This window comes from Glycine max, chromosome 10 (assembly GCF_000004515.6).
Source record: "Glycine max cultivar Williams 82 chromosome 10, Glycine_max_v4.0, whole genome shotgun sequence".
Taxonomy (NCBI): Eukaryota; Viridiplantae; Streptophyta; class Magnoliopsida; order Fabales; family Fabaceae; genus Glycine; species Glycine max.
Genome location: NC_038246.2, coordinates 19,533,458 through 19,605,546, shown reverse-complemented (window position 1 = coordinate 19,605,546; position 72,089 = coordinate 19,533,458). Strand labels below are relative to the sequence as shown.

The 72,089-nt window shown below is 37.5% G+C and overlaps 1 protein-coding gene, 1 non-coding gene and 1 pseudogene across 2 annotated transcripts; 1 reads left to right on the top strand and 2 right to left on the bottom strand.

Annotated features, from left to right (window-relative positions):
* The first annotated feature begins 30,902 nt into the window (after nucleotides 1-30,902).
* Nucleotides 30,903-35,132, top strand: LOC100794415 (F-box protein At2g26850). The gene is made up of 5 exons (XM_003537247.3): nucleotides 30,903-31,402; nucleotides 31,485-31,546; nucleotides 33,205-33,377; nucleotides 34,023-34,091; nucleotides 34,878-35,132. The coding sequence occupies exons 1-5, from the start codon at nucleotides 30,962-30,964 to the stop codon at nucleotides 35,126-35,128; spliced, it is 996 nt and encodes a 331-aa protein (XP_003537295.2). The 5' UTR covers nucleotides 30,903-30,961; the 3' UTR covers nucleotides 35,129-35,132.
* An 8,543-nt stretch (nucleotides 35,133-43,675) lies between these two features.
* LOC112998254 (uncharacterized) lies at nucleotides 43,676-43,765 on the bottom strand (annotated as a pseudogene).
* Nucleotides 43,766-54,346: 10,581 nt separating this feature from the next.
* LOC112998227 (small nucleolar RNA R71) lies at nucleotides 54,347-54,453 on the bottom strand. Its single transcript, XR_003263266.1, has one exon. It is a non-coding gene; the product is annotated as a small nucleolar RNA R71 (small nucleolar RNA).
* Between the last annotated feature and the right edge of the window lie 17,636 nt (nucleotides 54,454-72,089).

The following is a 72,089-nucleotide window of genomic DNA, read 5'->3' as shown; positions in this document are numbered from 1 at the left end:
TCTTGATCTTTTGCCTATGCCTAATGTTTCTGTTTTTAAGCATAAAGAAGGTCAAGCAAAGGCAGACTATGTGAAGAAGCTTCATGAAAGAGTCCAAGATCAAATTGAGAGGAAAAATAAAAGCTATGCTAAACAAGCCAACAAAGGGAGAAAGAACGTTGTCTTCGAACCCGGAGATTGGGTTTGGGTGCACATGAGAAAATAAAGGTTTCTGGAACAAAGGAAATCAAAGCTTCAACCAAGGGGAGATGGACCATTTCAAGTGCTTGAAAGAATCAATGACAATGCTTACAAAGTTGAGCTGCCCGGTGAGTATAATGTTGGTTCCACCTTCAATGTCTATGACTTATCTCTTTTTGATGCAGATGGAGAATCCGATTTGAGGACAAATCCTTCACAAGAGGGAGAGAATGATGAGGACATGACCAAGAGCAAGGGCAAGGATCCACTTGAAGGACTTGGAGGACCTATGACAAGGGCTAGAGCAAGGAAAGCCAAGGAAGCCCTTCAACAAGTGTTGTCCATACTATTTGAATACAAGCCCAAGTTTCAAGGAGAAAAGTCCAAGGTTGTGAGTTCTATCATGGCCCAAATGGAGGAGGACTAAATGGCACCACTTTGTCTCAATTTTAGAGTTTTTAGTTTGTCTAAATAATGGCCCAATCCTTGTAAAGTTGGCTGACCAAAAATATGTTTTGGGTTAATCAACTAAAAGGGCTTTAGTTAGGTTTAGTTCAAGTTGTAATAAGGGCGCAATTGGCAACCTAGGCATCAGCCTTTTGGGAGACCAAATGCTGGCTGACTTGATGGCTGTTGGGGGTGACTTTTGGTTGCCACAATTTCAGTTACACTCAGACATTAAGTTCTTTAATTCCTTAGGTTAATGGCATTAAGTTCTTTTAATTCTAGGTTAGTGGGTCATTACTAAAATCTGATGTAAAGCTTCTATATAAGTTGAACCATTTTATCAATAAACACAGGTTGAGTTTTATTGATAAAATTAGAGTTTATCTCTTTTATCTTAGTGAGAGTGATTCTCCTAAATTCTTGAGTGATTCAAGAACACCCTGGCTGTATCAAAGGACTTTCACAACCTTTGTGTGTTGCCCTCGCTGGAAAGAGTGATTTTTTCCTTCCTTTCATCTTCAACCTTGTTCTTTCAAACCACAATTCCAGAAAATCCACTTCTGCCCAGAATTATCTCGTGGCCATAAATCCCATTTTTCACATTCAAATTAAGTGATTCTTGAGCCTAAATTGAATTTCAAAACGAGACCTTTCACCTCGTTTTGGAATCACCTCATTTGGAGCCTTGTAGCTTGAGTTATTGTCATTTCTATATTTTTGTCCAGCCACCACTTAACCTACGTTTTGCCATCCCATTCATCCATTTTATGCCAAGAACCACCTTATTAAGACCCACGAAATTAACCACCTTATTTTCCATCCTTTCCTTAATCAATTTCTGCATTTTCTATCAAGGTTTAATCCTAGACGATCCTAAGTCAGCCCTTGTGCCATGAGGGTTCATATCGCAACCACCATTCTTATTTTCTTTCACACTATAGTGGTGAAGAAATTTTGGGACAGTCGCAATATTGGAAAAATTGTGGCACAATACCCTAAAGGCACACATGGTCGTCCAGACATTTAGGTGCAATTGGGTATGGTCTACAATTAACTCCTTTAAGACATCAAACTTAAACTTGTCAAAAGCAACATTAAGGTGAAGATTGAAGATATCCAAGTACATATACATAAAGGGAGTCTCTTTTGAAGTGGCACACATAAAGACGCGCTTTCTCTTGGAGCAGAACTTGACAATCATCACATCAGAACAATTGACATGATAGAACTTGATAGACTCGAGAAACTCAACAATAGACTCATAAGTTAAAAAATAGGTCGAGTATGAATTAACCTTCCCATCAACCCTGGTGAAACCTGGAAGGAGGACGGGAGGAAACACCTTACCTTTACTAGGTTTTTTGGGTGGAGGAGGAGGGATTAAAGGACGAGGCACTATGACTTGCAAAATAGTAGCCTCCAAGTTCAGGTTTGTAATGTTATAAGGAGGATCAGGCAGAAGCAACTCTACCTCATTCTCCTTAGGAACTTAATGCTGGTCAAAATTAGGATGAGTCCCTCCTTCAGCAATGTCACAACCACCAATAGAGGTGGCGAAGACAGTGTCAGGAGGAGCTACGCCATCAATAAGGGCAACGTCACTAGTGAGAATGTTGTAAACATGGTCACTAGCAGCATTAGAGTCGTCGTGACGTTGAGAAGGGTCATTATTTGAACTCTCCTTGATAGGGAAAACTTTCAACAACAACATCATGCCTCCGCTGAAGTGCACAAAATCCCCCCAGAATACGACATGAAGGAAAAAATGAAGGGAATGCTGGCGTACCTAGATGGAAAGGAAAGGAATGTTGAAGAAAGAAACAACTAAAGAAAGGGTTGATCGGATAGAAAAGTATTAGAAGCAAAAGAGTGGGAAGAAGAAAAATGTTTCCACCTTTTTATAAGTCTTCTGGAAGCTTATGGTGGCCGAAAGATGCACCTATTCGGTCCGTTAGATCATTTCCTAGAGTTACAAATCAACGGATAGGGAAAGACGCGACCTTTGGTCATCCAAAATAAGTTTCTAAATTCAAAGGACGTAATCATTACGCCTTTCTCGAAAATGCATGAAAGCATTAAATGTATCCGAAAATGGATGTTATAGTTCACAAGATGTCTCTTCAAATGCCTCACTATCATACCCTAATTTCGTCCGGGGATTATTATTTGATGATATACAACCTTTGATTGGCCGCTTCGAGATACTTGGCACCCTTTGTTGCACAATTTGTGAAGCCCGAGACGTGCCGAAAATCAAAAGGAAGCAGGCTTACGCGATCCGTGAAAATTCCGTAAGGTGACGGAAATCGAAAGGAGGTGTTTTTCGCAATCCGTGAGTTTTCGTAACTTCTTCGAAAGCTAAAAAAGAGTAAATATATAATCCGTAAGGATTCGTAACCTTGCAGAAGGAAAATAAGTATCGTTACGAAATTCGTAAAGTTTCGTAACGTTATGGAAAAAGAATTACCAAAAATGGTAAAGGGGGTGCATTTAGTAAAAAGGGGGGGTACAAATAGCAATCAGGCCCACTTGGGCCTTCCAGATTCTTCCTCCAGAAGGATGTTGCTTCTGGAGGAAGCAACCTTGCTCGCCTGGGCGAGCTGGGTGGCAAGCTCCTCCCCTATTTTGCTATAAATAGGGGAAGGAGTGAAGAGGAAAGGGGTTAAACCTTCTTGGCACTTCTTATTCTCTCGAAATTGTTGAGGAAAATTGTTTCCGTGAAGAAAATCCAAGTCGAGGCGCTTCCGTAACGTTTCCGTGAGTAATTACGCGAAGATTTTCAACCATTCTTCGACATTCATCGTTTGTTCTTCGTTTTCTTCAGTCTTCAACCAGTAAGTACCCCAAACCGAGCTTTTCAATTCATTCTATGTACCCGTGGTGGTCCACATTTTGTTTCATGTATTTTTATTCTCGTTTTCATTCGCTTTCTATACCCCCTTTTGACGTGCTTCAGTCATTTATTTAAGTCATTTCTCGCCTAATAAAAAATTAAAATAAATTTCCACCGATCATTTGAATTGTATCATCCGTTAATTTTGGTTAAAATGAATTCCAACTGTTCGGTCGTGTCGTAACCACGTTGGAAATCAAAAAAAGAGGTAAAATAATAATATAATAATAAAAAATATCTTTTAGTAAAATGAAGCGAAAAAATCAATCGGACGTTTTCTCTTTGGGATTTCTCATTCTTAATTGGATTGACTAATAACTAAAGTGAAACTAAGGCTAAAATCAACTCGCCTAGTCAAGCTCGTCCACAAAAAATAGGGTTTGAAAGTTTATCATTTCAGTTTTCTTACCAAGTAAAAAGGATAATTTTTAAGGTCCAACGCCTTAAAAATGATCACAATTCAAGTAAAAAGAATCGCTTGATTCACTCTTAGAAAGAACTACGTAGGTCTGATTTCCTCTCCAAAGGAGGGTACATAGGAGCAAAAGCCCCACTTTTGTCGACCTCAAAAAATAAAAAGAAATAAAAGTTAAGGCAATACAATTTCCACAATTCTAAAAAATAGGTTGTTGTCCTTTGAGACAAACGTGAGAGGTGCTAATACCTTCCTCAAGCGTAAATACAACTCCCGAACTTAGAATTTTCATTTTGATCGGTTTCCTCCGGTTTTTCCGACGTTTCCCACAAATAAACGTTGGTGGCAACTCCGCGCATCCTTCCTCCTTTGGAAAGCGCACTCGTGAGTCTCGCCTCGCTCGCCCGCAAAAGGGCACGTTGCGACAGTTGGCGACTCCACTGGGGACATTTTTGTGAGTTAGGCCTATTTTAAGGAATTGTGGAATTGTGAAACTTTGTGTGTGCATTTTGTTGGACTGTGTAAAATATAAATAATTGTTGTCTATTTCGCATTCTTTACACTGCATTCTAAGCACCCATGGGTTTGAGTAAAAAAGGGGGCCCTACACCCGGGTTCATGGGAATTTAAGGAGTGGAGGTGAATCTATCATCATGCTAGGTCTTCGACTTGCTTGATAATAGTGAAACTTCGTCTAGAGCTTTCTCTCTTTATAATGTGTTGTCGTTGGTATTCCATACCGCCACAATATTATTATCTTGAGTGATGATACCTCTAGAAAACAACCGTGTGAGTTATGAATTGTTGGGGAGTAGTTATTAGAGACCCCTAGATATTGTCCTATAGGTTCCCAAAATAGGGGCAAAGAGCAAACACGCTCCGTGCCATTTGTTCTCATGCATCTTTTGATAAATAGCACTAGTTTATAGTTTTGCTAGTGATGTTTGGTTTCTTCAGAGTAATGCGTAACCTTTTTAATACTACGTTGGGGCGCCATCGTGCCCTAAACGTAGCATTAAAATTGGATCTCTGCGGTCTCGTATGTGTGAATTACCCATTGGTGTTGTTTTCTTTCCGTTTCATGCATACGCATTGCATCATTCATGTCGGAGTCTTGATCCACCCCTTTTTTAGGTAAATGATGGGGACAAATCAAAACGGCAAAAGGTTTTATCAAGTCAAGGTTAAAAGTCTAGATGTCACCAGCCTCAAGGAATTGGGACGATTGATGGGACCTCTCCAAAGGCAAGCCTTCCGCAAAGTGTACGGGAAGATTCTAGATTTGACCGTAGCGGAGGTATTTACGGAAGCTGTCGTATCCCTCGCCCAATACTATGACCAGCCGTTGAGGTGTTTCACGTTTGGGGACTTCCAAATGGTACCAACTATTGAAGAGTTTGAGGAAATATTAGGATGCCCTCTTGGGGGGAGAAAACCGTATCTTTTCTCCGGGTTTCTTCCCTCCTTGAGCAAGATTGCAGCTGTGGTTGGAGATTCGGCAAAAGAGATGGATCGCATGAAGCAAACTTGGAACGGCGTAGTGGGCCTGCCTCGGAAATACTTGGAAGGCAAGGCAAGGGATATGGCGAGCCAAGAGAAGTGGGGCCCGTTTGCAGATATATTAGCTTTGTTGATTTTTGGGGTTGTCCTCTTTCCGAACGTTGACGGTTTGGTGGACTTAGCCGCCATTGATGCTTTCCTCGCATATCACCATAGCAAAGAAAGTCTAGTGGTGGCTATCTTGGCAGATTTGTTTGATACCTTTGACTGGAGGTGTGAGAAAAACAGTGAACAGATTGTCTGTTGTTTACCCGCTCTTTGTGTGTGGTTGATTTCACACCTATTCCAACAAGACACAAGACACCCGTGTCCGCTTCAAAGTTATCGCTCATGCGCCGAAAAAGGAAGAGTCGATTGGGACCAACATTTGGCTGGGATAGGAGGCAACGCAATCAATTGGTTTCCTTGTTGGAAGGAAGGCAAGGAAAGAGTTCTTTTCTCGTGTGGGGACTACCCTAATTTTCCATTGATAGGGACTAGGGGTTGTATTAATCATAATCCTGCACTCGCCATAAGACAACTAGGGTACCCCATGAGGGGAGCGCCAACGGAAGAAAGTCTCTCGCCTTTCCTTGTGAGGGATCTAGGCGCACAAAGTCTCAAGGTGATACAAAGAGTCCACAAGGCGTGGAGAAGTCCGTGGAGGAAAGACAAGGAGCTTAGAGGCATCCAAAATGGCATCATCGGTGGTTATCATGGATGGCTAAGAGTTCACACGCAAGGGTTAGATTGGCTCTCCAAATTGAAACTTATCAATAAGGAGAACTTCGAAGCTCCGGTGGAAGATGAAGAAGTCCAAGCTCTAAAATTAGAGCTAGGGAAGGCAAGACTCGCCAAGGAGAAGTTCAAATCAGCCGCTACACACATCCGGAAAGAGTATACCGAGTTACAAGAGGAAAACGCGGCCACTGCAAGAGCCCTTGAACAAGAAACCAAAAGGGCCCGCAAGGAGGAATATGGCCGAGAGAAATTCCGAGGAGCATTGTGGGGTAGCAACAATGAGCTCAAGCTCCGAAGAGAGGAAAGAGACCGGTCACGGGTGCATGGCATGATCTTAAAAGAAGAGTTAGCTGCGTGCGCAAGGTCCAAGAGGAGTTTGGCTCAACACTTGGAAGCCATGGAGCAAAGCATGCTAGCTATCATAAGGCAATACAAGGAAGAGTTGAATCAGTCTATGACCCATGAACAAAAGCTAGCGGAGGATTTTGCACAAGTATGCCGAAAAGGAAGCAAGAGGGAGGGTGATTGATGCATTGCATCAAGAAGCGACTATGTGGATGGATAGGTTCGCCTTGACCTTGAATGGAAGTCAAGACCTCCCGCATCTATTAGCCAAAGCAAAAGCCATGGCCGAAGTGTGTACGGCTCCCGAGGAGACTCATGGGCTAATCAATTACTGTCAACACATGATAGATTTGATGCCCATATAATTAGAAACCGTTAGGTTCTCTTGTAACACCTTTGTATAATCTTGGCTAGATGAAAGCTTTGTTCTTTTTATAAAATGAGGAGTTCTGAACTCATCACGTTATCTAAAAAACAACCTTGGGGTGGATCCAAGTGCTCCGATCATTCATTTGCATATTCATGTTTTGGTGGCATACTCACCGTTGTTTATTTCTTTAGGAATTTCATCATAACTAAAAAAGCACCAAGGCACCCCTATAACACTCGATCCAGAAAAATGGATAATGAAGAGGGCGTGCAGGAACAGATGAAGGCCGATCTATCGGCCTTAAAAGATCAAATGGCTTCCATCTCGGAGGTCATGTTAAAACTCCAGAAAACTATAGAGGATAAAGCCACGGCAACCGCCTCCAGTACAGTTAGGGAAGCAGAGCCGGTGCTGCAGCCCGCCTTAAATTCGGGCCAAGACAAAAACATGGCAGTGTTTGGTCAGAGGTATAGTCCACAAGCTTACCCCTATGGCTTGCCTCCGGACTTCACTCCCCGTGCCACCCTGGAAGATTTAAGCCAAGCCCCTACTTTCGAGGGGCAACTCCCACCTTATGACGACTATCCCGGGCAAGACGATGAGGAAGGAGATACCCATCTCGGTCCCCTGCTCCACCTCAAAGATCCGTCCCCCCATGAACTACCCTAACCAAACATAGTCCGCCATATCCCGGCTTCACCCACACCCGTAAAAGAATCTGTTCCCTTCGTGGAAGATAAGGGAAAGATTGAGGCACTTGAAGAGAGGTTGAGAGCAGTCGAGGGCCTCGGCAATTACCCATTCTCGGATCTAGCGGACTTATGTCTCGTACCCAATATCGTCATTCCTCCCAAGTTCAAAGTACCGGACTTTGATAAGTACAAAGGGACGACATGTCCGAAAGGGCATCTTCGGATGTATTGCCGAAAAATGGGGGCATATTCTGCGGACGAAAAGTTGTTGGTCCATTTCTTTCAAGACAGCTTGGCCGGAGCAGCTGTAGCATGGTATACCAATCTGGAAGCTTCCCAGATCCGATCATGGAAGGACTTGGCAACTTCCTTTATTAGGCAGTACCAGTACAATACGGATATGGCTCCCGATCGGAACCAGCTTCAGAGTATGACTAAGCGAGAGCATGAGTCCATTAAGGAATATGCCCAAAGATGGAGAGATCTCGCAGCCCAAGTCGTACCGCCCATGACGTAGAGGGAGATGATCACAATTATGGTAGATACGTTATCCACGTTCTACTATGAAAAGCTGATAGGCTACATGCCAGCTAACTTTGCGGATCTCGTCTTCGCCGGAGAAAGGATTGAATCCGGACTACGAAAAGGCAAGTTCGAATATGCTTCCAATGTGGCCCCCAACAACAACAGAAGAGCCCTAGTAGTGGGCGCGAGGAAAAAGGAAGGAGACGCCCACGCGGTCACCACCGCCCCGATATGGATGAAAGCACCCCAAAATATCCAAAGCTCATACCATCCCAATCCCCCAAATTTTTCAATCCGAGCCGGGAGTTCCCCCCCGACTCAAGTAAAAGGACCACCCGCGGCAGAGAGAACGCCGGCCCAACGCACAGCTCCAGCTATGCCCCGGCCAGTCAACAATACGGCCCCCGGCACGAGCTATAATAATGCACAGAGCCCATTCCCGAAAAATAACTTCTCTCCTATTCCCATGGCATACTCTGAATTATGGCCTTCATTATTGGAGAGCCATTTGGTGGTAGCCATACCCGGGAGGGTCTTCCAGCCACCCTACCCCAAGTGGTATGACCCGGGTGCCAAGTGTGCGTACCATAGTTGAGTTCCCGGACACAACATTGACTCCTGCCGCCCGTTCAAGTATAAAGTGCAGCACCTAATCAGTGCCGGCTGGCTATCGTTTCAAGAGGAAGGCCCAAATGTTAAAACTAACCCGCTAGCTAGTCATGGATTGCGGGCAACTTGAAGAATTGCTTCAGCGGCTCATGGATTGCGGGCAACTTGAAGTGTCCATAGGAGGGAGGGAAGAACCACAAATTTGCATGCAGTCGGAAGAGAAGAAGGTTCCTCTAACCCCCAAGGCCCTAGTGATATGTTTTACTAGGAAAGGGACCGGCTCCACACCCATATACCCCCGGACAGCGCCCAAGCCAACGCCATTTGCATATCAAAGTAATAAGGTCGTTCCGTGGAAATATACCCCTCCCGCATTCAGCGAAAGAGTTGCAACCGAAGTTGACTCCCTGTCAGCTAAGGTGACCAACATCACCGGCCTCAGTGGCGTAACCCGCAGTGGTCGGGTGTTCGCTTCCCCTCGCCCGGCGGAGTTGCCCTCCAAGGGGAAAGCGCCCATGGTCCAAGAGCCCACAGACGTAGCCACCCCCTCGAAAGAAGTAGATCCTCCAGTGGTAAGAGGGGCTGAAAAGAAAGAAGGTCTTCAAGGAAAGACGGTGACTTTGGAAGAGGCCCATGAGTTCCTTCGCCTCATCCAACAAAGCGAGTTTAAGGTAGTCGAGCAACTGAATAAAACTCCAGCAAGGATCTCGTTGCTTGAACTGCTCATAAGCTCCGAGCCTCATCGTACGCTGTTGATAAAAGTCCTCAATGATGCCCATGTAGCCCACGATATCTCAGTGGAGGGTTTTGAAGGCATCGTTAATCATATAACCACCAACAATTATATCGCGTTTGCGGAAGAAGAGATTCCCTTAGAGGGGAGAGGACACAACAAGGCTCTTCATGTGTCTGTAAAGTGTATGGACCATGTTGTCGCAAAGGTGCTTATCGACAATGGATCAAGTTTAAATGTAATGCCGAAGACCACTTTGGAAAAGCTTCCTTTTAGTGCGTCACGTTTAAAACCGAGCTCGATGGTGGTGCGAGCCTTTTATGGTACTCGTCGGGAAGTGATGAGGGAAATCGACATTCCCATTCAGATAGGCCCCCACACTTGCAAGGTGGTGTTTCAAGTAATGGATATAAATCCCGCCTATAGCTGCCTCTTGGGAAGACCTTGGATTCATGCCCTGGGAGTGGTCCCTTCAACGCTTCACCAGAAATTGAAGTTCGCAGTGGGTGGACTTTTAGTGATAGTGTCGGGTGAAGAGGATATGTTAGTGAGCTGCCCCTCCTCCGCCCCATACGTAGAAGCGGCGGAAGAATCATTGGAAATGGCTTTCCAATCCTTCGAGGTGGTGAGCTGCGCCTCTGTGGAGCCAAGTCCGTTGCTACCTTCTCTCTCCAACGCGGCCATAATGGTGGCGCGTGTTATGCTCAGGAACGGATTTGAGCCCGGAATGGGTCTACGCAAGGACGGCCTCAGAAATGCCGACGTGGTCGATATCAAGGGAAATCCATACAAATATGGATTAGGGTATGAACCCGGGATGCCGGGGAGGAGGAATGTGCCGTCAAGACTTCGGGTGGATAGGGTATGGCCCGGCCGTATTAGCCAGTGTTTCACCAGTGCTGGAATGGTGTCCGAGGAGGAGGTGGCCGCAATAGAAGAGGAGTTCCCTCAAGACCCACCAAATTTCGTGCAACCATGCCACCCCGATTCCCAAGTGGGGAATTGGCGCGTGATAAGCCAGCCAGAAGTCTATACCGCTAATTCAATGTGATTAGAGCCTATAGATTTCCTTTCTCTTTTGTTTTGTGAAACCTACCTTATTAAATAAAACAAAGAGATCTTGTTTCATCTGTTCTTGCAATTCCACCTTTTCTCATATCATTTTGCATGTTTTTGTTTCTTTTGTCTTGTTTGGTATAGATATGAGGGTCGATTCTTTGAGGATCCTAACAACGAGGGTTTGACAATCGATTTCGATCGAGATATAAGCCAAACGGTAAACGAGGAAGAGGAAGAGGACGTCCTTTCACCAGAGTTGGAGAGGTTGGTCGCTCAGGAAGAATGTGAAATGAAGCCTCACCAAGAAGAAACCGAATTGGTAAACTTAGGGACCACGGAGGAAAAGAAAGAAGTAAAGGTAGGAACCGGTATGACCGCGCCTATCTGCCAAGGCTTGATAACCCGTCTTGAAGAGTATCAAGATGTCTTTGCGTGGTCATATCAAGACATGCCCGGTCTGGATTCCGACATTGTGCAGCATAAGTTGCCTTTGAATCCTGGGTCTTCCCCGGTTAAGCAAAAGTTACGAAGAATGAGACCCGAGATGTCTTTAAAAATTAAAGAAGAAGTAAGGAAGCAATTTGATGCAGGGTTCTTAGCTGTAGCTCGGTACCCAGAGTGGGTGGCCAACATTGTCCCAGTCCCGAAAAAGGACGGCAAGGTTCGAATGTGTGTAGACTACCGGGACTTGAACCGAGCCAGTCCTAAAGACAATTTTCCCCTGCCACACATTGATATATTGGTAGATAATACAACCAAGTTCACCCTTTTCTCATTTATGGATGGTTTCTCGGGGTATAATCAAATAAAGATGGCTCCCGAAGATGTAGAGAAGACCACTTTCATCACCCTATGGGGGATGTTCTGCTATAAAGTGATGGCCTTCGGGCTGAAAAATGCTGGGGCAACCTATCAGCATGCCATGGTGGCGTTGTTCCATGACATGATGCATAAGGAAATAGAGGTCTACGTAGATGACATGATTGCCAAGTCTCGGATGGAGGACGAACACCTTGTCAATCTGCGTAAGCTGTTTGGAAGGTTGCGGAAATACCAACTAAAACTAAACCCAACCAAATGCACCTTTGGGGTAAAGTCGGGGAAGTTGCTAGGATTTATCGTAAGTCAGAAAGGGATAGAGATAGATCCCGAGAATGTGAAGGCCATCCTTGAAATGCCGAAACCACGCATAGAGAAGCAGGTTCAGGGGTTCTTAGGCAGGTTGAATTATATCGCGAGATTTATCTCGCAACTCATCCCTACCTGTGAGCCCATTTTCAAGTTGTTACGTAAGAACTAGGCGGTCCTGTGGAACAGTGACTGCCAAGAGGCCTTCAAGAAGATCAAACAGAGTCTTGCAAACCCCCTGGTGCTCATGCCACCTGTAACAGGAAGACCTCTTTTCCTGTACATGACCGTGTTGGACGAGTCTATGGGGTGCGTGTTGGGTCAGCACGATGATTCTGGGGAAAAGGAGCAAGCCATCTACTATCTAAGCAAGAAGTTTACCGCATGTGAGATGAATTACTCAATGCTGGAAAGGACGTGTTGTGCTCTAGTATGGGCATCACATCGGCTTAGGCAGTACATGCTCAGCCATACCACGTGGCTTATCTTCAAAATGGATCACGTGAAATACATCTTTGAGAAACCGGCCCTCACGGGACGAATCGCTAGGTGGCAGGTACTATTATCTGAATTCGATATCGTTTATGTCACCCAAAAGGCGATAAAGGGAAGGGCCTTGGCAGATTATTTGGCCCAGCAACCCCTCCTGGATTATCAGCCGATGCACCCCGAGTTCCCAGATGAAGATATCATGGCCCCGTTCAAAGAGAAGCGGACGCACGAGGACATAGACAAATGGATTGTTTGCTTCGATGGGGCATCTAACGCTTTGGGCCACGGAGTAGGGGCAGTCCTGGTATCCCAGGATGATTAGTGTATTCCTTTCACAGCTAGGCTAGGTTTTGATTGTACCAACAATATGGCCGAGTACGAAGCATGCGCCCTCGGGGTTCAGGCGGCCATTGATTTTGATGTAAAACTACTCAAGGTGTATGGAGACTCAGCTTTGCTGATACGCCAGTTAAAAGGAGAATGGGAAACTAGGGATCCGAAGTTGATACCCTATCAAACTCACATCTTAAGGTTAGCCAAGTACTTTGACGACATTTCTTTCCACCACATACCTCGGGAAGAGAATCAAATGGCTGATGCATTAGCCACCCTGGCATCCATGTTTCAACTTGCTCCACACGGGGATCTGCCGTACATCGAATTCAAATCTCAGGGCAGGCCGGCATATTTTTATGCAATAGAGGAAGAGCGGGATGGGAAACTGTGGTATTTCGACATCAAACAATATGTCGAGAACAAAGAATACCCACCAGGGATTTCTGACAATGACAAAAGGACGTTGAGGAGATTGACTACTGGTTTCTTTGTAAGTGGTACCATCCTATACAAACGAAACCACGACATGACCCTCCTACGATGCGTAGATGCCAAAGAGGTGAACTTCATGATTGAGGAGATCCACGAGGGTTCCTTTGGGACACATGCCAATGGGCATGCTATGGCCAGAAAAATCCTTAGGGCCGGTTATTAATGGCTCACTATGGAAAGCGATTGTTGCGCTCATGTAAGGAAGTGTCATAAATGTCAGGCATACACGGACAATGTCAATGTTCCGCCACATCCTCTGAATGTTATGTCCGCTCCTTGGCCTTTTTCCATGTGGGGAATAGATGTCATTGGAGCCATCGAACCCAAAGCGTCGAATGGTCACCGCTTCATTCTTGTGGCGATAGATTACTCCACCAAATTGGTCGAAGCGGCTTCTTATACTAATGTCACGAGAAGTGTGGTAGTCAGATTCATAAAGAAGGAGTTTATTTGTCGATACGGACTCCCCAGGAAGATCATTACTGACAATGGCACCAATTTGAACAACAAGATGATGCAGGAAATGTGCGAGGATTTCAAGATCCAGCATCATAACTCCACCCCTTATCAGCCAAAGATGAATGGGGTTGTAGAGGCTGCGAATAAAAATATTAAGAAGATTGTTCAGAAGATGACAATGTCATACAAAGATTGGCATGAGATGTTGCCTTTCGCCCTACACGGATATAAAACCTCGGTACGAACTTCTACTGGGGCAACGCCGTATTCCTTGGTTTATGGGATGGAAGCAGTACTCCCATTTGAGGTAGAGGTTCCTTCTCAGAGGATAATAGCGGAGTCAGGCCTAGAAGAGTCAGAGTGGGCTCAAGCACGCTACGACCAACTCAATCTTATTGAAGGTAAGCGTTTGACAGCCATGAGCCATGGGCGTCTATATCAACGAAGGATAAAGAATGCATTCGACAAGAAGGTACGCCCGCGCAAGTTCAACGAGGGGGACCTCATGCTGAAGAAGATGTCCCACGCTGTTAAGGATAATCGAGGCAAGTGGACCCCGAAATATGAAGGACCTTTCGTGGTGAAAAGAGCTTTTTTCTGGGGGTGCTCTAATACTCACCCACATGGATGGCGAAGAGCTGTCCTCGCCCGTGAACTCCGATGTAGTTAAACGATATTATGCTTGAAGTCTGGGGCAATCGAGAGGACCGTTGCATGTTTTTATTTATGAGTTTTTCTCATTCTTTTTGGTTTCCTCTAGGGATTCCCATTCACTGTACTTGTCTCGTTTCTTTGAAAAGAAAAGATGGGCGAGGTTTCAGTCCTCCCTTTGGTTACAAACCTTTAGTTTTGTTATAACCTGAGCCCTCTTCGCTCGGTTCATGGGGTGCCCCAAATGCTTATTTAAAACTGAATCTAACCAGCCTTCACTAAAAAATCATCGCATTAGAAACATTCATACATGCACATGCACATGCATATCTTGTGATAGCAAGGAGCAGAATCATCTCAGGCCACAGTCAGAAGTCAAGACAAGCCGATGGCAGAAATCAACCAAGGTAAGACGATGACCGGTCATGATTGGCCGCGTATTGTTCGTCTCCTACTTGCAGGTACTTAGGGACGGAGGCAAATGGAGGATAGGGTCACGACCGACCAATCGTCACCCCTTCCCGACGCTGGGCCAACGGAGAACGTTGTTGCAAGGCAGCCCAGTATCCTTTGAAATTCACAGTATTTTATTGTATGTTTTAAATAAGTAATCGACGCCTAATTCTAACTTAAGTAGGTTCAAAACGCTAACCCATAAGAGGGGGGGGGGGGCATGGTTAATGTATCCTTAAAAAAAATAAAAATTTGCAGGTTAGCTCGCCTGGGCGAGCAACCCCTGTATTCAAAATATTAAAACGAGGGAGGGGAACGTTTTTGTATCCAAAAAACTTCCCCCCTCATTCAAAAGAGAGAACTCACGAAGGCTTGCGGTTTTTGCTCCCCTAAGCCACTTTTGGTTGCATTTTGCTTTCATTTTTGGTGTTTCTACTCACTCCAACAACTAAGTATTCAATCCTTGAGTTTTTTGCTTCCCATTGGAGTATTTTCTTCATCTTTTGGTGCTCTAAATTGTGAGAACGTGCTTATATTTGTGGGGCAGTTTTGGGTTGTTTTTATGCTTGATTTCTTGAGTTGAGGATTTGAATGAGAAGGCCTTAGGCCTATGTTGTGTTCTGAAGCAATGGGGCATGCCACATTGCCCCCATTCTCTTGCAATTTATGTCCAAACGTGCGCCCACCAAGTGCTCGGTGAAATGCCCCAACGATATATGAATATGGTTTTGCAAAATTGGGATGGTGGGATTGTTTCATGTATGTAGAGACAGCATAGGAGATTCAAAATAGGTACCCACATGCAATTTCAAGCTTAGGAACCCAAACTTTTCAGCTTTAATGCAAGAAAACATACTCATGGTTAGGAACCCAAAATTTGGTTTTAGAATTAGAAAAGCATGAAAATTAGGACTTGCTTGCGAGAGTTTTTACTCGAAATTGTTCTGCCCCATGATTGATACTTTGCACCTAGGTAACGTGGGAAATGCTTTTCAATGGTATGTAGATATATGTGTAAATATAAGGGGCATGAAATTCCTTGCCAAGTGTGAATGATTATTTTCCTAAATGGATGTATGATAGCATGGAATTCTCTTTTGAATGCAAGTGTGTGTAGGATGTAATTAGCTTGCCAATATGAATAAATGTGAGTGAAACAATAAAAATTTGTATGATATATATTTCAAATATATGTAGGTAGTTTGTAATAGCAAATGTTTAGGATATAAATTAGGTGTGAATTTTGACGCAATGCCTTGAGCGTAAGAATGTATGTTCTTTTCAAATGCATATATGTGTGTGACAATTAGAATGTGTTGGATGGCCTCTATGTTGATATAAATGGTAGGATATTCCACACGTACGCGTGTGCATAAACAGATTATATGAGTTCGTTCTCAAATCAAAGGGATTAGCATGACATTTTTTTTGCGTTAAGATAAGCATTATCTTGTAAAACTAACTTCCAAATGTTGGCTTTCGTAGGAAATGGCCCTAAGGAAGCTTGCCTCAAAGAGATCCAGGAAGGATAAAGCGGCTGAAGGAACCAGTTCCGCTCCCGAATATGACAGCCACCGTTTTAGGAGCGCTGAGCACCAACAGCGCTTCGAGGCCATCAAGGGATGGTCATTTCTTCGGGAGCGACGCGTCCAGCTCAGGGACGACGAGTATACCGACTTCCAGGAGGAGATAGTTCGCCGGCGGTGGGCATCACTGGTTACCCCCATGGCCAAGTTCGACCCAGACATAGTCCTCGAATTTTATGCCAATGCTTGGCCTATAGAGGAGGGCGTGCGAGATATGCGATCCTGGGTGAGGGGTCAGTGGATCCCGTTCGATGCGGATGCTCTCAGCCAGTTCCTGGGATACCCTTTAGTGCTGGAGGAGGGCCAGGAATGCGAGTATGGCCAGAGGAGGAACCGATCCGACGGGTTTGATGAGGAGGCCATCGCCTAGTTGTTATGTATACCGGGGCAGGATTTTTCCCGGACTGCTGCTAGAAGACGGGTGCGGATCATGCGCACCAACATGAACACCCTGACTCAGATCTGGATAACTTTGCTGCTCAGCAACATCCAGCCAAACGATCATAATTCCGACCTCCCCCTGCCGAAGTGTCAGCTGGTGTACGTCATCCTGACACGGATGAGCATTCATGTGGCTCAGTTAATCGCTGATGCCATCTATCTATTTGCAGGTATGGCGCCTACCAGGCACCCTCTGGACCCGGATAAGTCCAACAGTGATGCAATCCAACCCCGCAAGGGCATTGGATAGAAAACTCCAAGTAGATTGGGCCAGAGATGCAAGAGAAGGCCCTAGGGTTCTTATGAGCCTTAAGGTAGATTTCGGGCCCATGGGCTAAGTACGAGCCCACTTATCTTTGTAAATATTAGATTAAGGTTTCATTATTTTTGGGCCTTGTATTTAGGGCTCCATAATGTAGGTAGGATACCCTAGAAATATAGGATTTTTCAGCCCTTGTATTTTAGGGCACCTAGACTAGTTTTTGTATTAGGGGTAGTTTTGTAATTTCACATGCACTAAGTGGATATTTCATGTGTGTGGTTGGAAATAAATTTAATTGAATTGGTAGAAGCCCAATCCAATTAAATTTTAGAGGGGGAGGTGAGAATTCGCTTACTACACCCCATTGCCACATCATATAGTCACACTTTGTGCATGTCCTTCATGCTTTTCATGCCTCATGACACCTAAGCACACTTAGTGGAGAATCTTGGAATTGATCTTGGATTAGTGGGCTGAACCATAACTAAAATTCACTAGTCATAATTAGTGAAATTTTGGCTCCAAAGTTTGGCTCCACAAATTCAATTTCAAATTCAAGTGAAATTTGAATTTCCCTACAATTTTGTGTGACACTTAGGCTATAAATAGAGGTCATGTGTGTGCATTTTTTTCAACTTTGATCATTTGAATATTAAACTTCAGATTTCAAAGCTCATTTGGAGCACAAAATTTCGTGCTCTTCTCTCCCTCTCCCTTCATTCATCTCCTTCTTCCTCCAAGCTCTTATCCATGGCCTCCTATGGTGGTGATCTTCTTCTAGACTCATCTTCTCCTTGAAGTGGCGTCTCCTCTCTCTCTTCCTTCTCCATTCCGCTGCAATTCATCTTCCAAGAAGCAAAGGAATCCATTGATGAAGAAGATCCTAGGCCTACAAGCTCCAATGGAGCTTGCATCATGTTCCCTCCCCCTTGAAAAGGATTTGACCTCAAATCCCGAGGTTCTTGAAACTCTGGGCTTTTTCCCTCAACACCTGTAAAAAGAACAAAAACATATGTATTAGTGGTGTTTAGTATGTTGAAGTAAGGTAAGGTCTGAAAACTCATTTCCTGGGCATCTTCCCATGAAGGAACATGGTTCCTCACCAACTCAATGAGTGGTGCTACAAGTATAGAAAAATATGGGGCAAACCTTTTGTAAAAGTTTGTAAAGTCTTGGAAGCCCCAAATTTTTCTTACACTTGGTGGAGCGGGCCACTTAGGAATGACCTTTATTCTCTTTGGGTTCATGGGAACCCCTTGATCACAATTTAAAAAATTAAGAAAAGTAAAGCAATAGAACATACCTTTTTCTGTATTTTCATGTTGATTATTCCTACCAAAAAGTATGACAAACCTAAGGTGTCCCATATGAGTGCCTAAGTTTGTATTGAAACTAAAAATAAGAACAAACCTACCTAATGAGTCCCTATGTACACAAATCATGAAGATGTTGGGTGCACGAGTGATTTTACAAAAGAGTGTTGCACCACCCAAAGCATTCATCACACCACCTATTTTAGGGATTTGGTGCCTAATAATACCTATTTTGGGCACCAACAAAGCACAAGGATTTAATCTCTTGCGAACCAAACCCTCATCCAACAACTCCTTTACTTGAGGAATAAACTCAAGCCTAAGAGATGTGGCAATGCTAACAAGTGTCATTTTACAAAGGAGAAAATGTGGAGGTTGTCTAAGAAGGGAAATTTCTTTAATATTTGTCTTTATTTCAAAATGTCTTTCCTTCTTAGCTAACCTCTTGAAGGAGACACTTACCTCCTTACACTCCTCCTTAACCATTAAAGGTTGTCCTTCTTCTTGGGGGTAGATCTCTTCACTAGATTCTTCCCCTTTTGCTTCTTCACTTTTACTAGAGGAAGGTGAAGTAGAAGCCTCATCTTGGCTACTATAAATGTCTTGGCCCCTCATAATCATGGTTTTCTTGGTGGGGCATTGAGAAGTAATGTGTCCTCTTCCAAGACATTTAAAGCACTTCATGGAGCTAGTCTTCTCTTGCATACTAGCCTTAAGGGGTTGCTTTTCTATTGTCTTCCCCTTATCATCTTTGGGCTTAGAAGGTCTCACCCCTAAGATTCCTTGACCTTGGTCTTTCTTTGGATAAGAGTGAGAGCCATAAGATTTTGAAGTAGACTTCCTTTTAAGTTGTTTCTCTACCTTTATTTCCCAATCTAAATTAGCCTCTACATTGTCCTTCCCATGGAAGTATGGGAGTTTAATGTTAACCTCTTGAGGCTTTCTTTCATTTTCTCTCCTATGGGAGTGAGGTCTAAGATTTGACCTATGCCTTCCTTCATAATAGTCACGAAGTTCTTCACTTAGGCTCTTGCAAGAGTTATGACTACTATAGGAGACATGTTTTTCTCTTTTCATTTCTTTCATTATTTTTCTTCTTTCTTCCTCTCTTATTTTCTCTCTTTCATCTTGACTTATTTCTTCCACTCTTTTTTTACCTTTATCTTTTCTCTCTTGTTTTTCTTTCCACAACTTACGGGATCTCAACTCATCTAATATCTTATACAAGGGGTCCTTAGGAGTAGAACCCTCACCATTAACACTAGATGAAGAATGAAGACTCATGTTAGTTCCAAAGTTATGGTTCTTTCTTGTTGGGGGTTTGAAAACAAAAGGTAAAAGAAACTATGGTTGAAACTAGCCAAAATAAACACTAAAAGAGGTGTGAAAGATAAGGTAAAAACTAATTGGTAAAAGGAAAGCTATCTAGGCGGTTTGACAATGGAGGGTAAAAGAAATAAGCTATGAAAGTAAGCAAGAAATTAAAGTGCAAGAAATGCAAACTAGGCGGATCCTAAGAGTGTTAGGATGACCTCATTTAAGGTTCTCAACAAAACACTCACTATCCTAAGGGAAAATTGCCTAAAATTATTACACACAAATGGAAGTAGGGTGACCTAGCGGAGGCTCCCAACTTACTTCCAATGAAAGGCCTTTTTGTTACAAAATTTGAAAGCAAAGCAAATTGCCAATTACAAAATTACAAAGAAAAAAAAAGTCCTCAATTGTGGTGGCTATTCTCTCTTTAGTGTTTCACTCAATTTGGAGTACTTCTTAGTCCAATAGCTCTTAAGGTGGTTGGCCCCTTTCTTCTTGACTCAAATTCTTCAAGATATAGCACCAATCCTCATTTCCAATTCCCTATATGGCAACTCACAAACAAGGAAACAAAGAGACAAGCAATAACCAAAGACCAAAACAAATGAAATGAAAGCTAAACCAATAGAGTTTTAACAAGACAAATTTTCAAGGATTATTCAACAATTAAAGCAATGAAAAGCACAAAAAAGCAAGCTAGGACTCAAAGAGAAACCTAGAATGGCTCTAGAGTAGAGTAGAAAAACTAAAAAAAAAAAGACTCAAGAAACCTCTAGTTTTGGCACTTGTTTTCACAATAATTTTCAATTGAAATTTCAGAACTAGGATTGGTATAAAATAGGCACCAATTATAGAACAAATTTTGAGCCAAAACAACAAGCACACTTTCCTTTCACTTTTCTTTTTTTTTTTCCTGGACACTAATTTTTCTGCCAACTTGTGAGATTTTTATTATTTTTTCCTTTAATCCAAATCGCTTGTTTACTTTTTCATAATTTTTTTCCAGATGTCTAGAAAATTCATTAAAAGTTTCAGCTCAAAAAACGTAGTGACCAGTTCCCAGTAATTTATACAAGTTCGTATGTTCAAGCTGCCAGCACCAGCGATTTCAGCCTAGAAATCAAGAGTAGTGTTTATGTTGCTTAAGGCTTGGATAGTTACAATTTGTGTTTGCTTATGCTCAATTATCTTGAATAACACAATTAAAGAGAGCTTAAGACTTATTTTGATTCACAAATCCAGCCACAACTCAGCACCACAACTCAACTTCATCATAGGCATAATGTAGGAAACTTAGAAAGCAAAAAAAAAAGAAGTTCAAGAACAAGACTACTTTAAGGAATTCATTTAGAACATGTTATGAACTAAATAACATGCATGAATTAGACTCAAAATTCAAAATATAGGCTAAGAATGACAAGAATACATGAACAAATGTATCTAGAATTCAATCAACAAAATAAAATTCAACACAAACTTAGAACATAATGTGACAATTACTATGACTAAACATGACTCTAAGACAACATGGATTAAGTGATTTACACTTAGATTTTTGTGTTTTTTTTTTGTAATCAATATTTTGGAACAAAATTTAGATCTAAAGGTTCAGCACAAGAATATTATGAATGAAAATTGATAGAACCTAAAATCAACACAAAAACAAGATTCAAGAGTAGATCTACAAAATTTGAACCATAGAAATGCAAGAACAAGTGTAGATCTAAGATTTAATCGGTTTATTTTTTTTTAATCTACTCTAAACAGCACCAAACCACAAGACAATGGAGGATATACATGGAGAATAAGATGAAGAACAAGGAATTAAAGAGAATTCACCGAACAAAAAGATAGAGGAAGCCAAAGAACATCACCTAGATGAAGATGCTCTTGATACCACATGATGCAAGCTCCATTGGAGCTTGTAGGCCTAGGATCTTCTTCATCAATGGATTCCTTTGCTTCTTGGAAGATGAATGGCAGTGGAATGGAGAAGGAAGAGAGAGAGGAGACGCCACTTCAAGGAGAAGATGAGTCTAGAAGAAGCTCACCACCATAGGATGCCATGGATAAGAGCTTGGAGGAAGAAGGAGATGAATGAAGGAAGAGGGAGAGAAGAGCACGAAATTTTGTGCTCCAAATGAGCTTTGAAATCTGAAGTTTAATATTCAAATGATCAAAGTTGAAAAAAATGCACACACATGACCTCTATTTATAGCCTAAGTGTCACACAAAATTGGAGGGAAATTCAAATTTCACTTGAATTTGAAATTGAATTTGTGGAGCCAAACTTTGGAGCCAAAATTTCACTAATTATGATTAGTGAATTTTAGTTATGGTTCAGCCCACTAATCCAAGATCAATTCCAAGATTCTCCACTAAGTGTGCTTAGGTGTCATGAGGCATGAAAAGCATGAAGGACATGCACAAAGTGTGACTATATGATGTGGCAATGGGGTGTAGTAAGCAAATGCTCACCTCCCCCTCTAAAATTTAATTGGATTGGGTTTCTACCAATTCAATTAAATTTATTTCCAACCACACACATCAAATATCCACTTAGTGCATGTGAAATTACAAAACTACCCCTAATACAAAAACTAGTCTAGGTGCCCTAAAATACAAAGGCTGAAAAATCCTATATTTCTAGGGTACCCTACCTACATTATGGAGCCCTAAATACAAGGCCCAAAAATAATGAAACCTTAATCTAATATTTACAAAGATAAGTGGGCTCGTACTTAGCCCATGGGCCCGAAATCTACCCTAATGCTCATAAGAACCCTAGGGCCTTCTCTTGCATCTCTGGCCCAATCTACTTGGAGTTTTCTATCCAATGCCCTTGCGGGGTAGGATTGCATCAAATAGGGCCCTGGGATTTCCCGCTTTGATCACAAGACTCTGCCAGTCGTTCGGAGTCCCCGTCGCACCTAGCAAGGTGATTCGGCCGCCCATCACCTGGGCTTTTATTGAGAAGTATTGCACGCAGAGACAGGCCCAGGGGGATGCTCCGCAGGCCGCAGACGCGCCGCCACCTCATCAGGCTGGCCCAGCTGGATCATTTGATACGGAGCAGTATTTGCGGCATTTGGTTCACCAGCAGGCGGCCAACCACCGGGCGCATGTACAGACCTATGATTGTCTTTACCAGTTGAGCCTCAGCCTGCAGAGCCAGGGTTTTACTTCTTTTTCGTGCCCTACTCCGGATCAGTTCAGGGCAGAGGTCGCTTGGCCCAGAGATTGGCCGGAGGCACCAGCAGAGGCTCCCGACGAGGCAGATGAGGCCCGCGAGGACGAGGAGATGACCAATTTACTTGATTTCATAGGAGGGAGCGGAGCCACATGATTGGGAGATCCCTTGATCCGTATTTCTTTTTTGTTTCCATTTTTTCCTGTTACATATCATCTTATTTTTGTTTGACTAAGGGACTAACGTTTTTTTCGTGTTGATTGACTTTTGTTTTGTACATACATATCGTTTGAGTTGTTACGTCAGTACTTGTTTCGTTGTTGTCAATAGTGTTTGTAGAAATTCCGGAATCGCGTAGAATTTTTTTCATTTAGGAACGTCGTCCTAAAAATAAAATGAACCAAAATCATGATAAAAAAGAGAGAAGTGTAGTGAATAAAATGTCTGCGTATATAAAGAAAAAGGAAAATGTGCATAGAAGGGTTTTTATAAAAAATACGTGTAGAGAAATTCTTGTGTGTGTGAACAACGAGTGTGTATAAAGAAACTTTTGTATGAACCATAGGTGTGCGTTGGAGAAAAATGAACAAGATCTTTGAATGTAAATAGGGTTTGATTGTGTGACATAAAGAGAGAGAGTTCCAATGCGCATACAGAAAAAGTTTGTCATGTATAAGAGTGTAGATATACAAAAGAAAATTTCTTCATAAAGGACCACAGGTGTATAATTTTGTGAATATATAAAAATGAAACAAAAAGGAAAAAGAAATAAAAACCACGAAGGTCGACATGTTATAGTTAAGAAGTATAAATCATTCATAAAGAGCAAACGTATCTTCTGGAAACAAGGGACTGATGCTAACAGTTTATTTTCCGGAATAAACCGAGATAAGAATGGATGAATTCATTGAACTGATGAAAGAACATAACTTGGAAACGTTGGGTCTGTTTGTGTAAATTCCCAACCGTAGTATCACAATGCCATAAACGGGATGCTTGAGTGCCCACCTGGCTGTAGCCATGACCAATTTTGCATGTTGTTTTCAAATCATCATTGTCACACGTGCCTTATGGAGTGATATGGGAGGTCGGCCCGAGACCGACACCTTGACACCCAAATTTGTTTTGCCCCAGATATCAAGATTGGGTTCCCACGATAAAAGACCCCATTGAAACACAACCTTATACTTTTTGAACCTTGGCCTAGAAAAAAGAATCCTCATTCCTTCCCTAAAGCAAATGAAAGCGGAATCTCCTCAAGGGAGAGCGAATAGAATGCTAAAACCCGATTTCCCAAAGAAAGGGATGGGGAAGGAGAAGTGAAAAGAAAGAAAAGGAAGAAATGGAAAGAAAGAAAAAGAAAAAAAATGAAAATAAAGAAAAGAACAAAAGAAAGAAAAGGAAGGATTCCCGATCAAAGATCGAAAGGAAGTAAAAAGGGAAAAGAAGCAATTCTCGATCAATGAAAGAAAGAGAACGGAAGATCTTCAGACCAGATAAATTTTCGGCAAGGTAAGTGACTGCCGGCAAAGGAAAACCCATTTTTGGTGTCTCTTCCCTTCAGATTGCCATTCAAGGTCGTTGTCGACTGGCGATATCCCACCCCACATGAACAAAGAGGAAAAGACCGAAACACCCAGCTTCCTCTCCAAAAACACTACCCTCGAGAAAATCCTATTGGTCCGTGATCGTACGTTTGATCTTTGATTCAATAGGAAGTCGTGTGCAAAATAGAGTCATGGTGCAGTTATGGTTTGGGAATAGGATAAAACACTTGCTTGTGTGAGTTTTATACACTATGAGTGATTTATTTTCAGCTTAGCCCGATGTTTCCCCTGCATGTTCATTTAAAAGCTAAAAGTTGACATCCTGCCCTTCATTCTCGGTTACAAGGAAGATTACCCTTGGCACAAGTATATTGTTTCTCTAAGATATGGTGCTCTCGAGAATGATTTATTTTTCTTTGCAAAAAGCATGTTTGCCTTTTAGGTGGAAAAACCCGGTGGACCGTTCGGTCCTGCCAACAAACTTTTTTCGGAGCCCCATGAATGTTATTGCCTACCGCTATTCATCCATCCTCCACCAACAAGTCTGGAGCCCCGCGAAGTTATTGCGTAGCGCTGTTCGCCAATTCTCTATTCTCCATTTTTTTTCGAAGCCCGATGAATGTTATTGCCTAGCGCTGTTCATGCATCCTCCACCAACAAGTCTGGAGCCCCGTGAAGTTATTGCGTAGCGATGTTCACCAATTCTCCATTCTCCACTTTTTTTTCGGAGCCCCATGAATGTTATTGCCGAGCACTGTTCATGCATCCTCCACCAACGAGTCTGGAGCCCCGCGAAATTATTGCGTAGCGCTGTTCGCCAATTCTCCATTCTCCACTTTTTTTCGGAGCCCTATGAATGTTATTGCCTAGCGCTGTTCATGCATCCTCCACCAACGAGTCTGGAGCCCCACGAAGTTATTGCGTAGCGCTGTTCGCCAATTCTCCATTCTCCATTTTTTTTTCTGAGCCCCATGAATGTTATTGCCTAGCACTGTTCATGTGTCCTCCACCTACGAGTCTGGAGCCCCGCGAGTTATTGCGTAGCGCTGTTCGCCAATTCTCCATTCTCCACTTTTTTTTCGGAGCCCCATGAATGTTATTGCCTAGCGCTGTTCATGCATCCTCCACCAACGAGTCTGGAGCCCCGCGAAGTTATTGCGTAGCGCTGTTCGCCAATTCTCCATTCTCCACTTTTTTTCGGAGCCCCATGAATGTTATTGCCTAGTGCTGTTCATGCATCCTCCACCTTCGAGTCTGGAGCCCCGCGAAGTTATTGCGTAGCGCTGTTCGCCAATTCTCCATTCTCCACTTTTTTTCGGAGCCCCATGAATGTTATTTCCTAGCGCTGTTCATGCATCCTCCACCAACGAGTCCGGAGCCCCGCGAAGTTATTGCGTAGCGTTGTTCGCCAATTCTCCATTCTCCACTTTTTATTCGGAGACCCATGAATTCATTGCCTAGCGTTGTTCATGTGTCCTCCGTTATCAAGCACAGAGCCTCTGGTGACTGGGAAATATGTTTTTCTGTTATTTTCCGGATCGGTTCCTTCGCCAAACATGTGTATATGTGTATATGTATATTATATTCGTTGTTCTTGTTGTTGTTTGTTTTGTGTTGTGCAGAAAAAAAAGAAGAGAGAAAGAGTAGAGACGAGAGTCATCATCACGGAAAGGGCAGGACGGACGAAATCAGTGTCTTATCTTTGCCTTCCTCTTATCTCCGATGAGAGGTAAGTAAAGAGGGGCAACTGTCATACCCTAATTTCGTCCGGGGATTATTATTTGATGATATACAACCTTTGATTGGCCGCTTCGAGATACTTGGCGCCCTTTGTTGCACAATATGTGAAGTCCCGAGACATGCCAAAAATCAAAAGGAAGCAGGCTTACGCGATCCGTGAAAATTCCGTAAGGTGACGGAAATCGAAAAGAGGTGTTTTTCGCAATCCGTGAGTTTTCGTAACTTCTTCGAAAGCTAAAAAAGAGTAAATATATAATCCGTAAGGATTCGTAACCTTGCGGAAGGAAAATAAGTATCGTTACGAAATTCGTAAAGTTTCGTAACGTTACGAAAAAAGAATTACCAAAAAAGGTAAAGGGGGTGCATTTAGTAAAAAGGGGGGTACAAATAGCAATCAGGCCCACTTGGGCCTTCCAGATTCTTCCTCTAGAAGGCTGTTGCTTCTGGAGGAAGCAACCTTGCTCGCCTGGGCGAGCTGGGTGGCAAGCTCCTCCCCTATTTTGCTATAAATAGGGGAAGGAGTGAAGAGGAAAGGGGTTCAGCCTTCTTGACACTTCTTATTCTCTCGAAATTGATGAGGAAAATTGTTTCCGTGAAGAAAATTCAAGTCGAGCTTCATCGTTCGTTCTTCGTTTTCTTCAGTCTTCAACTGGTAAGTACCCCAAACCGAGCTTTTCAATTCATTCTATGTACCCGTGGTGGTCCACATTTTGTTTCATGTATTTTTATTCTCGTTTTCATTCGTTTTCTATACCCCCTTTTGACATGCTTCAGTCATTTATTTAAGTCATTTCTCGCCTAATCAAAAAATAAAATAAATTTCCACCGATCATTGGAATTGTATCATCCGTTATTTTCGGTTAAAATGAATTTCGACTGTTCGGTCGTGCCGTAACCACGTTGGAAATAAAAAAAAGAGGTAAAATAATAATATAATAATAAAAAATATCTTTTAGTAAAATGAAGCGAAAAAATCAATCGGACGTTTTCTCTTTGGAATTTCTCATTCTTAATTGGATTGACTAATAACTAAAGTGAAACTAAGGCTAAAATCAACTCGCCTAGTCAAGCTCGTCCACAAAAAATAGGGTTTGAAAGTTTATCATTTCAGTTTTCTTACCAAGTAAAAAGGATAATTTTTAAGGTCCAACGCCTTAAAAATGATCACTATTCAAGTAAAAAGAATCGCTTGATTCACTCTTAGAAAGAACTACGTAGGTCTGATTTCCTCTCCAAAGAAGGGTACGTAGGAGCAAAAGCCCCGCTTTTGTCGACCTAAAAAAAAAAAGAAATAAAATTTAAGGCAATACAATTTCCACAATTCTAAAAAATAGGTTGTTGTCCTTTGAGATAAACGTGAGAGGTGCTAATACCTTCCTCAAGCGTAAATACAACTCCCGAACTTAGAATTTTCATTTTGACCGGTTTCCTCCGGTTTTTCCGACGTTTCCCACAAATAAACGTTGGTGGCGACTCCGCGCATCCTTCCTCCTTTGGAAAGCGCACCCGTGAGCCTCGCCTCGCTCGCCCGCAAAAGGGCACGTTGCGACACTCACCATTCGGACTTAACATTGAGTGATTAAAACTCCCTTTATGACTAAGTTCAAAACTTTCCTAAAGAGGATATCCCTCTCGGACCCAACTACTACCAGACCGACAAATAATATTCTAAATTGGCTGGTAGATAGCAACATTAGAGAAAGGGACTTAGACTTATTTTTCACAAAAGCTCATACATCCAACTTCAGAGATTGAGGGTATATGTACTACTCGGACTTGATAAACCTCCATACTCGGTGGCCTACTAAGTAGTCTACTTGGATTTAGAGGATCCAAAAAAAATTAAATAAGGAAATAGAGAAACTTTATCTTTTAGTAGAAAGATAAAGATAAACCTCTAATACTGGAAAATATCTATTACTAGAGGAATGATAGAATAAGATCATATGTTTCCCTATTTACATTATCTTAGAAAGGGGATTAAGATATGATAATCTAATCTCACCTCTATAAAAGAGGATCATCATGGTTTAGGTAGACCAACTGAATTTCAACCTATATTATGATATCTGCTTACCTCTACGCCTCTAACTTGAGCATCAAAGAGTCATTGTAGGCACACCCAACCATCATTTGTGGAGGAGTTCATGGAGGAACACCAACATAAGAAGGTTCTGCCAAATCCTATAAGAACACTCATGAAGACAATCATGATGGTATCATTAATTTTATTTCATTTGATTAATTATAATAAAAATTTAAATTAAAAAGAGTAGAAGAAAAAACAACAACTAAAATCCAGATTCATGTTTATTTTGAATCAAAGTATCAACTATTAGTGAAATCTAATTTTGAACCAAATTAACAATATATCATTTTAGGTGGATATATTTAAAGGGATGGCACAAATATGGTCTTTGTGTGACACCCTCTACCCCACACATATATGTACTAATAATAAAAGAAATAGGAATGTAGAATTAATTAAAAGTTTTAAAACACATTTAAATAAAAGTATTTCAAAGGGTAAAAGGCTTACACTCACTTTTCTAACATCATAATAGAATTTGTCCAAATAAATAATAAAATCATCTCGGCTCAAAACAAGGCCCTCCAAGACTTCATGCGATTAATATAGAAAGCTATACCCCAATGTCACATCCTATCAAAGCATTTGTTCCAACGTCCTCTAGCATGAGGTTCTCCATAGCCATCTACCTAATCATCTGCTCCCACGAACATAAATAACACACAGGGAGTGAGTTATCACATTCCTAACTAATAGAGAGAAACAAGACAACATAGATATACATATCATATAAATGAAATACAACTTACTTAAACACAGTTCATGTCATTCCACCACCTGTCGCATAACACCACACCTCAACACAACATGCCTCATTTATTTTCATATCATTCACGTACTCAAGGATCAAACACAATATCACTCAACCAATCAATATCAATCAATACGCAAGTGTTATACAATAGATATAGTAAGACTCAATCCTATATGCAATGTGGTACCGTGTCAGTGAAAAACCTCGTCGGGCGCCTAAGAGTACATGACAAGACAAACCACACACTAGTAAGTTAAGTCACTCTCACAGGGTAAAATCATAGGGAGACCAGTCAGGGTCACTCTGTTTTGTGAGAACGCTCCAACCATATGGGATCAACATAGGTTTCAAGGAACATTCAAATCGAGTGTATTTACCCCCAAGGCCTATACACCGAAGAGTTCGTCAGGGCCTCTCCCTCCTGATTCGGGTCCAACCCAGAAAATATAGCACACAAACTCTATCTATAGACTGTACAAAACACACGACAATCATGATTGCAGAGGTGGTGTCAATTGATGATGATGGTGACAGTGACAATCATGACAGTTGCTGCAACAGTGGTCATGGCGACATAGGTAGTGACGATTGATGATGGTGGTGATGACAACGACGATTATGGTGGTGCCTATAGAGGTGGTCATAATGGTGATAATGATAATCATGATGGTGATGAGTTAATTGAGATATTTTAGGGAGTGATAATTGAGATTTTTATAGATTTAATTGTTGTTTGATTAATCTTTTAGAGATTTGATGATATATTAGATTTTAATTTGAAATTTATATATTTTAATCCCAACCGTTTATTGTTTATAATCTTGATTCGATGGTTGTTATTAGTTATTCTCATGTTCTTACATAAGATAATATTCTCATAGTCACAAGAGTCATACTCTCCTTACCCCCCCCCCCCCTCCCTATCTCTCTTTATATATACATATATATAATTATTTATTGTGCTATTATACTGGTTCAGGTGCATGATTCAACTGTTGACTCACTGGTCCAACCAATGATCCAATACCCTTGTCAAGTCATCACTGACTTTTAAAACACTGATTTGATAAACATGATTCACCAAAACCAAACAAATATGAAGAATACCATTCAGGTTTAATTGCTTCTTTTGCTACATGCATACAATGCCATATTCCAATTAGCAATTTTTTACTCTTAATAGTCTATGTTTGACAAAACTAGTTAAAAGTTAAAAAATAAGTTGAAAAATTAGATTATTAAATTATAAATATTCGGTAAAAGTAACCGTTGAAGTAGTTAAAAAATATAAAATGATAAAAAATAAAATAATGATTTATTTAAAAAGAATAATTAAGAAATTTGATTAATATATTGAGGATAAAAAAGAAAAAAATATAAAAAATTAGAAGCTGAAAGTTAACATTTTTAAAAAAGTACTATGGTTCCAAAAACCATAAAAAAACATAAAAATAGCTTAAATACATTACGAAATATAGTCATAAGCTTTCCGTTCAAGGGTACCATGCTTCATGTTAAATATTTATTTTTTCTCAATAAATAATGAAACAAGCGCGGCTGTCAATTCAAACTTTAACCAAACCGGCACGACATATGTAATATATGTAATTTAGAATTATTTCTACATCAACAATGAAATTAATCCTTTTCAAGTGTAAAGATGACAAAATCATCATTTTCAAATGAATTTTTTTTATCAGTTAATTGATAGTTTTAATTTGTTAACAAGAAATATTGAACCCGTAATATTTTTTTATCTTTTTTTTTATCATTCAACCAATCTTATATATCATTCCTTTAAGTCTTTTTCACACACGACTAAAAATTAAACCTCTATGAAACAAAATTATACCTCCAAGGTTGGTTCAGAATTATTCTTAAACATAAACAAATACATATACACATTTGCAAAATATTTGACCTTGAACTTATCGTGTATTTTAATTAATTAATCTGTTTCCCTCGCTAAACAGTGAGGTATAGCCGGCTTAGTTCGTGTAAAACAAAAAGATAATGATAATCATATCTTTGGCTATATATGCACAGAATTATTTGCTTGATATAACGCCATTACACCAAAGTTGGTCCTCTTCCCTACCTCAGGAGTAGATCGGTTCATCTTATATTTTAGTCCAAGAAAACCTTAGCCTAATACCCTAAGACATGGAGAAGAATATGAAAAATGGTCTTGTCTCCCTCTTGGATTTGCCTGAACCAACCTTGGATTTGATTCTCAAGTGCTTTTCTCCAAATGAACTCTGCACAGTGTCAGAGGTGTGTGTTTCTTTAAAGGATAAGTGCCAAAGTGATCATTTTTGGGAACATCACATCAAACATAAATGGGGTAGGGTGATTGGTGATGCTGTTTATAAGGAATGGGAATGGCACATAACAATTGCTAAAGAAGGAAGTTTCTTGAATCAAAACACCAATAACCAAACTGGGTCAATGGGTACATTTACTGGTGTATGGCCTAATCTATATCTTGGTTCATACTTAGAAGATTGCAAGGTCCTCAATGGTCAACGGCCAAACAACTTCTTGATGTCTTTATATTTCTCTCTTGAGAGTGGTAGGTTCTGGTTTCCTGCTCAGGTTTACAAGGTAAAAGCTGGAACTAGCTTATTACAGGAAGTCATATAATTATTTCCTATATCCTTTTATTTTAATATATTTTTCTTTGCAGGGACTGATGCTTCACAATGCTTTGGTTAGCTATGACTCTGAATCTAATACTTTTCAAGCAAGGTAAGCAAAAAGTTGGCCTCTCCAAATAAATATAAACCTAGCTAGCTACTCACCCACACACATTTATTTGTTACGTGTCTTGTTAATGTATATTTTGCAAATAAATAAATGGATGAGTGGAATTTTTCAAGATTCTAATACAAAATTAAGAGACCTAAATATATTTTAACACTTATTTAATTATATGCATTGTGCATGTGAAACATTTTTTCACAGATATTCGTAAAATTTGATAATTCTCTCACATCTTTTTATTAATATGATGAGACAATGTGATGAATTTCAATTAGGTGTGCGTACAATTTTTTTTATTGATAATGCATATAAATTAGGTTTTTTGTTTTCTTATCATAATCATATGTCTTAAAAGTTAATTATGGAGTGTCTTGGTAGTATCTAACTGAATATATGTCATACATGTTGAATTTTTTTTTATAACATATATGTATGAAGCATCTTAGGTGAAAGTGTGGGAACGAGCAGAACTAATATTGACCATACAATCAAAATGTATGGTTTAATTTACATTTAGGCAATACAATCTTCACCTATTATGCATGTGATTAAGGAACAATCTAGATTTGGAACTTTATACGCGTGATGAATTTTTTTGGGTTAATTATGTTTTTAGTTTTTAACTTTTTGGAGTATTTACTTTCTAAAAAAATTAATTGATTTTAGTCTCTAATCTTTTTGTCCGTCAACCTATATCTCTCTACTAAGTGATGATATTAAATTTGTTTTTAATTATTGAATTATATTTGCTGGGTTAATTTCCAGCAGCTTAAAGTCATTAGAATATGTTTGATTGAGGGTTTAAAATATAGTATTAAGTATTTCTGGCAGTTTCTAACCCTTTTTTTGCCTTTTAATCCTTTTTGCGTGACAAATCACATCAAGAAACACAAATTAACAAACCCAAACCCAAAATCAAATATAAGAGAGACAACAGTGGAACATCCTTCGCTTTCCAAATGTAAAATTAATGTAGAGAGCTTGCTTTCAAATGCAAAAATTAAAGACACGCATTCATCTTTTAAAATAAACGGAAAAGATACAGTGTAACAATATTTTTTCACCTTTTGAAGATTAAGAAATCTATTTATCATGCTATTGATTATTATAAGAGCAAAATTAAAAGAAACTTGGCGTTATAGAGTAATCAACTGATATAGGTTGTCATTGATGCAACTTACCTAACTATACCAGTTCCAGTTCTGAAAACGACCCACTCGCACCATCCAGGTCCTCCGAGAGCGCTGACAGTGAGGAGTTCCATTCCAATTTTTTCGATAGGCGTCGCGAGATCCATAAAATTAACACTGAATCCAACATTTTAAACAAATGAATCAAACACCGTAAAATTACATTTTAAACACTAAATCAAACATTATCTTGCCGTTTTGAATCTTCAGAAAATTAACGCGGAAAAATGTAATTAAATATCATTAAAACAAATGTCACATTATCACTTAAGAGAGTTTGGCGAAATTTAACAGCAAAGAACTAAAAATGTTAACGGATGATCAGGGATTCACACCGATCAATTTTTTGTTAAGAGACTAATAAAAACTCCAAAATATTCAGGGAATTGGTTTGCTAAGCTTATTTGAGTAGAATGTCTCTTTGTGATTAAGTGCATGCATGGTTTATGTTAGGTATCAAACTGGAGGTTGGAGATGTCTAGGGAGGAACATTGAGTGGGACATGGTGAGAGTTCCCTCGGTTGATTCGCCTCCTTATGTTATGCACGTCTCTGATTGTTTAGATAATTTGAAACCAGAGGATCATATTGAGATTCAATGGAGAGGAAATACACATTGTCCTTACGGTATTTTTCTAAGCCCTCAAGGTCCTGTTAACCTATGATTTTTTAATTTAATTTAAGTTTCTATATATTTAAATTTTATTTATTTTTTTACTTTTAATAAAAACATGCATTTTTTTATTATAAAGCACATATCATGAATATTCATATATAGATTAAAAGTAAATAAAATTTAAACAATAATTAATTTTTATATACTTTCATAGACTTGAGTTGTAGATTTGGATCTCTCATACTCTATTATTAGTGTTAATTGTCTTTTGGACATTATGTAACTTTCTTGGTTTAAGTTGTTTTACATATATAAAAATATTAATAAATAAATAAAAGAGAATAGTAATTTTATAAAACTAACTTCACTATTAATATTAAATTGAAAAGTTAAACTAATACTTATTAGGGATATTAGTAGAAAAAAATTAGTATTACATTAAAAATTAACAAAAAATTATTTTGAGATATTTTTTAAAATATGATATTTATTTTGGAAGGGACGGAAGGGAGGGAGTAATTTTTAATCTTGAATATTGAATGACTTTACCTTAATTTTTTTCAGTAGAAGAACAAAAACTATTACTCGTGTTAAGAGTTATGACGAGATCTATTATTTTTAACTTCATGTCATACAAAACTTGAGATGCATTGCAGATTGGTGGTATGCTGTTATTGGTCACTTGGACTCATGTAACAAGAATAATTGTCAGTGTCATTGGAGTGGTAAGAAATTTTCCGATTCCTTGTTTCCTCTAGAATATTTTTTTTGGCAGTTTCAACCTTTCGACCCAAGAATACTTTTTGGGTTATTTGGGTGAATTTTCCTTGAAACTTAAGATGATGAAAAAGAAATGTTGTGATTGTAATTAACTTGCTGAAGACGTTGAAAATGGTTGTTATGATTTTTTTTTTTATTATTATATGTGGCCTTTATTTTTACTTTTATTTGAAATAAAAAGTTTAACAAAAACCAAGAAGAAATTCTTTGACGTACAACTTTTATTCTAAAAAGAGATGAAACAATAAATTATAATGAGAGAGGAGAGAAGCCAAACATTACATAATTTAATTAGAATGCATTAACAATATGTATAAATAATATTTTTTTGTTATTAAATTATGTGTTGTCGTGTATGATGAGAATTTTAACTTTTGTAACAATTACTTTAAAAAATTAAATTTAAAGTGATTTCTAATAAGTTGATAGTGTAAGAATTTTTAGAATATGTTAGAAAAAAAAATTATTTTGAAGAGTTTTACAGAAAATGTGTAAAAAGGATAATTAAATGAGTGGTGAGAAAAAAATTGAGAGCAAATGAGATGTTAAGAAAAAAAAATTTCATACTCTTATCATGTTTCACAAAAAAATTATTAACTTTTTAACATTTTTCATAGTAAAAGTGTTAGACAACTATGTGAAATTGGATCAGTTAATAATTTAAAAAATATTTTGTTCTAATTTCAGCTAATAGGTACTTAAATTGCATTTAATCTTCTTTTTTGTGATAGATACGTTGATCGTTGAGTTCAGACAATACCCTGAAATATCAAGCATGAGACGAATAAGGTTATCTAGGAAGAACACTGGAGAACAAGGTGATCCAAGAAGTGGATACTATGGAGGAATCAGAAAACTTCACAATGAGGATGAGATTGAAAAATGGAAGAAGCTCTTCCCAAGTCAAGTTCAGGTACATGCTACTTGGACTTTACTAGTCACAATTTTGCATATCTTAAGTTTCAACGTTTCTTTCCTTTGAGTAGGCTTAGGAAAAAAAATAGTTGTCATGCACGGTTACTATAAATATTTTAATGGCAAACAAAAAAAAAAATTCAATATCACTTTTGTACATTGGATCACATCATTAATTATATCCCAAAATCAAGACAACTAAACCTAATCATATCTTATCTCTATAAATTATGGATATAAGATATTTATAAAGATAAGATATGATTAGATCCTATTTCTTTGAAATTAGTATATGCGTTGTTAGACCTTAGAATGAGGTTTACTCAATTTGATGTTCAACACAACCTCTAACCCTAGCTAAAGAAGGAGATCCCAGAACAATTTTTTGGACAATAATTGTAAAAATTAGTTCTTTCGATCTTATTTATAAGACCTAATTACCTAATTTATTAATATTATAAAAATAGTTAATTTAATTTATAACAATAAATATGTCTTAAATTTATATTTTATTTTTCAAAACTATCATTATCATCAATACTTTATTTTCTTTCTTCAAATTGTTTGTCATTATAATCTCTTTTGTAATTAGGATATTTTAATTTAAAAATAATTAATAAAAAATACTTTATGGATTGTGTCTTATAAGAAAAAAATACTTATGAATAGAAATATATAAGAGTAAGAAAGTTATATGCCACAATCATTAAATATACCCACTAATTTTCCCTTTATTTTCATTTTTTCCCCAAAATATTGTTATAATTTTCTTGTCAATTTCAATTCTTTTTGTTTTTCAAAAACTTGTTCATCCCTCTTCCTCTCCAATTCACCCCATCTTCTGTCACCCATTCTTCTCGACTTATTTTTCTTCTCTCCTTCTCTCCTTGTTTGTTCATACCGTTGTATGTTAACCTTTGATACATTTTTATTAAAGTACAAAAATTACAAAACAAACTAAACACCACTGCTAAGGTCTCTTGCTGTAACTTCTAAACCAAAATCATGTGGTGAAGTTCACCTTGTATGTGCTCAAGGTTTCTGAACAAGATTTGTCATTGTTTTTAACGGAAATAATTTCGTATTAATATCACGATTAAAAAAAAGTGATGCATTCCACCGGACATTAAGAACATTATTCCTAGCTCCCTATAGCGCCAGCACTTGTGCTCTACAATTAGATTCACAATCACCCCTAAGAAGGTCATTAATCATCATAACCACATGTCCATGATTGTGTCAAATATCACTTTCATTTCTCTCTCTCCCTGGATTGGTTCCAGTGTGCCCAAAAAATTAGCTTCGTTAAGAAGGGGTGTACGGAGGTGAGTTGGGAAGGAAGGGAGTGAATGGGTTTCCTAAAAGAAAGGGGATTAAAATTGGCAAAGAAATTATAAAGATGTATTTGAGAAAAGCAGTGAAAACAAAGGGGAAAAGAGGGGGTATATTATTAATTTTGTAGGGTATATTTAATAATATTCTAAACTTACATGAGAATTTGTAATTAAGTATATAGTATTTTTTTTATCTTGAGTGAGAGATCATGAATGTCCCCCAATCCGATCCATTGAATCAATGATTAATCTTTTTTGTGATGTGTGAGAGTCATTGATTTAAAATTTTTTTACCCATGATGAGAGTCAAACAGAAGTTCTCCCATTAAATATATAGTATAAAAGATCTTTATATTGTTATTGTTTTTAATTAAATTTAAATAAAAAAAATTAATCATACCAATTGGTTTTATTTTGTACTGTAAAAAGTAGAAATCCCTCTTTGATATTCCTTCAAAATAATATTAAGTAAAAAATTGACGATAATAATCATAGTATTTGAGGTAATGAGATTGATCATGTTAATTATGACCATTTTAATTTTATTTTCAAAATTATGGCAAAAAGATAAAAGAAAATTGTTAAACAATGAACTGTTTAAATTAGTTCTTTTGTTTTTCTAATAGATGGCGCCTGTGTTATACATGCCTCCAGTGGCAGCACAAATCCAAATCCTCTAGATTTTGAAGTGAATGTCAGGTATATAACATGTACCATGCATTGTTCCAAGAAAAACTCTACTTTTCATTTGGGCAACCAATAAAATCTAAATCAAATTCTGCACTGAACCTTTTTACATTGCACTTTCTCCTTATGCAGATACTTAGCAACAATCTTGATTGAACTCTGAGTCACATTATATATCTTTTTTTCTGGTTTAATTTCTAACTAGACTAGATTTTATCGCAGGGTTCTACTACTTTCTCTATGAATGAAATTAGTTGGGAATTGGCTTTGCAAAAGAAAAACACAAGCAGCTGAAGCTGGCTGTTACTGAAGAAATATTGATGTTGTAATATATATTTCATCCAAAAAGGAACATTTTATGTAACTTTTGAAAGCAAGCGTGACTCTTGTTGAATAAAATGACTTATACCCAAGATGGGGTGAGTTGGATATTAAAATACTTTCTTTAAAACTTTGGTAAACCCCTTTTTGTAAGATCCAAACACCTTGATTCTTGAGTTGACTTAAAGATATAGATTGTTTTGTTAATATATAGATCCTTTAATTCTAAGGTTCAATTCTTAAAGAATTTGATTGAATTATTAAGAACAAGTAAACAATATTTTACAAAGAATCTTTAACAAAAATATAAAGAGATGAAAGATAGAGAAAAATACACAACCAATTTATATTGATCCGATTTCAAATGAAACCTACATCCAGTTTGAGATCTAAAACAACTTAAGCTTGAATCTTTCATTGAACATTAATTCAATTGTTTACAAAAAAACTCACATGCACATGCAACCCACACATGTACTACTTCTTGATACCCTCAAGAAAACACTTACACATGTAAAAAACCCTCTACATAAACCAAACTTTTAGTAACCCACTGATGTGTCATTATTTTTTCATATTTCTTGACCTTTTTTGTCACCATTTTAATTACTGATTAGTCTTAATTGTCAAATTAGTTATGCAGTTTTATCATTTGGGCCTACTTGACTAATTTTGTGTTTTTAATTTAATTTCAGGAGAATTATAAGCAATTGGGCTTAAATCCAGAATTGGGCTTGGACTTGAAGAGAGCAGACAATTTTATTTTATCAAATCTTATCTTATCCAGATTTTATTTCATCTAAATTTTATTTTGTCCATATGTTATTTCATCCAATCTTATCTTATCTTGTCCAGGTTTTATTTTATTTCGTTTATGGACTTGGACTGAAAATAGATTTGTAAGCTTTGAGGCTGAGGACCTATATAACAGCACCAGGATTTTAGTTTAGGGAGTTTTTGGAGAGGAGAATAATTTTAGGTTTTGTAATTCCAATTTTTATTACTGTTCATGCACACTGTTCATGTAGAATAAAATTTGTTTTTTGCAATTTCATTTCTGCTTCAATCTACAATTTCATTTTCAGATTAATGGAAGACTAAGTCTCAAGTGTTGTTTTCTCTTGAGGATCAAGCACAACTTTCTTTGAGGTTTTGTTATTACTATTGAATACTGATAAGTTTTTTTTTCTTCACCAATTACTCTGTATTTGTTGCTATTAATCCATGCATGCTTAGTGCTTGATTAATTGTCTTTGCGCTTAATTTAGGTTCATGCTTAATGATCAGTTTCGTTCATAATTAATTGGTGTATGTGTTGCTTAATCACATAATGACAACCTTATGTTAATTTTCGCTTAGTAATTTAATTTAGGGTTGGATTAAGTGGTTGAAATAGTTAGGGATAAATCCTCGTAACCTAGGATAAGAGACTTGCTTGTGAATCAAGGGGAAACAACATGTTTTAATTCTGTTATTTTCTAATTAAAATTTGCTTGCTGTTTAAATTACAAAAACAAACAATCCCCCCCCCCAATTCATTACTGTTTTATCACTATCTATTATGAATGTTGTTTGACCATTGCTTGTCGGAAGACGACCTAGGATCACTTCCTAGATACTGCATTTTTAATGTTTATTTGATTCGGGTACGACCTCGATCAAATTTGGCGCTGTTGCCGGGGAGCAGTGGGCCAAAGGTTCATAATAGTGTTTAGTTGTTTTGTTTTGTGTAGCGTTCTGTTTAGCATTTCAGTCGCGTCCCTTGTTTAGCAACTGTTTTTAGCGACTGTTTAGCTACTGATTCAGTTGGTGTTTTGCTGTGAACAGTGATTAGCGACTGATTTTGCAATTTAATTAGCAATTTTTGTTTTGTGTGAAAAATACCAGGAGCACTTGGTGTGGTTGAATTTGAGAGAGACAAAAATTTTGGGAACTTGTTTTTAGCAAAACTTAAAACGACCATAACTTTTGTTCCGGGTATCAGAATGACTATTATTATATATGCATTTTGGGTAGAAAAAAATTTCCCATATTGTGGCAACCCGCTTTAGCTGGTTGGGGTCTCCCAAACTCGAAAAATGAGTTGTTTACTAAGTTTTTTTTTTTTTATTTTTCAAGTATTATTGTCCTATTTTTCTAAACTTTGCTTAAGTAGTTTTCATAGTTAGACTTTGAATTTTTGTTTGAAATTTTTTGTGCTATCTTTTGATGATTTTAGGGTGTTGCTCACAAAATTTCAACTCATTTGGATATCATTTGACTATAGTTGTAGTTTTAACCCTCTTCTGGTGCTTGTTTGAGAACACATTATTTGCTGCATATAGTGCATGACTAGGGGCAATCCAAGTGATTTACAACCCTTTGATCCTAAAATAGATAGAACCTTTCATAGATTAGTTAGGCATAGTGTGCATCCTGATCATTCTGTGCATTGTGAGCATTCTGAGTATTCTGTTGCTGGTGATTCTGAATATTCTGATTTTGAGCATTCAACTACTAATTTTCATACTGAGAACATGGCTCAACCTCCACCTCGTGAGAGGACTCTTACGGAGATGGCTGCACCTGATTTCACTTATGAAAGCTTGTGCATTCAATATCCTGATGAGGGTGTTCCATATGTTCTCTAGACTGGACTTGTAACGATCCGCCTCGTCACTACGATATCAACACTCTAAAGTGCGCTAAATTTTAATTTTTATAAAAAGAACTCCCTTAATTTACTTATGAAAATAGAAGAATTTTTTTTTCTGTCCTAACATACATTCATCCAACAATACGTCATTAATTAAGTGAATATACATAATTATATAGAAACAGTAACTTGATACATGTCGTACACATAAACGAAAATTAAATCTGTTCATAGGTATAATTAAAATCCCAGTTTTACATCTTTAACTCAACAAAATAAAACTTAAAAACCAACTACGGAGGAGTTGATTACAAAACACAACTCTCTCCCAAAATAACACCAACGTCATCACGTCGGCTCAGCGGCTCCTCACCAGAATCTTACTTCTTGCACTCTGTTGTTGTTATTCTGCTCCCACGAACAATGTTCGTGATCATCACAGGTATCAACCACACGATACAAAATTGCAAGGGTGAGTTCATTATAAAAAGAACCAATACCAATTCCAAATAACCACAATTAGCAAGGAACATAGGAAAACATGATGAGCACACACAACATTCATTATTCAACACTCATATCCAACAAATATTCATCATCCACATCCAACAATTACTCATCATTCATCCATGGACCCAATCAAGACTGCACAGAATGATGCATGCACCTAACTTAACCACTCAGATGCAATGTGGTATGTACCAACAATAACCAAACCTCAGGAAATAGCCTAAGTGTGTCTACACGACACTCTCACTTAGGGAACTGTGCTGAGTTCGTTAGCACCACCCGATTGTGCGCGTAACAGCCCCCTTCCCATAGGTGATCAGCTTGGGAGCCCAAAGGTGTTCCCTACCAGGTGACAAGCCCCCTTAGTACAAAGTACACTTGGCCACAGTTACTCTATTTCATGTGTCATATGAGCTATGATCACGGCCAAAAGTAAGTGCCAAAGACCATGGACCAATTAAAGCGCCTAAGCATCTCCTCAGAAATGCTTAGATTCTCTAACCACGCTAGTTACCCACGTCTGGGCCATCCGACAAGGTCAGTGCACTCTACCCCCCATGACATACACTCCATACGACGTATGATCATGGCCAAAAGCTAGTGCCAAAGATCCTGGAAGGTCAGTGCACAGTGCCCCCCACGAACATACACAACATGCACATGGCAATGCATTTCCAACATCAATCAGCATTCCATTTCCATGTCATTCTCAACATAAATATCATCTCGTCTCAATGACGTTATCAACAACAACAACAACCTCATTTCATATTCACATATTCATCAATAATAACAATCATGTTGACATGGTCTTTATTAACAATGTCATCTCAAATAAATATCATCATAATTATCATTATCATCACATATCAATTAAAAATCCTCAATAGCGATATCAACAACAAATCGCATTTCACACACACACACACACACACACACACACACACACACACACACACACACACACACACACACACACACACACACACACACACACACACATATATATATATATATATATATATATATATATATATTCATGCCTGAGATTCACACTCACAGGTCTTCAAACAGCATAAATCTAACAAACACAACAATATCATTCATCACAATACATATAGTCATTGCCTTATCGCTTAATCCACACAAAACTTTTATATGATATAATTTGATTATAAATTCTAGTTTTGTGTACTTGCTTCCTTCATACAATGTTTGGCTCCCATCGTTTAGAAGCTCATAAAAGCCATTATGATCTTCTCTTGGTTCATCATTTACTATTTCATCTTCATTTAATGGTTGTGATGCACCTACATTAGGGTCATGTTGCCTATATTGTTCAAATGCGTCATTGATCATCATTTCCATTGGGTTTTGAGGTTGAACACCACTATCTTGGAAAACATCTTCCACTTGAGAAGATTCTAATGCTTGCTTTTCACCATGAAGATCCCATATAACATAGTTTTGAGGAAATGGTTTATATAGCAAGTGATCTTCAACTATGTCTCTAGTTTGCCATTTCATAAATCCACATTTTGGACATGGACACCGAATCGTTTCTCCTACAGCTCCATTCTTAAAAGCAAAATCTAAGAATTTACTCAAACCAATGGAGTAATCAATTGAGTTTCGGGCCTTTGAAATCCATGACTTATCCATTACAAAAGATACCTAAACAATTTTATTAAAATAATTTATCACACTATGATAATATAACATAGTATAATTTGTATTAAAAAAAAGTAATTCCCCCACAAAATTATAATATAAATTAAGAAGAAAAACTATAATATTTTTTCTAACTAAAAAGAATAATTGGTGGGGGAAGAAGCATAATCTAAGATTCAATACCAACTTTTATGTTACAACTACTACCATATATGTTATAAAATAAGAATAGGTATTTAGAATAAAAACCAATGGAACCAACAAAAAAAATGAATTACAAAAAATTATAATAAATTACACTTGTTAGCTAACTAGTAGAGGTCGTAACATAAAAATACTATCATGAAAATGTAATGTACGTTGTAAACACATAAAAATAAAGATTACAATGTTTAATCAAAATAAGAGAGAGATGAAGTACCTTTGAACTTCCAGTAAATGAAGGCAGGGGAATGTGTCTTTTGCTATTGCCTAACCAATTTCAGCACCTCTCAAGAACTTCAGCTACAAGCTTTAAAAAAAAGGAAATTAAGTTAGTATTATATACGACAAGTTAGTATTATATATATATATATATATATGACCTTAATAGCCAAAAAAGAAAAAGCAAATTAACCACTTTGTCTAACGTTTCTAATGAAGTACTGTAACTTGATTAATCTTTCTAACATTCATAGGTCACTTGGTCAAACATCCCCAAGCCTAAATGCATTTGCAGCAGGCCAAGCAACAATTTATAAGATGTTTGAGACAATTGCACGAAAGCCAAAAATTGATGCTTATGACACAAATGGTGTTGTCTTGGAAGACATAAAGGGATATATTGAACTCAAGAATGTTCACTTCAGATACCCTACAAGGCCTGATGTTCAGATCTTTTCCGGATTCTCATTGTATGTTCCAAGTGGCACAACTGCTGCTTTAGTGGGCCAAAGTGGAAGCGGAAAGTCTACTGTGGTCAGTTTATTGGAAAGATTCTATGATCCTGGTGCTGGAGAAGTACTCATAGATGGTGTGAATTTGAAGAATTTTCAAGTTAGATGGATAAGAGAACAAATTGGGCTCGTTAGTCAAGAACCTGTCCTATTTGCAACTAGTATCAGAGAAAACATAGCCTATGGAAAAGAAGGTGCAACTAATGAGGAGGTTACAAAGGCAATAAAACTTGCCAATGCTAAAAAGTTCATTGACAAGCTGCCTCAAGTGTTTAATTCCAAAATCCAAACTCTTACCTTACGTTAGCAACTATTGCTTCAGGTTGCTTTCTTTTATCAAGTTAGTTAGTGTGTTTTATTCTGTTTGTAGGGCCTTGAGACAATGGCAGGCCAGAATGGGACTCAACTTTCTGGTGGGCAAAAGCAAAGAATTGCAATTGTAAGGGCAATTTTGAAGAACCCAAGAATCCTTCTTCTTGATGGTATTCACTTTTATGAAAACCCATTTTCTGTAAGGTATTCACTTTTTGCATGCTTGCTTTCTGTAAGTTATTATATCCCTGAAGGTTACGAGAGGCCTGCTCACACAGGAAACATGCCCCTGCTTTTTTCATCAGGTTTATTCCTCTTCATTTTTGTTTTATAAAAGGTTTTCCCACACAATCCAAATTAAATTAAACTAGAGAAAAAGGGACAACCTCAAGTAAAATTAATACAGTTAAGGGAAAATATAATGAAGAGGATGACAATTAGTTCATTTGGATTAGCTTCAGAAAAAAAAAATCAACTTTTAGATATTTTTTCTCAAGTCAATCTGGTGAGATTACTAAAAAATCTCTATAGTCTTTTTCTTTTCAGGATTTGTGATTTCCCAGAACAAGTTATCTAAGTAACTAATAAAAAAAATCTTAAAAATAGAACAAACAAAAAAGCCATTCAAATGGGGATGCTGTCCCTGAAGTGTTTCTATTAAGCGGTATCTATTAGGCATACTTTCATGTATCTATGATTCTAACAATCAATCAAACCATACTCGAGTTACGAAACAAAGTATATGCAAAAAGAAATTATAACATTGATGTGAGTAATCCACAATTGGTTATACATTATTGGGATCGTTATTCCAAAAAATAATTAAACAGAGAATAACCAAAACCAAAGCAACAAACAGTACTCACCTTAAAATGAACCCTAAGGTCGGCGCCTCTAGCCTTGCAAGCTGCATATGAAAAACGATAAGAAAAAAAATGGGGGCCTTAGATTGAAAGAGACCACAAATGCCGTCATTTTAGCGAATAATAAGTATCGATATCAAAAAGTAAAAAAGAAAACTGTGAATGAAACCTACACTTAGTTGGATTGTCAGGCTCCCTTGAGTACTTCACTTGCAGAAACAGATGGTATGAAAAGACGGATCGGAGATCTGATACAAACTAATTCAAATAATCAAGTGAATGGGATAGAGCAGGCCTCTTGTAACCTTCAGAGAAAACTAGGAAATTTTAGGTCTATTGGGATTTTGTGATTTTTTTGAGAGGGAATTTTTTTTTGCTGGGAAAAAACATGATTTATTTTATTTTAAAGAGAAAAGAGTGGAAAAATAATATTTAATTAGAAAAGGTTATAAACCTCCAAAAATTAAGCACAAAAATTTGTAGTTTTTAATAAATTAAGGAGGTTTCTAAAACCTCTGCAAAATAACCTCCATTATTTAACAGATTTGTTGTAGTGTAGGGAAGAAGAAGACAAACACACAAGAGTTTTATACTGGTTCGGCAATAACCCGTGCCTACATCCAGTCCCCAAGCGACCTGCGGTCCTTGAGATTTCTTTTCAACATTGTAAATTCCTTTACAAGCAAAGATCCACAAGGGATGTACCCTCCCTTGTTCTCTTTGAACAACCTAGTGGATGCATCCTCCACTAGAACTGATCCATAAGAGATGTACCATCTCTTGTTCTCAGTCACAACAACCCACGTAGATGTACCCTCTACTTGTACCACAAAGGATGTACCCTCCAATGTGTTAAGACAAAGTTCTCAGGCGGTTAGTCCTTTGAAACTTTGTGAATGGGGAAACAAAATAATTCTCAGGCGGTTAGTCCTTTGAAATCTTTTGTTTATAGGAAAGGGAAGAATAAAAAGAATTCTCAGACTGTGTCGTTTTGAATTCTTTGATAAGGGAGAAGGGAGGCACAAAAGAATTCAGGCGGTTAGTCCTTCGTTCTTTTGGAAAAGGGAGAAGAGAGACACAAAAAGAATTCAGGCGGTTAGTCCTTGGTGAATTCTTTTTGGCAAAGGGAGAAGGGAATGAAAAAGATGAATAGCACACTTTTGTTTTCAAGGTTTGGAAAACCAGAAAACTTTAGAAAGCTTTTGGCAAAGGAAGAAGAAGAAGAAATTCAAGAGGATGTTCAAAGAGATTCAAAGGATGTAAAAGATTGTAATCAGTTGTCTTAAAAATGCAAGTTAAGGACTTGCTCTTATAGACTCTTCATGTCTGGTCAAGAAAACCATTAGAAGAGTTATAACCTTTAGAAAAACATGAAAACCATTGGAAGAGTTACATCTTTTGATTTTTGTTCAAAACTTATCACTGGTAATCGATTACCAAATCATTGTAATCGATTACACGAAGCTTTTTTGTGAAAGGATGTGACTCTTCACATTTAAATTTAAATTTCAACGTTCAAACACACTGGTAATCGATTACCAAATCATTGTAATTGATTACACCATTTTGAAATCAATTGAAACGTTGTAAATTCAGTTGAAAGCTTTTTGAAAACAATCTTTGCTATTGGTAATCGATTACAATAAACTAGTAATCGATTACAAGAGAGTAAAAACACTTTCGTAAAAGGTTTTGTGAAAAATTCATGTGCTACTCAATGTTTTGAAAAACTTTTTAGTACTTATCTTGATTGAGTCTTTTCTTGATTCTTGAATCTTCAACTTGATTATTCTTGATTCTTGATTCTTGAAACTTAAATCTTGAAACTTGATTCTTGAATCTTGAAATCAAATTTCCTCTTGATTCTTGAAGTGTTCTTGATTCAATCTTGAACTCATTCTCTTGGGCTTTTTGTCATCATCTTTGTTATCATCAAAACTCCTTGAATCAATCTTGATTCAACATCATGAAGCTTGCTTCTACAATCTCCCCCTTTTTGATGATGACAACTCTGAAATCAAGAAACACATACACACACTTTTTCCTAGTCGATCACTCACTTAATTTTCCATTCTCCCCCTTTGTTTTTTAATTTATGCTTCACTTGAAATTAAGTTAATTACTTATGTGAGTTCTTGATTTAATTCCTATTTCTCTCCCCCTTTGGCATCAACAAAAAGCCCAAGTGCGTAACAAGTATATGACAATCATATACTATTAATCATTCACAAGACATACATTGAAGAATATAAACCAATCATGAAGCAAGAAACATGAATAGATCAAATATAAAAACCACATAGTCATATAACATAATTCATAATTGTTCAATCAAACCATGCAAATAAAGAAATACTAAATTATCCAAAATGTCATAATATAGCCAAATACACGACTAGAAAACAAAGTACTAGTAATATTAAAAATAATAGAAAACTTAGATGATGGTGGCAGCGATGGTGGTAGATCAAAGCTTGTACGAATATAAGAAACATCTTCTTCGACCTTGGTGATTCTTGACTCCATCTCATTGAAGCGCATGTCCACTTGTAATTCCAAAGTATCAAACCTTTCACCAACAAAGGTTTGAAGACCATCGAACCTATCCAAAATCTTTTGAAGAAGAGAAGAATCTTCTCCACCATGTCCTTCTTCATCAATAGGTCGAGCACCCTTTTTCACCCAAGAGCCATCATGCTCATTTTGATAACCAAAGGATGCAATGACAACCACACCTATTAGAAAGGATCTCTTGATTGGAACATAAGGTTCAGAATCAAGAGGGATGCTAAAGTGTTGAAGGAAGAGGGTGACTAGATGTGGATATGGCAATGGAGCATTTAATTGCAATGCCTTATGCATGCGATATCGGACTAAGTGTGCCCCAATCAATTTTTCGACCTTTATGAAAATCCCACATAACAATAAGATCTTCTTCAGAAACCTGTGCAAGGTTTGAAGATCTTGGAAGCAAGATACGAACAATAAGGTAATGAAGGATGCGACTCTCAAAAGCCAATGAATCGGCAAGAAGCCTTTCGATCATATCTGCTTGGTTGGTGCAAACCAACCGACGGGCATCATGCACAAAAAATTCATATTTCCAATCACCAATCAGTGTACCTTCAAATGGTACACCTTCACTGGATAATTGGGTTAAATCAGAGAATAGGGATTGGTCAATGACCATTTTAATCCCATAAACTTCAGAAATTAAGGTGCCTTCTTGGATTTCAAGGTTTGAATAGAAGACTTTGATTAAATCAGAGTAAAAAGGAAATTTTAAAGACATGAAAGGAATAAGATTGGAGTTTTCAAATGCCTGAATGCATTCAAAACTCTCATTTGAAAAGAAATCCATATCAATGAATTTTGGATCAACAATAGAACAAGAAGAAAAGAGATTTGTGTACCGTATCCACTGTTCTTCGGATGAAAACAATGAGGCAGAGGGAATAGAGGAAGGAATCGGCGTTTCCTGAGTCTTGGAATGTCGTTGACTCCGACTTGAAGAACCCTTTCGCTTCTTTGATGGTTCTGCCATTAGAAGAGATTTTTTGAAATTTCAATCAGTTCAAATGAAAGAGAATGAAAAAATATGAAGTTTGGGCTTTGTGGGGAGTGATTTGGACAAGAAATGAGTGAGATATGGCAGAAGAGAGAATAGGGAACGAGGGTTTTCGAAAATAAGAGAGGTTGCAGATTTCTGATTTTGAAATTTGTATATATAGGTGCAGGGATGCGTGGTAATTGATTATACTAATATGGTAATCGATTACCAGAGAGCATATTAGCAAAAAATAACTGCCTATAATCGATTACACTACTATGGTAATCGATTACCAGAGAGCATTTTAGCCAAAAGATAAAAGCTGATTGATTTTTAGGAGAAAAAGGGATTTGAATGAGTATCAAAATACTTTCTTAAAGAAAATATATATATTAAAAATACTTTATGAATGAATCTTAATCAAGTAATACATATTCAAAATCATGCATAATTAAAAATCATGTAGACATGAAATTATATCAAAACAATCAACACAAGTATTGAAGAATAATAATAATAGACATTATCAAAATACTTAAAAGTAGACTTCATGCTTTTAAAAAATAACTCAATCAAGACCATTTAACCATATACTCACAATTTCAATTAATCAAGTCAAACAAATAAAAATTTGTTAGTCATCATAATCAAATTAATTGAAAGAGAAATATCAACCTAAATAAAATTTCAAAAAGAGAATGGTTTTGATGTTACCTTTTTCATGATTAAAGATGTCTAGATTTTTGAAGATGAAAGTCATACTTTTGCTCTTTTTTTAACCTTCTTGAGAAATTTTCTCATCACTCTCATAATCCTTGGTTAGAAGATTAATTTCCTTTTCTGAGCCATCGGATGAATCATTGTCATCCCATGCAATGTAGGCCTTCTTGGTTCTTCTTTCATCATACCTTTTCTTATCACTTTTCTCAGGCCATTCTTCATTTGAAGGACAATTTGCTTTGATGTGGCCAAGTTGGTTGCATTTGTAACATCTAAGAACTTGAGAGTCTTCTTGTGATCTTCTTCCATTGTTAAAGTTTTGACGTCTCTCTCTTCTTCTTCTCTTGACAAATTTCTGGAACTTCTTCACAAAGAGTGAGAAGTCTTCTTCATCATCTGAATCTTCTTCTTCATTTTTTTCTTGTATTGATGATGAGGCTTTAAGTGCTATACTTCTCTTCTTTTTGTCGGTTTCTTCATTTTGATTAAGACGTTGGAGTTCCATTTCATGTTCTTGCAATTTTCCAAACAAAGTAGCAAGAGACATAGAAGAGAGATCTTTACTTTCAGAAATAGCAGTTACCTTGGGCTGTCATTCCCTACTTAAGCATCTTAAAACTTTATTAATTAAATCTTCATTAGGGAAGATTTTTCCTAAAGAGGCAAGATGGTTAACTATATGTGTAAATCTTTTCTGCATGCTATAAATGTTTTCATTAGGGTTCATCCTAAACAATTCATATTCATGTGTAAGTGTATTTACTCTAGATCTTTTTACATCAGTGGTTCCTTCATGTGTAAGTTGGAGAGTATCCCACATCTCCTTGGCATTTGTGCAGTTTGACACTCTAAAATACTCATCTATTCCTAGGGCTGAAGTAATAATATTTTTGGCTTTAAGATCATACTGGATTCTTCTCCTATCTTCTTCTGTCCATTTATCTCTAGGTTGTGGTGTTGTGGTGCTTGTGCTTACAACTACTATAGTGGGTATGTATGGTCCTATTTCTATTGCTTCCCAAATGTTTAAATCTATGGCTTCAATGAAAATCTGCATACGGGTTTTCCAATAGTGGTAACCCTCACCATTGAAGATTGGTGGCCTATGGATGGAATTTCCTTCAGGAAACAAAGAATTTGAAGAGGCCATGAATCTTGAAGTTGTTAAACTTTCTACAAGATACCTGCTCTGATACCACTTGTTGGATCAAGTGGCCTCGGAATAATTAAGAGGGGGGGGTTGAATTAATTATTAACGAACATTTACTAAATAAAAATCTATCCTTCTTAATATTACCAAAAGTAAAAACAATAATTAAAGTGCACAGCGGAAATTAAAAGAGTAGGGAAGAAGAAGACAAACACAAGAGTTTTATACTGGTTCGGCAACAACCCGTGCCTACATCCAGTCCCTAAGCGACCTGTGGTCCTTGAGATTTCTTTTCAACCTTGTAAATTCATTTACAAGCAAAGATCCACAAGGGATGTACCCTCCCTTGTTCTCTTTGAACAACCTAGTGGATGTACCCTCCACTAGAACTGATCCACAAGAGATGTATCCTCTCTTGTTCTCAGTCACAACAACCCAAGTAGATGTATCCTCTACTTGTACCACAAAGGATGTACCCTCCAATGTGTTAAGACAAAGATCTCAGGCAGTTAGTCCTTTGAAACTTTGTGAATGGGGAAACAAAAGAATTCTCAGGCGGTTAGTCCTTTGAAATCTTTTGTTTATGGGAAAGGGAAGAATCAAAAGAATTCTCAGATTGTGTCGTTTTGAATTCTTTGACAAGGGAGAAGGGAGGCACAAAAGAATTCAGGCGGTTAGTCCTTTGTTCCTTTGGAAAAGGGAGAAGAGAGACACAAAAAGAATTCAGGTGGTTAGTCCTTGGTGAATTCATTTTGGCAAAGGAAGAAGGGAATTAAAAAGATGAATAGCACAAGTTTTGTTTTCAAGGTTTTTGGAAAACCAGAAAACTTAAGAAAGCTTTTGCAAAGGAAGAAGAAGAAGAAATTCAAGAGGATGTTCAAAGAGATTTAAAGGATGTAAAAGATTGTAATCAATTGTCTGTAAAATGCAAGTTAAGGTCTTGCTTTTATAGACTCTTCAAGTCTGGTCAAGAAAACCATTAGAAGAGTTATAACCTTTAGAAAAAATTGAAAACCATTGGAAGAGTTACATCTTTTGATTTTTGTTCAAAACTTATCACTGGTAATCGATTACCAAATCATTGTAATCGATTACACAAAGCATTTTTCTGAAAGGATGTGACTCTTCACATTTAAATCTGAATTTCAACGTTCAAACACACTGGTAATCGATTACCAAATCATTGTAATCGATTATACCATTTTGAAATCAATTGGAACATTGTAAATTTAGTTGAAAGCTTTTTGAAAACAATCTTTGCTATAGGTAATCGATTACAGTAAACTGGTAATCGATTACCAGAGAGTAAAAACTCTTTGGTAAAAGCTTTTGTGAAAACTTCATGTGCTACTCAATATTTTGAAAAACTTTTTTGTACTTATCTTGATTGAGCCTTTTCTTGATTCTTGAATCTTCAACTTGATTATTCTTGATTCTTGATTCTTGAAACATAAATCTTGAAACTTGATTCTTGAATCTTGAAATCAAATTTCCTCTTGATTCTTGAAGTATTCTTGATTTAATCTTGAACTCATTCTCTTGGGCTTTTTGTCATCATCTTTGTTATCATCAAAACTCCTTGAATCAATCTTGATTCAACATCATGAAGCTTGCTTCTACAATCTCCCCCTTTTTGATGATGACAACAGGGACATGCAGATATCCTCATAGCTAGGTTCCCTAACCCTAGCTATGGTGTTAAAATGGTAAATTTTATAATAAACTCCCCTCACCTATCGTGAGCTACCCTGCGGGTTCCTCGTCACATCACTTGAAGATTCCGTTTTCTTCTCTGCTCTTCGGTTCCACGCAAGCCTCTACCATGCCAAAACGAAGGAGACTTAATATGGATTTTCATAAACAAAGCTAACCACAATGCTCTGGGTCAAACACCCACGTCACTACATGAAAGAGCTGAGAGAATTTCGGGTTTTACAAAGGAAGCGTAAAACATGCAATGGTGGTTCCAAAGTCAGAAAAGATGCAAAGACAAGATGAAACTAGCAAGGAAAAGACATAGAATCATGGTTACCTCAAAGGAAAATGAAAGGTCAGATTAGGATTTCGTTCTCTACCGAAACTGTGAGCCAAGTTGGAAAATTCCGCTTTGGTTGAAGGGTTCCTCTCGGTGTAGGGTTTCAACGGAGAACAACGGCGGTTTGTGGTGGCTAATGGTGGCTATGGGTGATGAAGAAAGTGCTTGGGACGTTAGAAATGGCTTTGGAAGAAAGAAAGGAGAAGGAATGGCGTTTTTCCTAAGCTACACGAAAGCAAAGGCTGAAACGCTCAAATGAGAAATACTCTCTGGAACGGAAGCTTCACACACACTCTAGACATCTTCTCAAAGATCACAATGATCAGATTGTGGACAAGTATCTTGTGAAGCTGCGGACCAAATTTCGAGAAGATCCAACGGTTAACGAAGGCTGGGCAGTGTTTTTACCGAGGCAGCTTCATGTAGCTTCCTCAAGAAGCTTCATTAAGAGGCTTCCTCAAGAAGCTTCCTCGTGGCTTCTTTGAGAAGTTTTCTCAAGAGGCTTCTTTGAGAAGCTAACGCTTTAACTACTAACACCCTTCTAATAACTAAACTCACCTCCTTGAAAATAATTACGAATAAAATAACACAACAAATATAATCAAACATCAAACATAATTACTGATATATATATATATATATATATATATATATATATATCAGGGTGTTACAAGACTAATACATTTGCTGCCCAAGTTTCATGGTCTTACAGGTGAAGATTCTCATAAGCATCTTAAGGAGTTCCATATTGTTTGTTCCACCATGAAGCCTCCTGATGTCCAAGAAGATCATATCTTTTTAAAGGCTTTTCCTTATTGGCATACCCTAATTTCGTCTAGGTACCATTGTTTGACGGCATGCAACCTTTGGTTGACCGCTTCGAGGTACTTGGCACCCTTTGTTGCACAATACGTGAAGTTCCGAGACATGCCGAAAATCAAAAGGAAGCATTGTTACGCAATCTGTGAAAATCCGTAACATGCCGGAAATCAAAAGGAAGTGTTGTTACGCAATTCGTGAGTTTTCGTAGCATTCCGAAAGCTAAAAAAGACAATAATTACATGATCCGTAAGGTTCCGTAACCTTACAGAAAGAAAACAAGTGTCGTTACGAAATTCGTAAAGTTTCGTAACGTTACGGAAAAAGAATCACCAAAAAAAGCAAAGAGGGTGTATTTAGTAAAAAAAGGGGAGGTGCAAATAGCAATCAGGCCCACTTGGGCCTTCCAGATTCTTCCTCCAGAAGGCGGTTGCTTCTGGAGGAAGCAACCTGGCTCGCCTGGGCGAGCTGAGCTCGCCTGAGCGAGCTGGGTGGCAAGCTCCTCCCCTATTTTCCTATAAATAGAGGGAGGAGTGAAGAAGGAAAGGGTTCAACCTTCTTGGCATTTCGTAATCACTTAAAATTAGTGAGGAAAATTGTGTCCGTGAAGAAAATCGAAGCCGGGGTGCTTCCGTAACGTTTTCGTGGGTGATTTCGCGATGATTTTTAACCGTTCTTCGCCGTTCGTCGTTCGTTCTTCGGTTTTCAACCGGTAAGTTTCCGAAATCGAACTTTTCAATTCATTCTATGTACCCGTGGTGGTCCCCACTTGTTTTGCGTGTTTTTATTTTCATTTTGTTTACTTTCCGTACCCCTTTTTGACGTGCTTCAGTCATTTATTTAAGTCATTTTCTCGCCTAATCAAAAAATAAAATAAATTTCCACCGATCATTTGATTTGTAATATCCGTTAATTTCTGTTAAAATGAAATCTGACCGTTCGGTTGTGCTGTAACCACATTGGAAACCAAAAAGAGGTAAAATAATAATATAATAACCGAAAAATATCTTTTAGTAAAATAAAGAAAAAAAAATCAATCGGACGTTTCTCTTTGGGATTTCTCTTTCTTAATTGAATTGACTAATAACTAAACTGAAACTAAGGCTAAAATCAACTCGCAAAGTCAAGCTCGTCCGCCAAAAATTACTAAAAAGGATTTTAAGGTTCGATACCTCAGTTTTTCTCACCAAGTAAAAATGGATCATTTTAAGGTCCAACGCCTTAAAAGGACCACCTTCCGAGTAAAAAGAATTGCTTGATTCATTCTTAAGAAAGAACTACGTAGGTCTGATTTCCTTTTCGATGGAGGATATGTAGGAGCAAGAGCCCCCGGTTTTGTTGACCTCAAAAATAAAAAAGAAATAAAAGGTTTAAATACACAATTTCACACAATTCTAAAATTAAGGCTTTTGTCCTTTGGGACAAACGTGAGAGGTGCTAATACCTTCCTCAAACGTAAATACAACTCCTGAATCTAGAATATTCTTCATGACCGGTTTCCTTCGGTTTTTCCGACGTTTTCCACAAGTAAACATTGGTGGCGACTTCGCGCATTTTCCTCCTTTGGAAGATGCACCCGAGAGCCTCGCCTCGCTTGCCCGCAAAAGGGTAGGTTGCGACACTTATTCTCCGGAGGGAGTGGCAAAAGATTGGCTATACTACCTTGCTCCCAGGTCCATTTTCAGTTGGGATGACCTTAAGAGGGTGTTCTTGGAGAAATTCTTCCCTGCATCTAGGACCACTGCCATCAGAAAAGACATTTCAGGCATCAGGCAACTTAGTGGAGAGAGCTTGTATGAGTACTGGGAAAGATTCAAGAAATTGTGTGCAAGCTGTCCTCACCACCAGATTTCTGAGCAACTCCTTCTTCAATATTTCTATGAGGGACTTAGCAACATGGAGAGGAGTATGATTGATGCTGCCAGTGGTGGAGCTCTTGGTGATATGACCCCTGCTGAGGCTAGGAATTTGATTGAGAAGATGGCTTCCAACTCCCAACAATTCAATGCAAGAAATGATGCTATTGTCCTTAGAGGAGGCCATGAGGTGGCCACAAATTCATCTTCATCTACTGAAAATAAAAAGCTTGAGGGAAAACTTGATGCCTTGGTCAACCTAGTAACTCAGCTTGCCATGAATCATAAATTTGCACCTGTTGCAAGAGTCTGTGGTCTATGTTCTGCTTCAATCTACAATTTCGTTTTCTGCTGATTAATGGAAGGCTAAGTCTCCAGCGTTGTTTTCTCTTGAGGATCAAGCACAACTTTCTTTGAGGTTTTGTTATTACTATTGAATACTGATAAGTTTTTTCCTCTTCACCAATTACTCTGTATTTGTTGCCATTAATCCATGCATGCTTAGTGCTTGATTAATTGTCTCTGCGCTTAATTTAGGTTCATGCTTAATGATCAGTTTCGTTCATGATTAATTGGTGTATGTGTTGCTTAATCACATAATGAAAACCTTATGTTAATTTTCGCTTAGTAATTTAATTTAGGGTTGGATTAAGTGGTTGAACTAGTTAGGGATAAATCATCGTAACCTAGGATAAGAGACTTGCTTGTGAATCAAGGGGAAACAACATGTTTTAATTCTATTATTTTCTAATAAAAATTTGCTTGCTGTTTAAATTACAAAAACAAACAACCCCCCCCCCCCCCAATTCGTTACTGTTTTATCACTATCTATTATGAACGTTGGTTGACCATTGCTCGTTGGGAGACGACCTAGGATCACTTCCTAGATACTGCATTTTTAATGTTTATTTGATTTGGGTATGACCTCGATCACCCACTCAAGAAGAAACCTAAATGTAACATAATAGGAAAGAATTCACCTAACCTATGAAATATATGAAAATGAAGCACTTCCTATGCTATTTCAACATCTCATCATGATCCTGTGACAAAGCTATGAAAATTCTAAGTGTAATAAGAAAAATCAGGGTCACATACAAGAGTCTTTAAAAATTTTGTTTTTATAAATCTCAAACAAAAATAATTGATTATTTAATAAGGATATATAAATGATTATTTTGTTCATGTCATCACCTGAGAATCATAAGAATAAAAAAAAAATATTTCTAACTTAATCGATTAACTATGCAAACTCACATTTTGCTTTAGGGTCAAATAATCGATTATCTTAGTGGATAATTGATTATCTGCGAACCTTAGTAAATTCTAAAAAATTAGATCATCTAAAGAGAATCTATTATTTTACTCTTGGCTTTTTTTATACATAAAGGTTGCAACATGCTAAGCCTTACAAAAGAATGAAAACATCCCAACAATGTTGGCACTCCTCCAACTATCATTCATTAGCAACACATCACTTTTTATTAAAAAAAATAAGAAAAACAAACAAATTCACAAATAAAAACATGGGGGGACATCATACCAAAACCCATATGAAAAATATCAACTAAAGCAAAAAGATGGCAATCCATAATGAATGTGAAAGAAAGAATAGAAAATAAACTATGAAAGGGAGTCCCTGATGTGCCATTATTTTCTCCTATTTCTTAAACCTTTGTGCACCATTTTAATTACTGATTAGTCTTAATTGTCAAATTAATTAGACAGTTTTATTATTTGAGCTCATTCAGCTAATTTGATGTTTTTAATCTAATTTCAGGAATTAATGAAGCATTGAGCTTAATCCGGATTTTGCTTTTGGACTTAAAGAGGGAAAATAAAGCAACGTTTACCTTAGTTAATTTCTAATTAGGAGATTGCAATTTTATTTTTATGATGTTCATTGTTTATTTCATTTTGGGCAAGAATAATGTAATAGGGCCTAGTGACTCTGAGTGATCCTTATAAATAGCAACCTTGGGATTCGTGTAAGGGGGATTTTCGATTATTCAGAGCATAGGGTTTTACATTTTTAGCTTTGGATTACTGTTCACGTTAAGGCATTTTCCAATTTTCTGCTTCTTATTGCAATTTCGTTTCTTGTTCCTTCTTCTGCTTTCATTTATGTTTTATGCCTTTAGTTTCATTTACGTTTTTGCTTCTAGTTTCATTTACGTTTTCTGCTTTTGTTGAAATTATGGAAGGCTAAATTTCTGATGTTGTTTCCTTCTGAGGACGAAGCTTAACTCTCTTCGAGGTTCTGTTTATAATGTAGCTTCTTGGCAGTTTTCCCTTCACCAATTAACCCACATTCGTTAATGTTAATCTATGCACGCTTCGTGTTTGATTAATTGCCTCTGAGCTTAACTTACGTTCATGCTTAATGAACGAAGGGTTAATTGGTATATGTGTTGCCTAATCACGTATTGACAACCCTAAGTTGATTTTCACTTAGTCAATTAACATAGAATTGGATTAAGTGGTTAACTATTAGGGACAAATTCTTCATAACCTAGGACAAGAGAATGGCTTCTGAATCAGAGGAAACAACACGTTTTTAATACTATTAATTTCGTATTCCAGTTCGCTTGTTCTTTAATTCACAAAACAAACCGCCCCCCAATCGTTACTGTTACTGTTATAACGAAGCATATTATGAACATTTGGTTAGTCATTGCTCGTTGGGAAATGACCTAGGATCACTTCCTAGTTACTGCATTTTAATGTTTATTTGATTCGGGTACGGCCTCGATCAGTCCCACTAGATAAAATCTCTTCTTTGTTGAACTTCATGATTAGCTAATTTGTCGGTGCATTGATTCCCTTTCTTAAAGATATGAGTAGCTTGAAAATGCATTTGAGAGCTTATGCTAATACAACTTTTCAATTTGCTTTTATACTCCTAAGGAATAATGTTGACATTGCCAAAAGCCTTTGGAAGTAACTTGGAGTCACACTCCAACCAAAATCACAACCAACCTTTTTTAAAATATATCTCAATAGCCTCCATAACAACAAGCAATTCAGCATGAAGGGTTGTTTTGACATCAGTGTAAACCGCAAAACTACCCTTAAAACCACCAGAACTATCTCTAAAAATACCATTGCTATCTACATGGCCTGGATGACCTCTTGATGTCCCATTTGTGTTACATTTAATAACACCAAAGTTGGAGAGAACTAATTTACTTGTCTAATGACCACAACCTTAGGAGCCCTAGATTTAGATAAAAAAAACTTGTCAATGAAACAACTAAAATCACCGTAGAAACAACTTGACGAAATTTAATGAACACATTATGAAATCGCACACTATTCCTACACCACGTAGTGACCCAAAAAAACTTGAATCAAAACGAAGACAAGGACATCCTTTTACTTGACTACTACCAGAACTTCCCAATGAAATCAATACCAAAAGGCAAGAGGTTTTGTCTGAAGTGACAAAAATACCATGAAGGGGGGTTGAATAAGTGGTTTTGAAAAAAAATTATGTTCCTTTGAAAATCTAAAAGATTTATGGTTATTATTCGAAAAGAACCACTACAACTTAAAAAATTGTTCTCATCTCATTATAGAAATTCAAGTTGCTTAGAATGAAAATGCAACAATTATGAAAAAATAGTTCTTTTAGAGATAAACATTTTTATTTCAAAGATGGGTATTTTAATAAGAACCTTTTGATCAAAACTAGATTGTTCATGTTGTAGTTTATGCTGTAGAATAACAAATTTAGTGCTCTTAATTAAAACCATATTTCAGATATATGCAAAGCAGAATGAAAGAGATAGAGATGAAGAGTGCACAAATATTTTTATATTGGTTCACCCTAACCTTGGGTTACGTCCAATTCCATCCTTGAAGATGAGATTTACACTAACACAACTAGTTCACAACCATTGGATTTCACAACCTTGTTAGTTCCCCACTAGACATAAAACCTAGCATTTGCTAGACCAACTACACCATTGGATTTCACTCTTACTAGATACTTTTGGGTTTTATAGAAAATGGGTTTGATTCTATTGCATAGAGAAAAAAAATTATCCTCACAACATGGATTCCACTCAAGAATATGGTTTCACACTTCTAACTAAGACTATGACAAGTTATTGGGCATAATAGAAAAGTAGGTCACTCTTGCATAGAAGGTTGGTTCTAAAACACAAATTTCTCACAAAGATTTTGTTCAAGATGTGGTTGAAATGGAGTGCTTCAACTTGGTTCTTCATATCTTTCAAAATTTCCTTAAAAAGCTCCCAAGCACACCATTAGAGTGGGCTCCACACAATTGGCACACTTTTAGAGCAAGTAGGTGTCTTTCCAGTACTCATGATGTAACAACTGTCAAAACCATTATGAGGAACCATTTTGAGGAGCATTTTGAAAAACCTTCATAATAGTCATTCTGATGTTTGTTGAAACTAGGTTCATGATGTATTGAATATACTTGATGAAGTTCAAATTGGTATTTCATTCTGATGTAGTGTGACTTCATCTCTTCTTAACACTTCTTCATAGATTCATGCATTATGAAGTTTAGACAAATTCAGAGAGACTTTTTTGTAAAAGCTAGTTGCTGGTGTGTTAGTGTTATTGTCCATGGTTTAGACTGAGTTACTTTCTTCGGTCCTTCAATCTAATGCTTCTCATTAGTGTTTTCATGGACAACTTTGTCTTTCAACAATTATGCATCTTTTGATACATGCAATTCTTCCTTTTTGAGGTTCCCACAATGATTGTGGCAAAGTGAAGAATTGTTTAGATAACAGTCTTGTTATTTTGTCTAAGTGGTGCATTATGAGTCTTTCTAACTATTTTAATGTTATGAGACTCTGAGTCTTGATCTTCATCATTCTGATGATGACTCTGCATGGCTTCATTCTGAACTATGATGCTCTACATGTAGTCTTTAATGAATCTTCTATATAAGGCCTTGTTGCTCAATATTTTGCTAAAGACTAAGTACTCAAAGGGAAGCATGCTCATCATTCCGAGGAGCTTCAAGAATTATTCTGAGTTCTTAACTCTGACAAAAATTCTTTGAACCTTTCTAAGCATCATTCTGAGCTCATCAGAATAAGAGAACGTCTCTACTTCTAAAAGTAATAATCACTGAAACACTTAACCAAATTGCTAGCCATCACTTGCTTCCATCACCCTTTCAATTTGCATTGCTAATGGTTTGTCATAATTAAAATCAGGGATGTGGATTCAACATTGTCAAGACTAATGTTGACAATATTTTTGAAGCCTCATCGAAAGATTGTTAACAAAGCTACATCGAAGAAACAAATGATAGGAAGTTTCTTCTACTGAACCACACAAACTAGACATCGAAACCACAACATAACCATGGGTCCAAAGGATTTCATCCATGGGCATCCTGTTGTGAATCATACACCAAAGAATAAACCCACGAGATGGAGGAATAGACCTTGACCAAACTAGCTTAGTCCAAATAAACTTATGACCAAGCTCAAAGACAAACTTGCACACAACCTTAAGCATTAAAATACCATCCATTTTAGAATGCCAAATGGGTTGATCCTTCTAAGCACAATTAAGATCCAAGATTTTTATCTTAGACAACACAACACTCAAATGGGGAAGTCGTTTCAAAACTTCAAGAGGCACATTCAACTACTTGTTTTGAACATAATGTTGTGGTGTTTATTATTTATTTTCAAGATCTCCATATATAGGAAAGTGTTCCTAGTCTAAGTTGTAGTTATTGAATCCATGTCCTTGGTTTTAATTATGACAAACCATTAGCAATGCGAATTGAAAGGATGATGGGTTTAAGTGTTGGCTAACATTCAGCTTAAGTGTTTTAGTGTTTATCCCTTAAGAAACATATATGTTATTTCATTCTGAGGTACTTTGAATGATTCTCATAAAGGTTCAGAGAACAACTACAATGTTGAGAACTCAGAAGAATTCTTGAAGCCCATCAGAATGATGAAGTTTGCATTCCTTTGAGTACTTAGTCCTTGACAAGATACTGAATAACAAGGTCTTACATAAAAGGTTCATCAAAGCCTACATGAAGAACATCTTGTTTCAAAATGAAACTATCCAGAGTTTACCTTAGAATGATGCAGACCTTGACTCTAATTTTCTGAACATCAGAATGATTCAGGAAGACTCAAAATGAATCACTTTAACAATATCAAAAGACTAAAGTCTAACAGTTTTTCACTTTCCATATGTTGCCACAATCACTGAAGGCACATCAGAAAGTAAGAACTAACTGCACAAGAAGATGCAAGATTGCTGATTGATGAAACTGTCCATGAGAAACACTAATGATAAGCATCAGAACAAAGGACTGAATAACACTACTCAGTCTGACCTTGGATAGACCACTAACACACCAACAACACAATTTTGAATAAGTCTTTCTGAAGTAAATCAACTTCAAAATGCTTAAAGTTATGAAGACATGTTAAGGATGACGAAGTTGTATTACTCCAGCATGGAATATGTATCTAAACTTCATCAAAGGAATTTGATGGAGCATTTGTAGTTTAATATTTTTATATTCTTTTTAGCTCAATTGAAATTTATCTGACCTTTATTTTTCTCACCTTAAATCAGTTTTGGTCTAACGCAAATGATTGAACTTAATTGAGAATTGTAGCTAAATTTCAGATTTTCTGCTTACTTGACCTATCTTCCTTGTGCAGGGCCTAGAGGACACTAAAAAACAACAAATGGAAAGTGTGAGTATTCCCTAGAAAGCTGAGGAAAAGATCTTCAATTTTGTTAGAAAGAAGCTTTGGCCAATTCCGCCATTTTGAGGGTCAAATTGAGCTTAGAAGTTAGAGCCTCTGCACTTGAATAATTGTGATGCCATCCTACCCCCCAAGGGTATTGGATAGAAGACTACAAGAGGATTGGGCTAGAGCTACTAAAGAATGCCCTAGGGTTCTCATGAACCTTAGGGTAGATTTTTGAGCCCATGGGTCAAGGTTGGATCCACTCTTTTTTGTAAATATTAGAATAGGTTTTTCCTTCTTTTGGGCCTTGTATTTTGGCCATTCTAGTAGTATAGGATTTTAGCCTTGTATTTCAGGGCATTTTGAGTAGTCTTTGTAGTAGGGACTTTTTTTTTTTTGTATTTTCATGTATTTTGTCAAGGAGGTGAGCTTAGTTTTTAGATGGGTGTGTGTAGCTAAGCTTTAGCTTCTCAAGGAAGCTTCTCAAGGAGGTGAGCTTAGTTTTTAGATGGGTGATGCAATCCTACCCCGCAAGGGTATTGGATAGAAGACTCCAAGTAGATTGGGCCAGAGATGCAAGACAAGACCCTAGGGTTCTTATGAGTCTTAGGGTAGATTTTGGGCCTATGGGCTAAGTACGAGCCCACTTATCTTTGTAAATATTAGATTAAGGTTTCATTATTTTTGGGCCTTGTATTTAGGGCTCCATAATGTAGGTAGGGTACCTTAGAAATATAGGATTTTTCAGCCCTTGTATTTTAGGGCACCTAGACTAGTTTTTGTATTAGGGGTAGTTTTGTAATTTCACATGCACTAAGTGAATATTTGATGTGTCTGGTTGGAAATAAATTTAATTGAATTGGTAGAAGCCCAATCCAATTAAATTTTAGAGGGGGAGGTGAGCATTTGCTTACTACACCCCATTGCCACATCATATAGTCACACTTTGTGCATGTCCTTCATGCTTTACATGCCTCATGACACCTAAGCACACTTAGTGGAGAATCTTGGAATTGATCTTGGATTAGAGGGCTGAACCATAACTAAAATTCACTAATCATAATTAGTGAAATTTTGGCTCCACAAATTCAATTTCAAATTCAAGTGAAATTTGAATTGAAATTCAAATTTCCCTCCAATTTTTGTGACCCTTAGGCTATAAATAGAGGTCATGTGTGTGCATTTTTTTCAACTTTGATCATTTGAATATTAAACTTCAAATTTCGAAGCTCATTTAGAGCACAAAATTTCGTGCTCTTCTCTTCCTCTCCCTTCATTCATCTCCTTCTTCCTCCAAGCTCTTATCCATGGCCTCCTATGGTAGTGAGCTTCTTCTAGACTCATCTTCTCCTTGAAGTGGCATCTCCTCTCTCTCTTCCTTTCTTCATTCCGCTGCCATTCATCTTCCAAGAAGCAAAGGAATCCATTGATGAAGAAGATCCTAGGCCTACAAGCTCCAATGTAGCTTACATCATGTGGTATCAAGAGCATCTTCATCTAGGTGATGTTCTTTTGCTTCCTCTATCTTTTTGTTCGGTGAATTCTCTTTAATTCCTTGTTCTTCATCTTATTCTCCTTGTATATCCTCCATTGTCTTGTGGTTTGGTTCTGCTTAGAGTAGATTCAAAAAAATAAACCGATTAAATCTTAAATCTACACTTGTTCTTGCATTTCTATGGTTCAAATTTTGTAGATCTACTCTTGAATCATGTTTTTTGTGTTGATTTTAGGTTCTATCATTTTTCATTCATAATATTCTTGTGATGAACCTTTAGATCTAAATTTTCTTTCAAAATATTGATTAGAAAAAAAACACAAAAGTCTAAGTGTAAATCACTTAATCCATGTTGTCTTAGAGTCATGTTTAGTCATAGTAATTGTCACATTACGTTCTATGTTTGTGTTGAATTTTTATTTTGTTTATTGAATTCTAGATACATTTGTTCATGTATTCTTATCATTCTTAGCCTATATTTTGAATTTTGAGTCTAATTCATGCATGTTATTTAGTTCATAACATGTTCTAAATCAATTCCTAGAAGTAGTCTTGTTGTTGAACTCTTTTTTTGTTTTCTAAGATTCCTACATGATGCCTATGATGAAGTTGAGTTGTGGTGCTGAGTTGTGGCTGGATTTGTGAATCAAATAAGTCTTAAGCTCTCTTGAATTGTGTTATTCAAGATAATTGAGCATAAGCAAACACAAATTGTAACTATCCAAGCCTTAAGCAACATAAACACTACTCTTGATTTCTAGGTTGAAATCGCTGGTTCTGACAGCTTGAACATACAAAATTGTATAAATTACTGGGAATTGGTCACTATGGTTTTTGAGCTGAAACTTTTACTGAATTTTCTAGACATCTGGACCGAAATTATAAAAAAAGAACCAAGCGATTTTAATTAAAGGAAAAAATAAGAAAAATCATACAAGTTGGAAGAAAAATCAGTGTCCAGAAAAGAAAAAAAAGTGAAAGGGAAGTGTGCTTGTTGTTTTGGCTCAAAATTTGTTCTATAATTGGTTCCTATTTTATACCAATCCTAGTTCTGAAATTTCAATTGAAAATTATTGTGAAAACAAGTGCCAAAACTAGAGGTTTTGTTGAGTCTTTTTTTATAGTTTTTACTCTACTCTAGAGCCATTCTAGGTTTCTCTTTGAGTCCTAGCTTGCTTTTTTGTGCTTTTCATTGCTTTAATTGTTGAATAATCCTTGGAAATTTGTCTTGTTAAAACTCTTTTGGTTTAGATTTGATTTCATTTTTTTTAGTCTATGGTTATTGCTTGTCTCTTTGTTTTCTTGCTTGTGAGTTGCCATATAGGGAATTGGAATGGAGGATTGGTGCCATATCTTGAAGAATTTGAGTCAAGAATCAAGAGGCCAACCACCTTAAGAGCTATTGGACTAAGAAGCACTCCAAATTGAGTGAAACACTAAAGAGAGAATAGCCACCACAATTGAGGACTTTTTTCTTTGTAATTTTGTAATTGGCAATTTGCTTTGCTTTCAAATTTTGTAACAAAAAGGCCTTTCATTGGAAGTAAGTTGGGAGCCTCCGCTAGGTCACCCTACTTCCTTTTGTGTGTAATAATTTTAGGCAATTTTCCCTTAGGATACTGAGTGTTTTTTTGGGAACCTTAAATGAGGTCATCCAAACACTCTTAGGATCCGCCTAGTTTGCATTTCTTGCACTTTAATTTCTTGCTTACTTTCATAGCTTATTTCCTTTACCCTCCATTGTCAAACCGCCTAGATAGCTTGCCTTTTACCAATTAGTTTTTACCTTATCTTTCACACCTCTTTTAGTGTTTATTTTGGCTAGTTTCAACCATAGTTTCTTTTACCTTTTTTTCAAACCCCCAACAAGAAAGAACCATAACTTAGGAACCAACATGAGTCTTCATTCTTCATCTAGTGTTAATGGTGAGGGTTCTACTCATAAGGATCCCTTGTATAAGATATTAGATGAGTTGAGATCCCTTAAGTTGTGGAAAGAAAAACAAGAGAGAAAAGAAAAAGGTAAAAAAAGAGTGGAAGAAATAAGTCAAGATGAAAGAGAGAAAATAAGAGAGGAAGAAAGAAGAAAAATAATGAAAGAAATGAAAAGAGAAAAACATGCCTCCTATAGTAGTCATGACTCTTGCAAGAGTTTAAGTGAAGAACTTAGTGACTATTATAGAGGGCGTCATAGTTCACATACTAAACATCACTCCCAAAGAAGAGAAAAGGATAGAAGGCCTTAAGAGGTTAACATTAGCCTCCCATATTTCCATGGAAAAGATAATGTTGAGGCTTACTTAGATTGGGAAATGAAAGTTGAACAACTCTTTGCTTGCCATCATATTAGCGAAGAGAGAAAAGTTCCATTGGCTACCCTTAGCTTTCAAGGGTATGCCCTCTATTGGTGGACTTCCCTTGTTAGGGAATGAAGAATTCATGGGGATCCTCCAGTAGAGTATTGGAATGATCTTAAGAGTGCCCTTAGGAAGAAACACATTCCCTCCTACTATGAAAGAGAGCTTATGGACAAGCTCCAAGGGCTTAGACAAGGGAGTATGAGTGTTGAAGAATATAGACAACAAATGGAACTACTCCTTTTAAGAGTTGGACTTAGGGAGGACGAAAGAACAAGCATAGCTAGGTTCCTTACTGGGCTTAATATGGAAGTGAGGGACAAGGTTGAACTCCTTCCATATAGGGACCTAGATGAGCTAGTCCAACTTTGTATAAGAGTGGAGCAAAAACTTAAAAGAAAGTTTACTTTAAAATCTTATGGCTCTCATTCTTATCCAAAGAAAGACCAAGGTCTAGGCATCTTAGGGGAAGCACCTTCTAAGCCCAATGATGATAAGGGGAAGAAAATAGAAAAGCAACCCCCTAAGGCTAGTATGCAAGAAAAGACTAGCTCTATAAAGTGCTTTAAATGTCTTGGAAGAGGACACATCACATCTCAATACCCCACCAAGAAAACCATGATTATGAGGAGCCAAGACATTTATAGTAGCCAATATGAGGCTACTACTTCACCTTCCTCTAGTGAAAGTGAAGAAGCAAAAAGGGAAGAATCTAGTGAAGAAATATACCCCCAAGAAGAAGGAAAACCTTTAATGGTTAAGGAGAAGTGTAAAGAGGTAAGTGTCTCCTCCAAGAGGTTAGCTAAGAAGGAAAGACATTTTGAAATAGAGACAAATATTAAAGAAATTTCCCTTCTTAGACAACCTCCACATTTTCTCCTTTATAAAAAGACACTTGTTAGCATTGCCACACCTCTTGGGCTTGAGTTTATTCCTCTAGTAAAGGAGTTGTTGGATGAGGGTTTGGTTTGCAAGAGCTTAAATCCTTGTGCTTTGTTGGTGCCCAAAATAGGTATTATTAGGCACCAAATCCCTAAAATAGGTGATTTGATGAATGTTTTGAGTGGTTCAACCCTCTTTTGTGAAATCACTCGTCCACCCAACAACTTCATGATTTGTGTACATAGAGACTCATTAGGTAGGTTTGTTCTTATTTTTAGTTTCAATACAAGTGAAATTTGAATTGAAATTGTGGAGCCAAACTTTGGAGCCAAAATTTCACTAATTATGATTAGTGAATTTTAGTTATGGTTCAGCCCACTAATCCAAGATCAATTCCAAGATTCTCCACTAAGTGTGCTTAGGTGTCATGAGGCATGTAAAGCATGAAGGACATGCACAAAGTGTGACTATATGATGTGGCAATGAGGTGTAGTAAGCAAATGCTCACCTCCCCCTCTAAAATTTAATTGGATTGGGCTTCTACCAATTCAATTAAATTTATTTCCAACCAGACACATCAAATATTCACTCAGTGCATGTGAAATTACAAAACTACCCCTAATACAAAAACTAGTCTAGGTGCCCTAAAATACAAGGGCTGAAAAATCCTATATTTCTAAGGTACCCTACCTACATTATGGAGCCCTAAATACAAGGCCCAAAAATAATGAAACCTTAATCTAATATTTACAAAGATAAGTGGGCTCGTACTTAGCCCATGGGCCCAAAATCTACCCTAAGACTCATAAGAACCCTAGGGCCTTGTCTTGCATCTCTGGCCCAATCTACTTGGAGTCTTCTATCCAATACCCTTGCGGGGTAGGATTGCATCAATGGGTGTGTGTAGCTAAGCTCTAGCTTCTTAAGGAGTTTTTCTCAAAGAAGCTTCTCATGGAAGTTTTCTTAAGAAAGCTTCTGAAGGAAGCTACCTAGTCTATAAATAGAAGCATGTGTAACACTTGTTGTAACTTTGATGAATGAGAGTCTTGTGAGACACAACTCAAAGTTCAACTTCTCTCCCTTTTTTTTCTTCCTTCAATTTCGTGCTCCCCCCTCTCTCTTTCTCTCCCTCTTTCTTTTCCTCCATTGAAGCATCCTCTCCAAGCTTCTTATCCAAGGCTAATCTTGGTGGTGAAGCTCCTTCTTCCATGGCTTATTCCCTAGTGGATGGCGCCTCCTCTCACCTCTTCTCCTTTGTCTTCCGCTGCATATCCATGGTGGAAAACCACCATTAAAGGACCTCATTGAAGCTCAAAGATCCAGCCTCCATAGAAGCTCCACAAGCAAGCTTCCATCAAGTGGTAATCAGAACACAAGAGCTTCAAGTTGGTGCTCCTTAAACCTCCATTAATTTTTGGCTTTACCTTCTCTTCCATTGTTGTTTCTTCATTTTTTCTCCATGTATCTCCTCACATGTCTTGTGCTAAATGTTGTTAACATGATTCTTTAGAATTTCTACCGATTAAACTTGCTATAGAAGCTAGATTTGATTTTCTATGGTTCAAATTTCTTGTTCTTGTTCTTGAACCATGAATTGTGTTTAGGTTCATTTGAGTTTTGTCTTGTTATTTTTTGTGGCTGAAACCTAAACCATAAAATTCTTACAAAAATATTAAAGTAGAAGAAAACCTCAAAAATCTAGAGTGACTTGTTCACCTATTGCAGTTTTGTCATAGAAGTCATGTCTAGTCATGAAACTTGTCACATAAGATTTCTTATGTTGTGCTGAATTTTATTTTCTTGTTTCTTTGTCTAACTCATTTGTTCATGATTGTATGAAATTATTTTATCCTATTATTTGATTTGAGTCAAATCTTTCATGTTAATTAGTCCTTAACATCTTCATGCAAAATTCTTAGAGAGTCTTTGATTGTGAACCTTTTCTTGAACTTTTAGGTTTCCTTATGATTGTGTCTATTGTGAATTTGAGTTTTGGTGATTGAATTGCTGGCTGAAATGTTGATCCTAAGTGAATATTGAACTTCTAAAACTGTGGTAAACAATCCTAGTGAGTTCAACATACATAGGAAGGTTGAAAGTAAGCCCAAAGCAATCAATAAAACATGCTTAAGAAAAAATCGCTGGTGCTGGCAGCTTGGACATACAAAGTTGTAAAAATTACTGAGAATTGGTTACTTCGAATTTTGAGATGAAATTTTTACTGAATTTTCTAGACATCTGGAAAAAAGTTAGAAAAAAAGAAAAAAAGGATTTGGATAAGAGGAAAAAAATACGAAAATCACACAAGTTTGCAGGAAAATCAGTATCCAGAAAAAAAAAAAGGTGAAAGGGAAGTGTGCTTGTTGTTTTGGCTCAAAATTTATTCTATAATTGGTGCCTATGTTATACCAATCTTAGTTCTGAAATTTCAATTGAAAATTACTGTGAAAACAAGTGCCAAAGCTAGAGGTTTTTGGAGTCTTTTTTTTTCCAGTTTTTTTACTCTACTCTGGAGCCATTCTAAGTTTCTCTGAGTCCTAGCTTGCTTCTATGTCCTTTTCATTGCTTTAATTGTTGAATAATTCTTGAAAAATTGTCTTGTTAAAACTCCATTGGTTTATATTTCATTTCATTTCTTTTGGTCTTTGGTTATTGCTTGTCTCTTTGTTTCCTTGTTTGTGGGTTGCCATATAGGAAATTGGAATGAGGATTGGTGCCATCCCTTGAAGAATTTGAGTCAAGAAGCAAGGGGCCAACCACCTTAAGAGCTATTGGACTAAGAAGCACTCCAAATTGAGTGAATCACCAAAGAGAGAACAACCACCAAAATTAAGGATCGTTCTGTAATTTTGTAATTTGCAATTTAATTACCTTCATTGCTTTCAAGTTTTGTAACAAAAAGGCCTTTCATTGGAAGTGTGTTGGGAGCCTCCAATAGGTTACCAAACTTCCATTTGTGTGTAATAATTTTAGGCAATTTTTCCTTAGGATAGTGAGTGTTTTGTTGGGAACCTTGAATGTGGTCATTCAAACACCCTTAGGATTCACCTAGTTTACTTTTCTTGCTTACTTTCATAGCTTATTTCCTTTACCTTCCATTGTCAAACCGCCTAGATAGCTTTCCTTATACCAATTAGTTTTCTTACCTTATCTTTCACACCTCTTTTAGTGTTTATTTTGGCTAGTTTCAACCATAGTTTCTTTTACATTTTGTTTTCAAACCTCCAACAAGAAAGAACCACAACTTAGGAACCAACATGAGTCATCATTCATCTAGTGTTAATGGCGAGGGTACTAGTCATAAAGACCCTTTATCTAGAATCTTAGATGAGTTGAGTTCCCTCAAGTTATGGAAAGAAAAACAAGAGAGAAAAGAAAAAGGAAAAAAGAGAGTGGAAGAAATAAGTCAAGATGAAAGAAAGAAAATAAGAGAGGAAGAAAGAAGAAAAATAATGAAAGAAATGAAAAGAGAAAAACATGCCTCCTATAGTAGTTATAACTCTTGCAAGAGCCTAAGTGAAGAACTTCGTGACTATTATGAAGGAAGGCATATGTCACATCTTAGACCTCACTCCCATAGAAGAGAAAAGGAAAGAAAGCCTCCAGAGGCTAACATTAACCTCTCATACTTCCATGGGAAGGACAATGTAGAGGCTAACTTAGATTGGGAAATAAGGGTAGAGCAACAACTTAAAAAGAAGTCTACTTCATAATCTTATGGCTCTCACTCTTATCCAATGAAAGACCAAGGTCAAGGCATCTTAGGGGTGACACCTTCTAAGCCCAAAGATGATAAGGGGAATACAATAGAAAAGCAAGCCCCTAAGGCTAGTATGCAAGAGAAAACTAGTTCTATGAAGTTGTTTAAATGTCTTGGAAGAGGACACATTACTTCTCAATGCCCCACCACCAAAACCATGATTATGAGGGGCCAAGACATTTATAGTAGCCAAGATGAGGCTACTACTTCACCTTCCTCTTCTGAAAGTGAAGAAGCAAAAGGGGAAGAATCTAGTGAAGAAATCTACCCCCAAGAAGAAGGACAACCATTAGTGGTTAAAGAGAAGTGTAAGGAGGTAAGTGTCTCCTCCAAGAGTTTAGCTAAGAAGGAAACTCATTTTACAATAAAGACAAACATTAAAGAATCTTTCCCTCTTAGACAACCTCCACATTTTCTCTTTTGTAAAAAGACACTTGCAAGCATTGCCACACCTCTTGGGCTTGAGTTTATTCCTTAAGTAAAGAAGTTGTTTGATGAGGGTTTGGTTCACAAGAGCTTAAATCCTTATGCTTTGTTGGTTCCCAAAATAGGTATTATTAGGCGCCAAGTCCCTAAAATATGTGGTATGATGAATGTTTTGAACCCTCTTTTGTAAAATCACTCGTACACCTAACATCTTCATGGTGTGTGTACATAGGGACTCATTAGGTAGGTTTGTTCTTATTTTTTGTTTTAATACAAACTTAGGTACTCATATGGGAAACCTTAGGTTTGTCATACTTTTTGGTAGGAATAATCAACATGAAAATACAGAAAAATGTATGTTTTATTGCATTACTTTTCTTAATTTTTCATATAGTGATCAAGGGGTTCCCATGAACCCTAAGAGAATGAATGTCATTCCTGAGTGGCCCACTCCACCATGTATAAGAAAAATTTGGGGCTTCCATGACTTAAAAAACTTTTACAAAAGGTTTGTCCCATATATTTCTATACTTGTAGCACCGCTCATTGAGTTGGTGAGGAACCATGTTCCTTCATGGGAAGACGCCTAGGAAATGGGTTTTCAGACCTTACCTTACTTCAACATACCAAACACCACTAATACATATGTTTTTGTTCTTTTTACAGGTGTTGAGGGAAGGAGCCCAAAGTATGAAGAACCTCAAGATTTGAGGTAAAATCCTTTCCAAGGTGGAGGGAATGATGCAATCCTACCCCACAAGGGCATTGGATAGAAGACTCCAAGTAGATTGGGTCAGAGATCCATGGGAAGGCCCTAGGGTTCTTATGAGCCTTAGGGTAGATTTCGAGCCCATGGGCTAAGTATGAGCCCGCTTATCTTTGTAAATATTATAATAGGTTTTTCCTTCGTTTGGCCATTCTAGTAATATAGGGTTTTAGCCTTGTATTTCGAGGCATTTTGAGTAGTCTTTGTATTAGGGAATTTTTTGTATTTTCATGTATTTTTTCATGGGGGTGAGCTTAGCTATTATAGGGGGTGTGTAGCTAAGCTCTAGCTTCTCGTCTCAAGGAGGTGAGCTTAGCTATTAGAGAGGTGTGTGTAGCTAAGCTCTAGCTTCTTTAGGAATCTTCTTAAGGAAGCTTCTCAAGGAGGTGAGCTTAGTTATGAGAGGGGTGTGTGTAGCTAAGCTCTAGCTTCTCAAGGAAGTTTTCTCAAAGAAGCTTCTCAAGGAAGTTTTCTCAAGAAAGCTTCTCAAGGAAGCTACCTAGTCTATAAATAGAAGCATGTGTAACACTTGTTGTAACTTTGATGAATGAGAGTCTTGTGAGACACAACTCAAAGTTCAACTTCTCTCCCTTTTTTTTCTTCCTTCAATTTCGTGCTCCCCCCTCTCTCTTTCTCTCCCTCTTTCTTTTTCTCCATTGAAGCATCCTCTCCAAGCTTCTTATCCAAGGCTCATCTTGGTGGTGAAGCTCCTTCTTCCAGGCTTATTCCCTAGTGGATGGCGCCTCCTCTCACCTCTTCTCCTTTGTCTTTTGCTGCATCTCCATGGTGGAAAACGACCATTAAAGGACCTCATTGAAGCTCAAAGATCCAACCTCCATAGAAGCTACACAAGCCAGCTTCCATCAAATTGGGCTACAAGTTTGGGCTTTGTTTTGTGTAATTAGTTTAATTAGGTAGGTTAGATGGGCCTAATCAAGGTCCATCCATTCCTTTTGAGTAGTCACTCTATATATTAGTTTTATTTAGTTATTTAGTTACTTAATTTTGTAAAAAATAGAATTAGTTACTTATTGTGCAAAATTTCTCTTTTCTCCCTTTTTCTGTCAACTGTTCTCCATTCTTCCTCCTCTTTCCACTTCTGTTCTACCATTTTCTTGCACAAAGGTTCATGGCTTTTGAAATGGTGATTATTATGGAGGACTAAACAATTAATCAATCCAAGGATCCACTCCAAGCAAAGGTGAATTTGAGTTCTGGTTTA

What these genes read in the sequence shown, in the direction of transcription:
- LOC100794415 (XM_003537247.3), top strand. Translation starts at nt 30,962, where the DNA reads ATGGAGAAGAATATGAAAAATGGTCTTGTCTCCCTCTTGGATTTGCCT. An exon ending in TTCCTGCTCAGGTTTACAAG is followed by an intron (nt 31,403 to 31,484) that starts GTAAAAGCTGGA and finishes TTTTCTTTGCAG; the next exon opens with GGACTGATGCTTCACAATGC. An exon ending in AAATACACATTGTCCTTACG is followed by an intron (nt 33,378 to 34,022) that starts GTATTTTTCTAA and finishes GATGCATTGCAG; the next exon opens with ATTGGTGGTATGCTGTTATT.